General features: G+C 39.5%; 3 protein-coding genes across 4 annotated transcripts; 2 read left to right on the top strand and 1 right to left on the bottom strand.

Moving 5' to 3' along the window:
• Nucleotides 1-14,039: 14,039 nt before the first annotated feature.
• LOC115859902 (large ribosomal subunit protein uL13-like) lies at nt 14,040-14,606 on the bottom strand. The gene has a single exon (XM_060293881.1). It carries the CDS (start codon nt 14,589-14,591, stop codon nt 14,040-14,042), a length of 552 nt encoding a protein of 183 aa, XP_060149864.1. The 5' UTR covers nt 14,592-14,606.
• A 6,501-nt stretch (nt 14,607-21,107) lies between these two features.
• Nucleotides 21,108-21,614, top strand: LOC115859903 (olfactory receptor 11A1-like). The gene has a single exon (XM_030869311.1). The coding sequence runs from the start codon at nt 21,108-21,110 to the stop codon at nt 21,612-21,614; it is 507 nt and encodes a 168-aa protein (XP_030725171.1).
• Nucleotides 21,615-34,874: 13,260 nt separating this feature from the next.
• Nucleotides 34,875-69,957, top strand: CD53 (CD53 molecule). Of its 2 annotated transcripts, XM_060287266.1 has the most exons (9): nt 34,892-34,978; nt 50,290-50,423; nt 55,446-55,525; nt 56,416-56,604; nt 58,681-58,755; nt 59,327-59,422; nt 67,048-67,128; nt 68,158-68,241; nt 69,102-69,957. In XM_060287266.1, exons 3-9 carry the CDS (start codon nt 55,463-55,465, stop codon nt 69,171-69,173), a joined length of 660 nt encoding a protein of 219 aa, XP_060143249.1. In that variant the 5' UTR covers nt 34,892-34,978; nt 50,290-50,423; nt 55,446-55,462; the 3' UTR covers nt 69,174-69,957. The 2 variants fall into 2 exon arrangements, with proteins under 2 accessions (XP_030724847.1, XP_060143249.1); XM_030868987.2 differs by lacking the exon at nt 50,290-50,423 and having other exon boundaries at nt 34,875-34,978.
• The last annotated feature ends 2,132 nt before the right edge of the window (nt 69,958-72,089 follow it).

Below are 72,089 nucleotides of genomic sequence, written 5' to 3'. Positions count from 1 at the left end.
CTCTCCCAGCAGCCTCAGGAGCAGCGGATTAAAGCTCCACAATCAACTTGATGTACCCTGCATCTGTGGAATACATGAATAGAAAACGAATCATCCCAAATTCAGGAGGTGGACTTTGAGAGCAAGATTTATGATTTTTCCCCTTTTCCTCTCTGTGTGAATGTGTATGTGTCTGCTTCTGTATGAGATTTTGTCTGTATAGCTTTACTTCCACCATTTGTCCTAAGGTTCTATGCGTCGTTTTTTTTAAAATTTTTTTTCTTAATAATTATTTTTTAATTTAATAACTATTATATTTTACTCTATTTTATGTTACTTTATCTTCTTTCTTTCTTCCTTTTTTCCTTTCACCCCTCCTTCCTTCCTTCCTTCCACCCACTGTCCCTCCCTCCCTCACTCCCTCTTTCCTTCCTTTCTTCTTTCTTTCTTTTTTCCTCCCTTCCTTCCTTCCTTCCTTCTTCCTTCCTTCTTTCCTTCCTTCCTTCCTTTCTTTCTTTCTTCCTTTCTTCCTGCTTCTACTAATTCTTTCTCTCCACTTTTTCTCCCTTTTATTCTGAGCCGTGTGGATGAAAGGCTCTTCGTGCTGCAGCCAGGAGTCAGTGCTGTGCCTCTGAGGTGGGAGAGCCAACTTCAGGACAATGGTCAACAGGAGACCTCCCAGCTCCACATAATATCAAATGGCGAAAATCTCCCAGAGATCTCCATCTCAACGCCAGCACCCAACTTCACTCACCAACCAGCAAGCTACAGTGCTGGACACCCTATGCAAAACAACTAGCAAAACAGGAACACACCCCCACCCATTAGCATAGAGGCTGTCTAAAATCATAATAAGTCCACAGACACCCCAAAACACACCACCAGACGTGGACCTGCCCACCAGAGAGACAAGATCCAGCCTCAACCACCATAACACAGGCAATAGTCCCCTCCGCCAGGAAGCATACACAACCCACTGAATCAACCTTACCCACTGGAGAGAGACACCAAATCAACAGGAACTATGAACCTGCAACCTGCAAAAAGGAGACCCCAAACACAGTAAGATAAGCAAAATGAGAAGACAGGAAATCACACCGCAGATGAAGGAGCAAGATAAAAACCCACCAGACCTAACAAATGAAGAGGAATAAGGCAGTCTACCTGAAAAAGAATTCAGAAAAATGATAGAAAAGATGATCTAAAATCTTGGAAATAGAATAGAGAAAATGCAAGAAACATTTAACAAGGACCTAGTAGAACTAAAGATGAAACAAACAACAATGAACAACACAATAAATGAAATTAAAAATACTCTAGATGGGATCAATAGCAGAATAACTGAGACAGAAGAACGGATAAGTGACCTGGAAGATAAAATAGTGGAAATAACTGCTGCAGGGCAGAATAAAGAAAAAAGAATGAAAAGAATTGAGGACAGTCTCAGAGACCACTGGGACAACATTAAATGCACCAACATTCGAATTATAAGGGTTCCAGAAGAAGAAGAGAAAAAGAAAGGGACTGAGAAAATATTTGAAGAGATTATAGTTAAAAACTTCCCTAATATGGGAAAGGAAATAGTTAATCAAGACCAGGAAGCACAGAGAGTCCCATACAGGAGAAATACAAGGAGAAATATGCTAAGACACATATTAACCAAATGATCAAAAATTAAATACAAAGAAAACATACTAAAAGCAGCAAGGGAAAAACAACAAATAACACACAAGGGAATCCCCATAAGGTTAACAGCTGATCTTTCAGCAGAAACTCTGCAAGCTAGAAGGGACTGGCAGGACATATTTAAAGTGATGAAGGAGAAAAACCTGCAACCAAGATTACTCTACTCAACAAGGATCTCATCCAGATTTGATGGAGAAATTAAAAGCTTTACAGACAAGCAAAAGTTGAGGGAGTTCAGCACCATCAAACCAGCTTTACAAGAAATGCTAAAGGAATTTCTCTAGGCAAGAAACACAAGAGAAGGAAAAGAACTACAATAACGAACCCAAAACAATTTAGAAAATGGGAATAAGAACATACATATAGATAATTACCTTAAAAGTAAATGGACTAAATGCTCCCACCAAAAGACACAGATTGGCTGAATGGATACAAAAACAAGACCCATATGTATGCTGTCTACAGTAGACCCACTTCAGACCTAGAGAAACATACAGACTGAAAGTGAGGGGGTGGAAAAAGATATTCCATGCAAATGGAAACCAAAAGAAAGCTGGAGTAGCAATTCTCATATCAGACAAAATAGACTTTAAAATAAAGACTATTACAAGAGACAAAGAAGGACACTATATAATGATCAAGAGATCGATCCAAGAAGAAGATATAACAATTGTAAATAGTTATGCACCCAACATAGGACCACCTCAATACATAAGGCAAATACTAACAGCCATAAAAGGGGAAATCGACAGTAACTCATTCATAGTAAGGGACTTTAACACCCCACTTTCACCAATGGACAGATCACACAAAATGAAAATAAATAAGTACACACAAGCTTTAGATGATACATTAAACAAGATGGACTTAATTGATATTTATTGGACACTCCATCCAAAAACAACAGAATACACATTTTTCTCAAGTGCTCATGGAACATTCTCCAGGATAGCTCATACCTTGGGTCACTAATCAAGCCTTGGTAAATTTAAGAAAATTGAAATCGTATCAAGTATCTTTTCCGACCACAATGCTATGAGACTAGATATCAATTACAGGAAAAGATCTGTAAAAAATACAAACACATGGAGGCTAAACAATACACTACTTAATAACAAAGTGATCACTGAAGAAATCAAAGAGGAAATCAAAAAATACCTAGAAACAAATGACAATGGATACACAACAACCCAAAACCTATGGGATGCAGCAAAAGCAGTTCTAAGAGGGAAGTTTGTAGCAATACAAGCCCACCTTAAGAAACAGGAAACATCTCGAATAAACAACCTAACCTTGCACCTAAAGCAATTAGAGAAAGAAGCACAAAGACCCCCAATGTTAGCAGAAGGAAATAAATCATAAAAATCAGATCAGAAATAAATGAAAAAAAAATGAAGGAAACGATAGCAAAGATCAATAAAACTAAAAGCTGGTTCTTTGAGAAGATAAACAAAATAGATAAACCATTAGCCAGACTCATCAAGAAAAAAAGGGAGAAGCCTCAAATCAATAAATTAGAAACGAAAAAGGAGAAGTGATAACTGACACTGCAGAACTACAAAGGATCATGAGAGATTACTACAAGCAAATCTATGCCAATAAAATGGACAATCTGGAAGAAATGGACAAATTCTTAGAAATGCACAACCTGCCAAGACTGAATCAGGAAGAAATAGAAAATATGAACAGACCAATCACAAGCACTGATATTGAAACTGTGATTAAAAATCTTCCAACAAACAAAAGCCCAGGACCAGATGGCTTCACAGGTGAATTCTATCAAACATTTAGAGAAGAGCTAACACCTATCCTTCTCAAACTCTTCCAAAATATAGCAGAGGGAGGAACACTCCCAAACTCCTTCTATGAGGCCACCATCACCTTGATACCAAAAGCAAAAAAGGATGTCATTAAGAAAGAAAACTACAGACCAATATCACTGATGAACATAGACACAAAAATCCTCAACAAAATACTAGCAAACAGAATCCAACAGCATATTAAAAGGATCATACACCATGATCAAGTGGGGTTTATTCCAGGAATGCAAGGATTCTTCAATATACGCAAATCAATCAAAGTGATAAACCATATTAAGAAATTGAAGGAGAAAGACAATGTGATCATCTCAATAGATGCAGAGAAAGCTTTTGACAAAATTCAACACCCATTTATGATAAAAACCCTGCAGAAAGCAGGCATAGAGGGAACTTTCCTCAATGTAATAAAGGTCATATATGAAAAACCCACAGCCAACATCATCCTCAATGGTGAAAAACTGAAACCATTTCCACTAAGATCAGGAATAAGACAAGGTTGCCCACTCTCACCACTCTTATTCAACATAGTTTTGGAAGTTTCAGCCATAGTAATCAGAGAAGAAAAGGAAATAAAAGGAATCCAAATAGGAAAAGAAGTAAAGTTGTCACTGTTTGCAGATGCCATGATACTATACATAGAGAATCCTAAAGATACTACCAGAAAACTACTAGAGCTAATCAATGAATTTGATAAAGTTGCAGGATACAAAATTAATGCACAGAAATCTCTTGCATTTCTATACACTAATGATGAAAAATATCAAAATGAAATCAAGAAAACACTCCCATTTACCATTGCAACAAAAAGAATAAAATATCTAGGAATAAACCTACCTAAGGAGACAAAAGACCTCTATGCAGAAAATTATAAGACACTGATGAAAGAAATTAAAGATGATACAAATAGATGGAGAGATATACCATGTTCTTGGATTGGAAGAATCAACATTGTGAAAATGGCTCTACTACCCAAAGCAATCTACAGATTCAATGCAATCCCTATCAAACTACCACTGGCATTTTTCACAGAACTAGAACAAAACATTTCACAATTTATATGGAAACACAAAAGACCCTGAATAGTCAAAGCAATCTTGAGAACGAAAAACGGAGCTGGAGGAAGCAGGCTCCTGACTTCAGACTATACTACAAAGCTACAGTAATCAAGACAGTATGGTACTGGCACAAAAACAGAAAGATAGATCAATGGAACAGGATAGAAAGCCCAGAGATAAACCCACGCACATATGGTCACCTTATCTTTTATAAAGGAGGCAGGAATGTACAGTGGAGAAAGGACAGCCTCTTCAATAAGTGGTACTGGGAAAACTGGACAGGTACATATAAAAGTATGAGATTAGATCATTTCCTAACACGGTACACAATAATAAGCTCAAAATGGATTAAAGACCTAAATGTAAGGCCAGAAACTATCAAACTCTTAGAGGAAAACATAGGCAGAACACTCTCTGACATAAATCACAGCAAGATCCTTTTTGACCCACCTCCTAGAGAAATGCAAATAAAAACAAAAATAAACAAATGGGACCTAATGAAAATTAAAAGCTTTTGCATAGCAAAGGAAACCATAAACAAGACCAAAAGACAACCCTCAGAATGGGAGAAAATATTTGCAAATGAAGCAACTGACAAAGGATTAATTTCCAAAATTTACAAGGAGCTCATGCAGCTCAATAACAAGAAAACAAACAACCCAATCCCAAAATGGGCAGAAGACCTAAATAGCCATTTCTCCAAAGAAGATATACATACTGCCAAAAAACACATGAAAGAATGCTCAACGTCATTAATCATTAGAGAATTGCAAATCAAAACTACAATGAGATATCATCTCACACCGGTCAGAATGGCCATCATCAAAAAATCTAGAAACAATAAATGTTGGAGAGGGTGTGGAGAAAGGGGAACACTCTTCCACTGCTGGTGGGAATGTGAAATGGTATAGCTGCTATGGAGAACAGTATGGAGGTTCCTTAAAAAACTACAAATAGAGCTACCAGATGACCCAGCAATCCCACTACTGGGCATATACCCTGAGAAAACCATAATTCAAAAAGAGTTATTACCAAAATGTTCATTGCAGCTCTCTTTATAATAGGCTGGAGATGGAAACAACCTAAGTGTCCATCATCGGATGAATGGATAAAGAAGATGTGGCACATATATACAATGGAATATTACTCAGCCATAAAAAGAAATGAAATTGAGCTATTTGTAATGAGGTGGATAGACCTAGAGTCTGTCATACAGAGTGAAGTAAGTCAGAAAGAGAAAGATAAATACCATATACTAACACATATATATGGAATTTAAGAAAAAAAATGTCATGAAGAACCTAGGGGTAAGACGGGAATAAAGACACAGACCTACTAGAGAACAGACTTGAGGCTATGGGGAGGGGTAAGGGTGAGCTGTGACAAAGCGAGAGAGCGTCATGGACATATATACACTACCAAACGTAAGGTAGATAGCTAGTGGGAAGCAGCTGCATAGCACAGGGAGATCAGCTCGGTGCTTTGTGACTGCCTGGAGGGGTGGGATAGGGAGTGTGGGAGGGAGGGAGATGCAAGAGGGAAGAGATATGGGAACATATGTATATGTATAACTGATTCACTTTTTTATAAATCAAAAACTAACACACCATTGTAAAGCAATTATACCCCAATAAAGATGTTAAAAAAAAAAAAAGTATGTGAGGTGTGTATGTGAGTGTGTGTGAGCTAAGAAAGGGAGAAGAGAGAGAAAGGGGAAAAAATATGATAAGATATACATCAAAATATTAATAGCAGTTATCTTTAGGTGATGGGATGTAGTAAATTTATTTTCTTCTTAAAAATAAACATTTTAAAAACAGTCTGTTTTCAGTCGATCTTTGACTTCACAATTTATTTTTTATTTTGCATAATGATGGGGTGAAACTTTGTGTTACACAGGTCAAGCCAATGCTAAGTTCTGAATCCCCCTAGCTTCAGTTCTGACTTTCAGACTTTCTACTGTCACCTGATTTCTGCATATCCTCACCATCATTATCATCATAATTTGCATTGCTTTATAGTTTACAAAGCTCTTCTTCTGTATTGTTTCATTTTTCCATTGGGAAAACAAAGGAAAAACTTTAATGACTTAATAAAATTTACACTGTAAAAATCTTCCAACAATATTTAGAGCTTAACTCTTCACACAACATTGGTGTTCAGAGTTTTAGTTTCTATAGGCAGTTAAATATATCTTAATGCTTTCCTTTAGTCAATAGTTTTCTATTGGGGGCATAAAATTTTAATTTTTTATTTATAAATTTTTAAAATTTTCTTTTGAACGAGATACATAGTAAACACTCAATAATGCTTGGTTTTGGATGTTGTAGTTTGATGCTCTTGATTACTGGTAGTGATTTTGAATATAATGATGTTGACTGCTGTTTGAGATGATGACAGCCTTGATTTCAATTGTTATCTTGTTGCTCAACTTATTATGCTTCACTTTAACATCTTATCCACAATGTCTTTTGTGTAGTGTTTTCACCTCTGTTCTTGAAAAATGTTCTTTCTCACCAGTCTTTTAATGATTAGCTTTTCAAGATTATCTCCCAATGTTAAAAAAAATTCTATTGGAAAGGATGGAAACAAGAATAATGCACAATAAAGAAGATAAAATAGCAGTTGGATCTACTTTGTTGGATGCTCAGAATTAAAAGATGAAGTTAAACAGCTCAACTAGTAGTGTTGCTGTGTCAAATATAGGTCTCCTAGTAGACATTCTCCCTTTTTTCCTAATAATTACAGAACTTTCTCTCCTGCCAAAAAAATTTCAGCAGGGCAAACGACTATCAAATTAGAGTTGACATTTCCAAAGATGTAAGTGCAGTAATGTGTTCAATTTCCTTGTCAAATTATTAAAAGGAAATTGCTTGCTTTCACTTTCTCCTTTTCCTGATATTACCTTCTTCTCCCTCTTCTTTCCTATTTCCTTTTTTCAAGACTATGAATGTGAGGATTTGGGCTACATATCCACCTTGGAATAATGAGGGAAAAGTCAAGATCATTACAGAAACCTCAGTCCTAAGATTCTGGGCCATCAAACCTATGCCAGTATCTGCTTAACTAACACTTCTTGTTACATGAGAAAATTACCATCCAAAATGTGTTTAACCATTATATAGATAACTTTTCTGTTACTTATAGCTAAACACTATTCCTAACTGATTCATGAAAGAGCAAAGAGAAGGTAACTCTCACTGAGGAAAAAGAGACAAGATAAGCTTCCTTCAGCAGAAACAGATTTTGCTACCTATTATTTATCTATTGCTATTATAAACATGCTGTATAACAAATGACAATAAAGCCTCAGTGGCATTAAATAGGAAACATTTATTGCTTATGAATCTGGAGCCTACTGGAATTTGGCTAGGTGGCTCTGCTAATCTTGGTTGGGCTTGCTCACATATCCAAGTATGGGCTGTTTCTTGGCTGATCTAGTATGCCTCACATGGCTTGGCTTCGGTGCGTCTCTACCTGTTTACCATCCTCCAACACAATAGCTTTGGAATGTTCTCATGTTAGTTGCAGAGGTACAAGAGCAAGGGTAAACTCAAGTGCTCAAGCACTTTTGAAGTCTCTATTTGCTAACAACTCATGAGCCTAAGCAAATCAAGTGGCCAGATCCAGATTCAAGGACTAAAATAGAATAGCCACGGACTTCCCTGGTGGTCTGGTGGTTAAGACTCCATGCTTTCACTGCAGGCAATGCAGGTTCAATCCCCTGGTCAGGAAACTAAGATCCCTCAGACCATGTGGTGCAGCCAAAAAAAAAAAAGAAAGAAAAAAGAATAGCCAGGACACAAATTACAGCACTATGTTAGGATAAAGAATTTGTTCACTTAGGAAATAAGGTAGTAACTCAGGTTATCTCTACACTGGTTATTTTGGGGAAGTTAGGGATAGGTACCACTATCCCCCCTGAAGTTACTAACTGCCAGAAATTTTTAAACAGCTGAGATCAAACATCTACAAAGATAGATATGATCACCTTAGGACATGGCGATTAAGTTAAGACACTTTTGATTGTAATTATCAGAAATTCCACTTCCAATATCTTAACTAATAACACATTAAAGAAGTGGAAATATAGTAGAGTAGGTAATCTGAAAGACCTTCTACCTAAAAACTTCTAGAAATGCCTAAATTCTAGATTAAAACAACAACATCTTTCAGATGCGTGACTGAGCTCAAAGAGAGGAAGAGGAAAAAAGCAGAGAAGGCAAAAACTAGGGGAGTGAGTGAGTGCTGAAGTCACAGTCACCTTTGGGTCATTTACCAATCTCAGAAGACAAGACACTTGTGTTTTTGTTTGTTTGTTTGTTTGTTTGTTTGTTTTTGCGGTACGCAGGCCTCTCACTGCTGTGGCCTCTCCCGCTGCAGAGCACAGGCTCCGGACATGCAGGCCCAGCAGCCATGGCCCAAGGGCCCAGCCGCTCCGCGGCACATGGGATCCTCCCGGACCGGGGCACTAACCCGTGTCCCCTACATCGGCAGGCAGACTCCCAACCACTGCGCCACCAGGGAAGCCCGACACTTGTTTCGAAATGGTTACATGAGGCCAGGGAATAAAGCTTTGGGCTCAAATGCCGTATAGTTGAATTTAAGCCTCAGTTTAAAGCCGAGACCCTACATGTCCTATATGTTCAGTGAAAGAGTGGATTAGAAAATACGCAATTCTGTCAAAAAGAGATAGCAAAGACTATCTGAGTGGAAAGTAGAGTAATCTAAAATTCCTAACCACAGCCTTTCATCAATCATGTGGTAGGTAGAATAATGTCTCCCCCAAACCCCCAAGATAGCCATGTCCTAATCCCTGAAACCTGTGAATATGTTACCATAAATGGCAAAAGGGACTCTGCAGATGTGGTTAAGTTAAGGATCTTGAGGTGGAAAAATCCTCAATTATCCAGGTGGATCCAATGTAATCACAATTTCCTTATAAGGAGGAGACAGGAAGGAGCGTCAGAGAGATATTTGACATCTGGTTTGTTTCACTTAACATAATGCCCTCCAAGTCCATCCATGTTGCTGCAAATGGCAAAATTTCATTCTTTTTTTATGGCTGAGTAATATTCCATTGTATGTGGAATCCACATCTCCTTCACCCATTCATCTGTTGATGGACACTTAGGTTGCTTCCATAGCTTGGCAATTGTAAGTAATGCTACTGTGAACATCGGGATGTATGTATCTTTTTGAATTAGTGTTTTTGGTTTCCTTTTGGATTCATACCCAGCATTGGAATTGCTGGATCATATGGTAGTTCTACTTTAAGTTTTTTGAGAAACCTCCATACTGCTTTCCATAATGACTCTACAAATTTATATTTCCCACCAACAGTGTGCAGTTTCCTTTTCCTCCACATCCTCACCAATATTTGTTATTTGTGATCTTTTTGATGATAGCCATTCTGACAGATGTGAGGTGATATATTTTTGTGGTTTTAATTTGCATTTCTCTGATGATTAATGATGTTGAGCATCTTTTCATGTGCCTGTTGGCCATCTGTGTGTCTTCTTTGGAAAAATGTCTATTCAGATCTTCTGCCCATTTTTTAATCAGGATGTTTTTGTTTTTGTTTTCATTTGAGTTGTATGAGCTGCTTATATATTTTGGATATTAACCCCTTATCAGATATAATGTTTGCGAATATCTTGTCCCATTCAGTAGATTGCTTTTTGTTTTGATGATTCCTTCCTTTGTTGTACAGAAGCTTTTTAGTTTGATTAGGTTCCATTTGTTTATTTTTGCTTTTATTTCCTTCACTTTAGGAGACAGATCCAAAGAAATATTGCTACAATTTATGTCAGAGAGTGTTCTGCCTATGTTTTCTTCCAGGAGTTTCACAGTTTCTGGTTTTACATTTAAGTTTTTAATCCATTTTGTGTTTATTTTTGTACATGGTGTTAGAGAATGTACTGATTTCATTATTTTACATGTAGCTATCCAGTTTTCCCAGCACCACTTATTGAGGGGACTGTCTTTTCTCCACTGTATATTCTTGCTTCCTTTGTTGTAGATTAATTGACCATAAGTGTGTGGGTTTATTTCTTGGGTCCCCGTTCTTTTCCATTGATCTATGTGTCTGTTTTTGTGCCAATACCATACTGCTTTGATTACTGTAGCTTTGTAGTATATCAGAAAAGCATGGAATATCTTTCCATTTATTTGTATTTATTTCTTCCATTTCTTTTATCAATTTGTATCTTCTTCCATATCTTCAGTGTAGAGGTCTTTCACTTATTTGGTTAAATTTGTTCCTAGGTATTTTATTCCTTTGATGCAAGTATAAATGGGATTGTTTTCTTATTTTCTCTTTGCAATAGCTCTTTTTAGTGTATAGACAAGCAACATTTTTTTGTAAATTTATTTCATATCTTTCAATTTTACTGAATTTATTTATTAGTTCTAACAGGTTTTTTGTTTTGTTTTGTTTTGTGTAGTGTCTTTAACGTTTTCTACCTATAATATCATGTCATCTGCAAACAGGGACAGTTTAACTTCTTCCTTTCAAATTTGGATGTCTTTTTTTTTTCCCCCTTTTTGCCTAATTGCTCAGTCTAGGACTTCCAGTACTATGTTTAATAAAAGAGGCAAGAATGGGTATCCTTGCCAGGTTCCTTATCTTAGAGGAAAAACTTTTAGGTTTTCACTATTGAGCATGGTATTAGCTGTGGGCTTCTCATATATGGCCTTAATATGCTGAGTTACATTCCCTCTATACCCAGTTTTTTTGGGAGTTTTTTTTTTTTTTTAAATCAGGAGTGGATGTTGAATTTTGACAAATGCTTTTTCTGTATCTATTGAGATAACCATATAATTTTTATCTTTCATTTTGTTAATGTGGTGTATCACATTAATTGATTTGTGGATGTTGAACCATCCTTGCATCTCTGGAATAAATCCCACTTGATCATGGTATATCTTCTTTTAAGTATTGTTTACTTTAGTTTGCTAATATTTTAATAAATTTTTGCATCTAGGTTGATCAGAGATATTGGCCTGTAATTAAATTTTCTTGTACTGTCCTTGTTTGGCTTTGGTATCAATTAATACTGGCTTTGTAAAATGAGATTGGAAGTGTTTCCTGGTCTTCACTTTTTTTGGAAGAGTTTGAAAATGATTAATATTAATTGTTCTTTAAATGTTTGGTAGAATTCACCAGTGAAGTCATCTGGTCATGGACTTCTATTTTCTGAGAGGTTTTGATTACTGACTCAATCTCCTTATTAGTAATTGGACTTTTAGATTTTCTATTTCTTTATGGTTTAATCTTGATATGTTGTACATCGCTAGGAATTTGTTAATTTCTTCTAGGCTGTTCAATTTGTTTGTATATGATTGTTCAGAGTAATCTCTATAATCTTCAAACTTGTGGGGATCAATTATATTAATTTTCATTTATAATTTTATTTATTTGAGTTTTTCTTCTTTTTCTTGGTAAATTCATCAAAAGTTTGTCTACATTTTTAATCTTTTTTAAAAATTAGCACTTAGTTTCCTTGATCTTTTCTATTATCTGTTTAGTCTCTAGTTCCACTCTGATCTTTGTTATTTCCCTCCTGCTACTACTAACTTTGGGTTTAGTTTGTTCTTTTTCTAGTTCCTTGAGGTAGAATGGTAGTTTGTTTATTTAGGGTTTTTTTCTTAATGTAGGCATTTATTGCTATAAACTTCCCTCTTAGAACTTCTTTCATTGCATCCCAAAGTTTTGGTATGCTGTATTTTCATTTTCATATGCCTCAAGATAGTTTTAGTTTCTCTTTTATTTCTTCTTTGACTCATTGGTTATTCAGGAGCATGTTGTCTAATCTCTGCATATTTGTGAATTTTACAGTTTTCTTCTTGTAATTGATTTCTAGTTGCATACTGTTTTGGTCAGAAAAGATGCTGGATATGACATCAATCTTAAATTTATTAAGATTTATTTTGTGGCCTAAAATATAATCTATCCTGGAAAGTATTCCATGTGTGCTTGAGAAGAATGTATATTCTGTTGCTGTTAGATGTGATAGTCTGTAAATGTCTTTTGGTCCATCTGATCTAAAGTGTAGTTTATTTATTTTAAATAAATTTATTTATTTTTATTCATTTATTTTTGGCTGTGTTGAGTCTTCTTTGCTTCACACGGCCTTTCTCTAGTTGCGGTGAGCAGGGGCTACTCTTTGTTGCGGTGTGCATGCTTCTCACTGCAGTGGCTTATCTTGTTGTGGGTCATGGGCTCTAGATGCATGGGCTTCAGTAGTTGTGGCTCAGGGGATTTAGAGCACAGGCTGAGTAGTTGTGGTGCATGGGCTTAGTTGCTCCATGGAATGTGGGATCTTCCCAGACCAGGGCTTGAACCCATGTCCCCTGCATTGGCAGGTGGATTCTTAACCACTGTGTCATGAGGGAAGTCCCTAAAGTGTAGTTTAAACCCAATGTTTCCTTATTGATTTTTCTGTCTGGAAAAATTGATTTTTCTATCTCTATTGTTGATAGCTACCTTCACTTTTTAAAATTCTTTTTTCTTTTTTCTCCTCTGATTGGATAATTCAACTGTCCTGTCTTCGAGTTTACTGATCCTTTCTTCTGCTTGATCTAGTCTTCTAGATCTAGTCTTCTATTGAATCCCTCTATTTAATTTTTCAATTCAGTTATCATATATTTCAGTTCTGTGATTTCTGCTTTGGTGCTTTTAAATACTTTCTATCTCTTCATCAAAATTCTCACTTTATTCATGTATTACTCTCCTGACCTAAGTGAGCAACTTTACAACTATTATTTTGAACTCTCTATCATGTAAATTGCTTATCTCTGTTTCATTAAGATATATTTTTGTAGATTTACCTCGTTCTTTTATTTGGGATATATTTCTTTTTTTTCTTCATTTTCCTCAACTCTCTGTGTTGGTTTCTATACCTCAGATAAAAATGCCACCTCTCCCCATCTCGACAGAGTGGTCCTGTGTAGGAGATGAACTTTGTCTATCAGTCCAGCCAAATCTCCTGATTACCTCTCAAATCTTTGATTGTCCAAGCTTATTCTTAGTACCTCCCCATACCTGAGGGTGTACCAAGGCCCATTAGCATCCCAAAAGAAAGATTACATTCAGCACCTAGATGCAGGCTGATTGGAAATCACATCCTCTGACAGCAACTGAGAAAGTATATAGTTAAGCTCCTTCCAAGGAAGAAGAAATTGGGAGATAGTTGATTTTGTCTGTTTTCTCTGTGCTGGGTCCAAGTGTATAGCTGCAGAGGGGTTCTCCTGCACCTGTTAAGAACTGCTTCTTTGCTATAGTACTATGGGACTTGTGAATTCAAACCCCATTGGCTATCAGAGCCAGGCAATCCAGAAGCCCATCCCTCAGCAGCCACAAGATCTGAGGTGCCAGATATGTGTACAAGCTCTTTCCAGGGAGATACTTGTGACTTTGGAGTGGGCTAGAGGGAAAAGAGTGTCCAGCATCTTCCACAGAAACTGGAGAGGACCATAGCCAGCTCCCAGATGCATGCTATATTAGAAGCCTGACCCGTAGCCTCATGAGCTGCTTCTTTTTCCGGTAGTGGATCTTGGCCTTCTCCTTTCTCTTCTCCTCAAGTGTAGCCATTACTGCCTGGTACTTCCAGCCAACCTCATGAGCCAGGCACCCTAGGTAGGCAAACTTCCGTGTAGGCTTCAGACGAACAACCTTGAGGGCGGCAGGAACCACCATCCACTTTTTCTTGTCATAGGGTGGCAGGATCCCATCAAACACCTTGGGGAAGTCCAGAGCGGCCTGGCCTCGCTTGGTCTTGTGAGGCAGCATGCCTCGCACTGTCCGCCAGAAGATGCGGCTGGGGGCTCGGAAGTGGTAGGGGCCACGGGAGGGGTTGGTGTTCATCCGCTTGCAGAGGAATGCCAGGTACTTCAACTTGTTTCTATAGAAATTGCCAGAAATGTTGATGCCCTCACAGCGCACAACCACCACCTTTCGACCCAGAAGCACGTGCTTAGCCACGATGGCCGCCAGGTGGCCCAGGAGATGGCCTCGGCCATCGAGAACCAGGACCTGCCCCTCCGCCATCTTCGGCAGCCGCCTGGGAAAAGTATTCAGATAGAACTTTCTCAGGGAAAGACTAGAAGCAATTTTGCCTGCTTCCTCTCTGTTGAACCCTGGGGAGACAGCCATGATGTGTGCCTGCACCTGCTAACAACTCTTTCTTTGCTATAGTTTTGTGGGTCTTGCAGATGCAAACCTTGTTGGCTTTCAGAGCTAGGTGTTTTGGGAGCCTGTCATTCAAGTTGGAGTCTTAAAAGTTGGGGTCCTAAATATGGGGTCCAAACTTTAATTCCTCAGGTAGAAGTTTGGAATTGGGCATTTCCTCCCAATTGTATGACACTGTGTTGAGCATGGGGCTTATGACAAACATGTCTCACTCTGCTTTCCTACCTGTTTTGCTGTGGGTATTTTCTTATTCACCCAATATGTAGGAGTCACACAACTTGCTTCTGGATTTCTTTCAGAGGTAATTGCTCTCTGTGTAGTAGCAGAACATTCATTGTGTCCATGGGAGAAGTGGGGTTAGGAGCCTCCTTTGTCATCATCTCGGCTGACCCCTCTTTCCCTCAGTCTTCTTTTAAAGCAGTTTTACTTATATCTCATTTTATTGACATTATCTGTTTGTACTCAACCTCCCTAATTGGACTCAAAATAACATGAAGGCAAGGCGTGTACCTTCATAATTTCCAGTCTGCATTACCAAATTAGCACAGAATACATAGTCAATAAATGAACAAAGACATAAACCAAATGGAACCAGGAAGCCTAGTAATTATGTAGGTAAATAGGTCCCTTCCTTCTGAACCTTCAGGCATGATATCTGGAAAACAGTTTGAGCAAGACAACTTTGGAATGAGTGAATTAGAGCCATGGTTGCCAAGAAAGCCTTTCATGATTGGAAGGGAACCACCAAACAATTTATGTAGGCTCAAGGAGTCACTCTGAGAAATAGTTCTGTTTCTTCTTCCATTTTATAAGAAAAATAGTAGGAAATAAAGATGAAGAGGAACTTTGAAATAAAACCTTATAAAGCAAAAAGCGATGCCCCTCCCATCTTTTAACTATTGTTCACAAGTCACTTAAAAGTCCTAAGAAGGTAAATTAATATCTTCTCTTCTCACAGGTTATGAACAGGGAAGTAAGACTGGACTAGAGCCACCTATCAACAGACCCTGAAGCTCAGGTTCTGGAGCAGTCCACATTCCCCACAGTGCTTCTGGTCTTACGCAAAAATTCACCTTGATATGAGGCTCAGACAATAAATAAAATAACCTATGAGGAACTGGAGCTGGAGTTTATATATATTTTTAAAATCTTTATCTTCACTTAAATTTTTTTCAATGCAAGTAATTTATTTCTTTACTATTCACATGTCTATTTTAAAATATGGCTAAGGAGTAGGATTGTGTGGTCGACATTTCCTCTGTCTGTGGTCTGCATGTGAAGAATCTTGACTGGTTAGTCATTGTTGAGAGTTTTGCTAGACTACTCGATAATATTGCTGCCCCAGCATCCATTTGTGTGGCCAAGCAGCCTGCAGGGGACTTGAACTGACTGACCCCCATCCTGTGAGTACATGCCCTAGATAACACCATTACAGTCATAAGTAAATGTAAGATCCTGATATGACTACCCCAGCCACCTTTGGATAATTACTCTCCCGTGCCTGCCAAGGCCTTCTCCTTGCGTACCCCTTAAATAAGATGCCCCACAAAGTTCACCAAAATCCCACTCTTTTTGGTTTGAATTAACCAATCTGGACTTAGCCAGGGAACACCAACGTATTCCACCTGTAGACCCTAATAAAGGCATATGCCCCAGGTCCTGCCATGCTCTCTCTGCCTGTACCCTGCCTTGACCTCTCATGGCCCCATGAGGCATGCAGTGCACCTCCTCCAGGACCTCTGAGTAATAAACTTCTCTATTTCAATTCCTTTTCTTGAACTATGGCTCAGCAACCAGATACCCAGGGCTCTACTTAACAAATGCTCATTTAACAAAGTCACAATAGTCACACAAGTACCATTTTCCCCCTGAAGGCAAAGTCCCTAAAGAAAATAACCAGTCCCTAAAGGGGCTGAAAATCCAATCACTTAGAATAACTGCAAATTTCATGGTAACACTATAGATTTTTGTTTTCATTATTTCCTGCAAATAGTTATTGTCTACTATGTGCCAGTTATTACCTACTGTGTGGAGACACACAGACTATCTGCACTGGATATAGTAGCAGACAAGATAGAAACATCCCTGCTCTTCTAGGATTATAGTCTTAAGGGGGAGATGGTCAACAACCAAGTAAACAAGTAAAATGAAATGAAATAGTGATACCTGACACAAAGAAATAGAAACAGGGCATAGTCTAGACAGAGTCAACAATTACAAAGTCTCTGAGATAGAAGGGGGCTTGAGGTTCTTAAGGGCTGGGGACAAGGGAGTAAAAGAGAAGATGTAATAGGCAAACATACAGTGAACTTTCCATTATATCCACAAAGTCACCTTCCCAATCGTCTTGAATAACTGAACTTAACATATTAGGCTCAAACATGCTATTATTTTAACACTTTTTATTTTCTTTTTAGAAATTTTTACCTTTTTTAGACTTACAGTATGTAGACATTATAATTTAAATTCTTCTTGAAGCCAAAGGAACAGAGTTATAATTGCTTGTTGCACTGTGGTATATGGCTTGAGAGTCCAAAGTGTTTACCTGGAATATGTACCAGCTGCAGAACATATCTGAAGCTTGTAATCTTAAATAAATTTACATCAGTGGCTTGGTTTCCAAAAAATAAATATCTTTTATTTTTAAGAGTAGAAAATGGTTTCACAACCTCTTAGAAATTGAGAAGTAGCCTTTCTGAAAAATAACTAACTGGCTTAATTACTGAATCAGGCTTCTCCTAAATGACTTTGCTGTAAATAAAATAATCTTTGCTTTTTTTTTTAAGGTATAATTTGCCATTAAAAGTTTTTTAGCATCAGTAACTGCTTCCATTACCTAGTCAACTTCAATTCAGGTTTTAGAGCCCTTCCTTTAACTTAACAGGGCTACAGTATCATTTTGTGAAGGTTGGAGGAAGGGGCTTGATAAAACAGAAAGAACACTTTATATGAAGTCAGATATTTGCTCACGTATTTATTCATTCATTGATTTATAAATATTTATTAGAAATCTTACTATGTGCCAGGCTCTGAGGTAGATAGAGTAGTGGCTGAAATAGACATTCTCTGTCCTCATGGAGCTTTTAGTCCATTTCCAGTTCCCTCACATTCTTCTGGCTGGGTAATTCTGATCAAGTCATATCACCTCTAAAAGCCTGGATTTCCTCATGAGTAAAATAAGCAATATGTAAGAAGCATTGTGCGGAATATAAATAATAGCATAGGCTTAGCACAATGTCTGGCATATGGTGGTTACTTAGTAGATTTCAGTAAGGATATCCTACCCAGAGGCCTCATGTATTCAGATAGTTCATTAGAGGAAAATATTTCAGTTCTAAAGAACAAATGAGGTAGTTTCAATTCATTGATTATTTTATTACTGTTTCATTTGTTACACTTATTGGATAGCTGTATTAATATGTTAGTTTGAGCTAATAGCTCTCCAGTTTGTTAATGTCTATCAGTAAATGATAACTTTAATTCCGTAAGGTTTCCACTCACAAATGTACACTTCCCAGAACAGGACTAGCCTTGCTTACTATTTTTAATCAATAACAAGAATCCAAGACAACACAAGTTCTTTAGAATCCTAATTAATGGCTTTGGTGATAAATGTTTACTATCACAGATACTTGCTTCAGTTTCCACCAAACCTACACAATAAAGATGTGCACAGTAATTTTTCTTCCTGAGGATAGAAAAAAATTGAATATTTCCTTCAAAATGTTACTTTAATCCATTCTACCAAAACATAACATAATGATACATTTTCAATAGCTCTTTACAAATTAAAGCTCTTTACAAAGGTCATATAAATACAGAGTCATTATTAAAGTAGAAACTTAACACAAAGCAAGGGGAAGAAGATATTTCCTCTAAGGTAACTTGGTTTCATATTATTTCCAAAATAAGAACAATTCCCCACAAATGTCACTTGGGAAATGCCCATGAGCACCAATATCAGAGGAGGTTATGGCTTTGCTCACAGAGGGACTTAAGTTTACACAGAGGAAGGAGGTTGAAAGATGGGGCCAAAAGTCAACTGGCCTCCTAAGGTTCATGTGGAAAGACAGCTCCAACTTTGTTTTTGTCAATTGCACAGGGAGGTGTATCTTTGGATAAAAGCAGGATTCCAGCTGTCTAGCCCAGTTCTATGAATCAAGGGGAGATTTACATGCATTGTCTCTGTGGCCTGACTCCCCAAATTTGATGTGGACCCCTCTGAGGCACTGACAAGTAGAACTTATCTATTCTGCTGGTGTATGCTTCAGTTTTCCCTATTTTAAATCTGTCCTTTACTAGATGAGGTCAGAGAGATACAATTCCCTGGCATACTAAATCAGTTATCAGTTTAGTGAGAAAATCAAATTATTTGTCTGTCTGGTAGACCAACTGTTCAGCTGAATTAACCAGCAGCTGGCAAGAGACAACAGCCTTTATCAATAAGCCAAATGTTGGCTGACTTGATTGGTTAATTCATTAACCACTGAATTCAGTTAAGAGAATGGCTCCTTTTCAGATAGCACCTGAGTCATTTCATGTCTTTCCTTGATTTTTGTTAGTGGAAGATATAAAACCTCTGATTATTTACTGAGTATTTGTGTTTTTACTTTGCTTTGTGATAAGTCTCTTCTCTTTCCCACAAGCTTGCTTTATGTGTGTGTCCTGAGGGAATGGAATGTGTCCCAATTAGGAAAAACATTCAAGTTTGGAAGGGATGTTAAAAATCATCAAATCCAAATAACTCTCCAGTGCTTTAGTCTCTTTGTCTTTATAATTTGTCCTCTCAATATCTCCAATGAAGGGAAGCAGATGCTTTTCTTTTAGCATAAGAGCTCATCTACCTATAGATAGCATTAAATGGGCTGGCATACTTGGGAGGAAGGAAGGAGTGGAAGAGAAAGAGATGAAGAAGAGAGGAGGGGTGGAATGTGCTACAATTTATTGAGCCCTTACTCTGGACCCAGCTCTGTGCAGACATGAAGCACAGACATATCATGTGATTTGGGGTTGTGGCTCTAGAGTCCAGCAGTGTGCATGAGCAGAGTTAACACAGGAGCGTGTTAGCAGAGTCCACATCTCTATCTTTTTTAATAATATCCTTTTTTGATTTCCTCGCTTCTGCGAGGGAGATAGAGGGAGAGATAGTAGTTGTATATTAGGGTCAGAGGTGGGGGATTAGTATCATCAACCTCTCTGCTGCCCTTAAAAGATTCATCTTCTCAGACCTAGAGGCAGCAGAGTTGCTCTTCCCTTAAAGGTTATAAAATGGTTTCGCTCACATATATTCGTGGTTGAGCAGGAATTTGAATCTAGGCCAGTTTAATTTTAGAGGCTGTGCTCTTAACCAGGCTCCACTGCCTTTCTAGTCAGTTATCTCATACCTTTCACCTGCTTTCTATTCTCTATCATGCCTTCCTTTACTGCATCAAGGTAGTGCAGCAGCTCTATAATTGCCTGGTAGAGGGAAAGTAGTAATTTCCTATGCACATATCCAAAAAATGTTAGATTTATTTTTAAGGTAATAAAGAAAGGACATAAAAGTAGTAGTGTGAAAACAAGTACAGGAGACAGGTAGAGAAGGTTGTCAGAGTTTGTAACCCTTTATGGAATTGTTCCCTCACCAACTGACAAAGCAAGTCTCACCTTCCCTGAAGTTAAAACTTGGATGAGAGGCTTCCTTGTGGAACCCTTCTCCTTCCCACCTCTGTGAGATAATGCAAACTAGCCATGTACCCAAGCCCCATGAGAGGCAGTGTTCATGGTTAGGAGTGAGAGATCCAGAGCAAGTCTGAATCTCACCCCTTCCACTTTCTAGCTGATGACCATGGTTAAGTTATTTAGCTTCTCTGTGACTCCATCTGGAAAGTAAAGATAATAAGAGTACTCACTACATAGGGTTGTTGTGATGACTGAGTGGGTTACATATTTTCAGCACTTAGGACAGTACCTGGGATCAAGTCCTAACATCATCATTAGCAGAAACAAGCAGTAACATTCTGGAGTTTGGTTGTATTCTGTCAGACCGAAGCCTTCTCTCTGAGATCTCAGGTTGTTATTTGCACTTTGCAGGGGATTGAGAGAAGTTCTCTCTTTGTGCCTTCTCCATGCTCCACTGAATGAGCTCAGTCTGAATGGCCAGTTGCTGGACATCTTCTGGGCACCAGGAATTTTGGTCAGTACAGATTCCAGGTTAGTTCTGTGAGCCCCTTTGAAAAGCTGGAACCAGATCTCCACAAAATGGTACCTAGGACACTGGGTCAATTTTAAAATGGGATTAATGTATTGAAGGCTTTTGTATGATAAGTGATAGCAGGACGAGCTTAACTACTCACACAATTACATGCTCACACACTGCAGGATGTGGCAAAAGAAATGGCCACATTTCTCTGCTGCTTCTTTCTCACAGCAATCACGATGGTCCTACTGTCTAGACTAACTTTCTGTGAACCCAATGAAATTGATCACTTCTTTTGTGACTTCACACCTCTGGTCCATCTCTCCTGCATGGACACTTCACTGACCGAGACCATTGCCTATGCCACCTCTTCTGCAGTGACTCTGATCCCATTTCCTCTCATCACAACCTCCTACTCCTTCATTCTTGCTGCTGTCCTAAGAATTCCATCTGGCACAGGCTGGCAAAAGACCTTATCCACCTGCTTCTCTCACCTCATCATGATCATGGTGTTCTATGGGACACTGATTGCCACATACCTCATGCCCTCAGCCAACTCTTCCCAACTCTTGCACAAAGGATTTTCTCTACTTTATACCATCCTAGCACCCATGTTCAACCCCATCATCTATAGCCTGAGAAACAGAGATATCCATGAAGCCCTGAAGAAGTGTTTGAGTAAGAAGCCAGGTTTCCTTAGATGATGCAAAAAGGAAAAGAACTATATTTGTTCAATGGTTCATAAACTGGATTGAGTAATTTAGAGTTAACATAAAAGGCAATTACCTAAACTATTAGCTACCAAAGACTGATGACCAGATGCCTATGAGTATGGCTGTGGACACTGCTGAATTCTGACAGTGAACTTGTGTTCCAGGAATGGTCTAAGCAGGTCAGATTCTGCTCCATTCTGCTCCAGGATCCTTGTGTAGAAGCTCATCTCCAAAATGAACTGGTAATGCTGGCCACTCATTTGTTCAAATACTCATTGAGGGTCTACTATGTTCAAGGCATTGTACAAAATATAAGTGCAAAATAAACAAAAACAGAGGAAGTCCCTGCTCTAACTAAATTCACAGTCATGGGGGAAGACAAACGTTAATCAAATAACTAGTGTAAAACTACACATATAAAATTACACTTGTGATTCAAAATTAAAAATAATAAGATGACTACTACACACCTATTAGAATGGCCAAAGTCCAGAATACTGACAACACCAAATGCTGGTGAGGATATGGAGCAACAGAAACTCATTCATTGCTAGTGGGAATGCAAAACAGTACAAATGCTTTGGAAGACATTTTGGGCATTTCTTACAAAATTGAACATACTTTTACCATATGTTTGAGCAATCACACCACTTAGTATTTACCCAAATGAGTTGAGAACGTATGTTCACACAAAAAACTGCACCTATTTGTAGCAATTGTATTTATAATTGCCAAAACTTGGAAGCAACAAAGATGTCCTTCGGCTGATGAATGGAAAAATAAAATGTGCTACATAGACAATGGGATGTTATTCAGCACTAAAAAGAAATGAGCTATCAAGCCATAAAAATACATGGAGGAAACTTACATGCATATTACTAAGTGGAAGAAGTCAATCTGAAAATGATATATAGTGTTTTATCCCAATTATATGATGTTCTGGAAAAGGCAAAACTTTGGAGACAGTAAAAAGATCAGTGGTTGCCAGTCTTGCACTCAAGACTTAGAAGTGGGAAACAAAGATTTGGGGAAATGAGGGCTAGGCAGAGGACCCATGATGAATCTATGATTCTCTATCTCCCCTGCTATTATGGTAGCAGGCTCAGTTGGAAGCTGGGACATTGTATTTATTGAGTTCCACCTCTTCCTGCCAGGCCCTCTACCAGGCTCTTGCCTGCACTTGCTCCCTCTCCTACTGGCACATGTTCTTAGTAAGTTAGAGCATAGGGTGTGGTGGGCATGTGTTTTTTGCTCTTTGCAACTCTAAAGAGCTGAGTTGACTTCTGAGTAGAAAAGCTGAGGTCAACATTGCACATTCAGATGCTGCCTGACTTCTTTTCTGGCTCCTACAAATTATGCGCCCCTAGTGCTGAGGTTAGGATTATCTCTTGCCTAAACTTTCTTCTGAAACATTCTTTTTTTGAGTTAAGCAAAGAGATTATGTTCACCATGCGTGGGTGTTACTCAGAACCTTGGATTGGAAACAGCACATACGAGACTATGCTGGGTATCTGAAAACATTCTCAGACCTTGCTTTATGAAGAGAGAATTGCCCTCTTCTTGCTCCTCTTGTAAACTAGGAAAATATTGTGTGATCATCTTAGGGTACTCCCAGTAAAAGTAAAACTTGTCAGCTTTCATTTATCCACAGGTGGCTCATTGGGAGCCAGGGTTAATGTCAGACTAGCTCTGCAGGAAATTGGATAGGAGAGCAGGCTTTTGTGTCATGGGAAAGTTTTTAATTTTAGCTCTGCCACTTTCTTGTAATGTGCTTTGGGAAAGTTACCTAAACTCACCAATTTTAGTCTTTCTCATCTGTAAAGGAGGACATGCCATGCCCATCTCACACTGTCCCTAAGTGAGAACATGCACTGCCTGTCTGGCCCATAGCAAGTGCTCAGTAAATGGTAGCTCTTGTAACTCTTCTTCTAGGTTCCACCTTCTGTACCAAATCCCAGCCAAAACTATTATGTAGTCAAATTTCATTTTGACATTACAAAGTAATAAATAGTCAGAATGTTTAAGGCCCAGAGAGAATGTATGGATTACACAACATCTTCTTCACAAGAAGTGATCTCCTAAGGGATTAAGTGGACTTTCCCCAGGTAACACAGACTAGAATCCAGAAATTCTATATCTGAGTCCTGTCCTCTCTCCCCTATACCACACCACCTACCAACTCAGTAGGCTTTCTCCTTGCCTAGGGACACATAAGGAACATTTCTGTATATGCCGGCATCACTGGTTATACTTGGCTAGGAGAGAGTGTAGTGTATCACAGCACATGCCAGAGCCATGGAACTCCCCCTCCAGCCCCAAGTCTTACATTCCATCTCCTACAAGCCTGCAGCTCCACTCAGGTAACAAAGCCTCAGAATGTTTGTGGCCAGCACAATTGCCATCAACTGGGAGAAACTTCTCCACTACTCCTTCTGCAGGAAGCCACAGCTCTCAACCTCTCAAATGGGGAAGGGGACATGTTGCGGGTAGAACTGCCTTCCTATTTCCACTGAGACATGGCAATGAAACATGAAGCCTGGGGAGTCTCTTCCAAGTTAGTGAGGGCTGCAGGAATGGAGCAGCCACAGCCCTGCTCCCACAACTGAAAATAAGCCCCAATACTGCCAAAGAACCCAGGAGTCTCATCTCACCCAAACCAGTGGTTTTCTGACCTTAGAGCTGGGCAAAGGTGCTTGAGAAGCCACCAAAGGTGAGGAAGAGGTTGAGCAGTCTCTAAGCCCCATTCCTGCACTCACTAAGCAATTCTGTTTTGATGTATCTTATTTATTCCATTTAAAACTTCATTTGAATAAAGACTTTTGCTGCTAAATATGTGTACACACACACACACACACACACACACACACTTTTTTTTTTTTATTAGACCTTTCCTTCCATTATAGCTTCCCTTATTTTCCCTGCTGGAAAAACATACAAAAACATGAAGGTCATGTTTGGATTAGTTTACGTCCCATAAAGTCAAGGACAGTTGGTGTACCCTGACTAAGAGGACAAGACAGAGAAAGTATTTAGAGAAGACCACAGCTTCTAGGATGATGATTTCTGCAGGAAATTTTGTATGTCAATTACCTGCACTGTATTTTTTAAGCCTCTGAATCTCTGTAACTGACTTCTACCAGGTTGAAGCAACACTTGTCAGTGACTTTCCCAGGTTTATCAGGGATGCCTGTCCTTGGGGGACACTGGACACCTCCAGGTAGCATGACCACACCCTGACATATTTGTGCCTTTAGGCTCAGAAGTGGGTTAGTCTGCAAAAGAAACCTTTTGTCACTCACAGACTTAGATTCCTTCTGAGGAGAAGTGAAGGGAAGGTTACACGATGACCTGTAAATTTCTGATTCTTGTCCCAGGGCTGTGCAGGCCTTTACTGGTAGATGAGAGGGATATAGATGTACAACCAACTAGATGGAGTCAGAAGAAAAGGTCATAGCCACTCCTGCCATCATAGGGAGTAGCTGTGTTTCCACAGAGACCTGCCACCCTGCTCTCTCTGATCTCAGGCAGGAGGGCAAGAAAACCCATATACAATCTTGGTGGTTTCTCACTGGTCCACACCTGCTCAAGCTCAAAGAATTTGGGACCTTAGTAAGAGAGAGTCACAACTTTCAGGCAGAAATCAAGAGTCTTCAGCACAAGGGGTCCACTCCTTGTGCATGCTCCTGGGGTCTGACCACACCCCTAACCACTGAAAGAGTAGAAGGTTGTGGTATCTGCTTAGTTCTTTCTTAGCTGACCTGAGGCAAGTCTCTTCAGCACTTTAGGTTTTAGGCTCTGAATCTGAAAAATTGGGAAGATTGGCTAAGTGTTTTCCAAGGAATATGCTGAGGATAACAAGTAACATTCATATCATACTTTAAATTTTATAAAGCTCTTTCACATAGTTTCTCATTTGGTCCTCATTTGGCTATAAAGTAGAAACGATCCCCACAGCACAGATGAAGAAACTAAGACTCAAAGATATTAAATGACTTCCTTAAAGTATCTCTCTGAATGCCTTTTGATTTCCAACCCTCTGTTATTTCCTTTACAGTGTACTCCTAGCTCTGACTTCCATAATTCAGTTCTTCTCTTCTGGGTGTGTGCTATAAACTGAAAGTGTTCCCCAAATTCATATGTTGAAACCTAATCCTCAATGTGATGGTATTAGTAGGTGGGGCCTTTGGGAAATAATTAGGTCATAAGGGTGGAGCACTCATGAATGGAATCAGTGCCCTTATAAAAGAGACCCCAGAGCTCTCCATCTCTCCTCTGTGCCTTGTGAGGACACAGCAAGAAAATGACCTTCTATCAACCAAGAAGCAAGCTCTCACCAGACACCAAACCTGCTGGCACCTTGATCTCAGACTTCCCAGTCTCCAGAACTACAAGAAATTAATTTCTGTTGTTTATAAGCTACCCAATCTATGGTATTTTTGTTATAGCAGACTGAACATACTAAGACAGTACTTTTTAATTTTTTTAAATTTATTTTTTATTGAGATAACATTGGTTTATAACACTATAAGTTTCAGCGTACAGCACTGTATTTGTACTTCTACAGCCCGTATCACTCCTAGGGCCTAAATCAGGTAGGCATAATATATCATAGACATTATGTTAAAAAGTGCCAGGCACTTCCCTGGTGGCACAGTGGTTAAAAATCTGCCTGCCAACACAGGGGACACGGGTTGGAGCCTTGGTCTGTGAAGATTCCATATGCCGTGGGGCAACTAAGCCCGTGGGTAACTGAGCCTGCACTCTAGAGCCCACGAGCCACAGCTACTGAGCCTGCATGCCACAACTACTGAAGCCCACGTGCCTAAAGCCCATGCTCTGCAACAAGAGAAGCCACCACAATGAGAAGCCTGTGCACCACAATGAAGAGTAACCCCCGCTCGCCACAACTAGAGAAAGCCCGCATGCAGCAACGAAGACTCAACGCAGCCAAAAAAAAAGTGCCAAACTTTTTGGCAGTATGGTATCTGGGACAATGATGCGAGTAGGGGGCTGCTTTGGATGCAGGTTTCCCAATCCCAATGTCACATTGGATTATGCCTTAAAAGCAAGGCAGTATCATTGTTGGTTATTATAGCTGGAATTAAAAAAAAATGCTCTCTACCCTCAGCTTGGAATTTTATCTGTATTCTTCTCATATTTCAATATTTTCCAATAATAAAAACAGACTCACTCATCTTAAAAAAAAAAAAAGAAGGCTTAAATGGGAACCCAGTGATTTCTCCATGTCTATGTGAGGTTTTGTCCATTCAGGAGGCATTTTGGCAGGTACTACTGCATGATAACGCAGCATCAATATTTTGTGTTCCCACTCCTTATCTGGCCAACTTCAGGTCTCCTAAACACCCAGATTCTGTTATCACCTACCATACTTGATCAATAACATGCACTGAGAAAACCAAACCATGGGTCTGACCTTCTGCTATATCCTTTTTCTAATTTAGTTTTTCTCATAGTTTTTGAGCTTTCTTCTGGATTATTCAAAAACATGGGCTGCCCTGACATTGTCTTATTCTCCATTTTTTTTCTTCTTCCTCCAAATGGATTGTAAATATCTAATGGTCAGAAACAACATTAAGTTCTCAATGAAATCTTGTAGGTTTGGGTGTGAGTGGGTATAGAGCTCTCTACCCTTCCCTGACTCCCAGGACACAGCTGCCTCTGGTTGTCAAGCACTTGGATCAGCAATTGGGATGAAGGAGAGGAGTACATTAAATAAATTTTCTCCATCAAAATGATCATTCATTTCTGCTATGAGGAACTCTTGTCTTGAGGTATTCTTCCTGATATTCCTAAAATCCTCTCTCTAATAACCACTTCTCTCTCCACAGATGTTCACTCTACTTATCTCTCTATCCTTCTCTTATTTTCTCCTCCCTTCCTAAATCTCCAGTTCTCCTAAGTTTCAGGCCTGAAGTTATTCAAACATTTATAGAGCACCTCTTATGTTCCAGACACAATTGTTCAACATACACAGAGCAACACAGAGGTTTACAGAGCTTTGAGTCTACAGGTGAGAGAATATTCCAAAGACAAGAGGGGAGGGAGGGAGGCAGAGTGAGAGAGAGAGAGAGAAAGAGAGAGAACTAGAGTGATTTGTTCAAGCAATTAAAAGGAATTCAATAACCAGTATGGCAGTACAGTGGGGGTGGGTGTGGGGAAGGACTGGCCAGCTGAGTGTGAGGAGTTAATAGGACCTGCTTAAAACCTATGGGAAGCCATTAAAGAGTTTGTTTGGTTTTTTTTAACATCTTTATTGGAGTATAATTGCTTTACAATGGTGTGTTAGTTTCTGCTTTACAACGAAGTGAATCAGTTATACATATACATATGTTCCCATATCTCTTCCCTCTTGCGTCTCCCTCCCTCCCACCCTCCCTATCCCACCCCTCTAGGTGGTCACAAAGCACGGAGCTGATCTCCCTGTGCCATGCGGCTGCTTCCCACCAGCTATCCTCCCTACATTTGGTAGTATATATATGTCCATGCCACTCTCTCACTTTGTCTCAGCTTACCCTTCCCCCTCCCCATATCCTCAAGTCCATGCTCTAGTAGGTCTGTGTCTTTATTCCCATCTTGCCCCTAGGTTCTTCATAGCATTTTTTTTTCTTACATTCCATACATATGTGTTAACATATGGTATTTGTTTTTCTCCTTCTGACTTACTTCACTCTGTAGGACAGACTCCAGGTCCATCCACCTCACTACAAATAACTCAATTTCATTTCTTTTTATGGCTGAATAATATTCCATTGTATATATGTGCCACATCTTCTTTATCCATTCATCTGTTGATGGACACTTAGGTTGCTTCCATGTCCTGGCTATTGTAAACAGAGCTGCAATGAACATTTTGGTACATGACTCTTTTTGAATTATGGTTTTCTCAGGGTATATGCCCAGTAGTGAGATTGCTGGGTCGTATGGTAGTTCTATTTGTAGTTTTTTAAGGAACCTCCATACAGTTCTCCATAGTGGCTGTATCAATTTACATTCCCACCAACAGTGCAAGAGTGTTCCCTTTTCTTCACACCCTCTCCAGCATTTATTGTTTGTAGATTTTTTGATGATGGCCATTCTGACCAGTGTGAGGTGATATCTCATTGTAGTTTTGATTTGCCTTTCTCTAATGATTAATGATGTTGAGCATTCTTTTTCTGTTTGTTTGTTTTTATGTTTTTTATTCTTTATTTTTAAAATATGGGTGAAAATATATATTTAGAATTAGTCATCTGGACTCAGTTTAGATGATTCCAATTTTGTTGGCAATATTCAAGGCACCATAGTCAGGAACCAGTGGAACCTATGCCTTCTTCTTTCTTTTAGGCCTGATGAGAGCGTTGACCTTGGCCACATCAGTGTCACAGAGCTTCTTCACAGCCTGTTTGATCTGGTGCTTGTTGACCTTGACATCCACAAGGAACACAAGTGTGTGTTATCTTCTATCTTCTTTATGGCTGACTCAGTGGTCAGGGTGACCTTGATGATGGTGTAATGGTGGAGCTTGTTTCTCCTGAGTGTGCTCATCTGAGGGTATTTGGGCAGCCTTTTTTTTTTTATTTATTTAATTTTACATCTTTATTGGAGTATAATTCCTTTACAATGGTGTGTTAGTTTCTGCTTTATAACAAAGTGAATCAGTTACACATATACATATGTTCCCATATCTCTTCCCTCTTGCATCTCCCTCCCTCCCACACTCCCTATCCCACCCCTCCAGGCTCACAAAGCACCGAGCTGATCACCCTGTGAAATGCAGTTGCTTCCCACTAGCTATCTACGTTACATTTGGTAGTGTATATATGTCCATGCCTCTCTCTCGCTTTGTCACAGCTTACCCATCCCCCTCTCCATATCCACAAGTCCATTCTCTAGTGAGTCTGTGTCTTTATTCCTGTCTTACCCCTATGTTGTTCATGACATTTTTTTTCTTAAATTCCATATATATGTGTTAGCATACAGTATTTGTCTTTCTCTTTCTGAATTACTTCACTTTGTATGACAGACTCTAGGTCTATCCACCTCATTACAAATAGCTCAATTCTATTGATTTGAGGCCTCTCCCTTTTTTTCTTGATGAGTCTTGCTAATGGTTTATCTATTTTGTTTATCTTTTCAAAGAACCAGCTTTTAGTTTCATTGATCTTTGCTATCATTTCCTTCATTTCTTTTTCATTTATTTCTGATCTGATTTTTATGATTTCTTTCCTTCTGCTAACTTTGGGGGTTTTTTGTTCTTCTTTCCCTAATTGTTTTAGGTGCAAGGTTAGGTTGTTTATTTATGTTTCCTGTTTCTTTTTTTTTTTAACATCTTTATTGGGGTATAATTGCTTTACAATGGTGTGTTAGTTTCTGCCCCATAACTGTTTCCTGTTTCTTAAGGTGGGCTTCTATTGCTATAAACTTCCCTCTTAGAACTGCTTTTGCTGCATCCCATAGGTTTTGGGTCGTCGTGTCTCCATTGTCATTTGTTTCTAGGTATTTTTTAATTTCCACTTTGATTTCTTCAGTGGTCACTTCGTTATTAAGTAGTGTATTGTTTAGCCTCCATGTTTTTGTATTTTTTACAGATCTTTTCCTGTAATTGATATCTAGTCTCATAGTGTTTTTGTCGGACAGATACTTGATACGATTTCAATTTTCTTAAATTTACCAAGGCTAGATTTGTGACCTAAGATATGATCTATCCTAGAGAGTGTTCCAAGAGCACTTGAGAAAAATATGTATTCTGTTGTTTTTGGATGGAATGTCCTATAAATATCAATTAAGTCCATCTTGTTTAATGTATCATTTAAAGCTTGTGTGTCCTTATTTATTTTCATTTTGGATGATCTGTCCATTGGTGAAAGTGGGGTGCTAAAATCTCCTTCTATGAATATGTTGCTGTCGATTTCCCCTTTTATGGCTGTTAGTATTTGCCTTATGTATTGAGGTACTCCTATGTTGGGTGCATAAATATTTACAATTGTTATATCTTCTTCTTGGATCGATCTCTTGGTCATTATGTAGTGTCCTTCTTTGTCTCTTGTAATAGTCTTTATTTTAAAGTCTATTTTGTCTGATATGAGAATTGCTACTCCAGCTTTCTTTTGATTTCCATTTGCATGGAATATCTTTTTCCATCCCCTCACTTTCAGTCTGTATGTGTCCCTAGGTCTGAAGTGGGTCTCTTGTAGACAGCCTATATGTGGGTCTTGTTTTTGTATCCATGCAGCCAGTCTGTGTTTTTTGGTGGGAGCATTTAATCCATTTACATTTAAGGTAATTATTGATATGTATGTTCCTATTCCCATTTACTTAATTGTTTTGGGTTTGTTATTGAAGGTCTTTTCCTTCTCTTGTGTTTCTTGCCTAGTGAAGTTCCTTTAGCATTTGTTGTAAAGCTGGTTTGGTGGTGCTGAACTCTCTCAGCTTTTGCTTGACTGTAAAGGTTTTAATTTCTCCATCAGATCTGAATGAGATCCTTGCTGTGTAGAATAATCTTGGTTGCAGGTTTTTCTCCTTCATCACTTTAAATATGTCCTGCCAATCCCTTCTGGCATGCAGAGTTTCTGCTGAAAGGTCATCTGTTAACCTTATGGGGATTCCCTTGTGTGTTATTTGTTGTTTTTCCCTTGCTGCTTTTAATGTGCTTTCTTTGTATTTAATTTTTGATAGTTTGATTAATATGTGTCTTGGCATGTTTCTCCTCAGATTTATCCTGTATGGGACTCTCTGTGCTTCCTGGACTTGATTAACTATTTCCTTTCCTATATTAGGGAAGTTTTCAACTATAATCTCTTCAAATATTTTCTCAGGCCCTTTCTTTTTCTCTTCTTTTCTGGGACCACTATAATTCGAATGTTGATGTGTTTAATGTTGTCCCAGAAGTCTCTGAGACTGTCCTCAGTTCTTTTCATTCTTTTCTCTTTATTCTGCTCTGCAGTAGTTATTTCCACTATTTTATCTTCCAGGTCACTTATCCGTTCTTCTGCCTCAGTTATTCTCCTATTGATCCCTTCTAGAGTATTTTTAATTTCATTTATTGTGTTGTTCATCATTGTTTGTTTCTTCTTTATTTCTTCTAGGCCCTTGCTAAATGTTTCTTGCATTTTCTCTATTCTATTTCCAATATTTTGGATCATCTTCACTATCATTATTCTGAATTATTTTTCAGGTAGACTGCCTATTTTCTCTTCATTTGTTAGGTCTGGTGGGTTTTTAACTTACTCCTTCATCAGCTGTGTGTTTTTCTGTCTTTTCATTTTGCTTAACTTACTGTGTTTGGGGTCTCCTTTTTTCAGGTTGCAGTTTCTTAGTTCCCTTTGTTTTTAGTGTCTGTCCCAATTGGCTAAGGTTGGTTCAGTTGGTTGTGTAGGTTTCCTGGTGGAGGGGACTAGTGCCTGTGTTCTCGTGGATGAGGCTGGATATTGTCCTTCTGGTGGGCCAGTCCACGTCTGGTGGTGTGTTTTCAGGTGTCTGTAGCCTTATTATGATTTTAGGCAGCCTCTCTGCTAATGGATGGGGCTGTGTTCCTGTCTTGCTAGTTGTTTGGCATAAGGTGTCCAGCACTGTAGCTTGCTGGTCATTGAGTGAAGCTGGGTCTTGGCATTGAGATGGAGATCTCTGGGAGATTTTAGCCATTTGATATTAAGTGGAGTTGGGAGGTTTCTTGTGGACTGATGTCCTGAAGTTGGCTCTCCCACCTCAGAGGCACAGCACTGACTTCTGGCTGGAGCACCAAGAGCCTTTCATCCACACAGTGTTCTTTAGGATTTCTTGGGTATATTTTTCTTTGCTTTCTTTCTTTCAGGTATTTTTTTTTCCTTACTTAGTTGCAGTGAAATCCAGGAATGAAGCAATAGGCAGGTGAATTGTCTCCAATTCAAAGCCAGGCGTTTGTCAAGCTCTTGCTAGTTCTTGTTTTCCTTGTTTCTCTGGAGGGAGAACCAGGAGGTGGTTCCAGGCTCTGTCCCTACTGCTTCCCCATGCGGACCCATGCACACACATCCTCTTGCTGCCTCTGCTCTTGGAGGGGCAGCTTTCTAAGAGATGAAAAGTGCTTGCAGACACCAGAACTCCAGGCTAAGATCAGAGGAACAGGACAGATTGCTTACATTTCCCCTGAAATGGCTGCTAGTGTTGGAGGGTCTCCTGCAGAGGCCGGGAGTGGCTCTGTTTCACTGTGGGACAAGGACACTGGCAGCAGAAGTTCTGGGATGTACTCCTTGGTGTGAGCCCTCCCAGAGTCTGTCCCATTGAAGAGTTTTAAAGTGGGGAGTGACATGATTAAATATGCATTTTTAAAAGCGCTGTTCAGGACTGAGGCAGAAAACATCCAAGCTGATCTTGAAGGAGGCTGGTATCCAGTGACCCAGGAGAGAGATAAGGATTAGTGTAATGGCCCTGGAGTGATAAGAAGTAGCCTGATTTGAAAAACATTTAGGCAAAGGTATAATTTAAAACACTTTTTGGTTGATAACATTGACATAACTCTTTAGGCCCAAGATGGAGATGCTCCTGCCCCAGGTGCCATGTCAGCAAACTGAAATTTTTTATAACTTTTGTGTCCTTGTAAATGCTTTGCTTGACTGGTCAACACATCAACTCTAGGCTCTATACTTATTTCCTTGTTCCTTCTCACCCCAAGCAAGTTTGACTATGTGGCCCCAGTCAACCAGATATTTTTCTCTTTTTCTCTTCTTTGCTCTTTATTTTCTATTCTATAAAAGCTTCCTGCTTTCTGCCCCACTTTGCAGTTCTCTGAATGGAGACTGTCTACTTCAAGAAGTGTTAAATAAAATTTGCTCCTGTCACCAAAATTGTCTTCTTTAATCATTTTTTAGCAATAATATGTGGTAGTGTGGGAGAAAGAGTAGCCTAAAAGGAGGCTTTGAATCTGACTTGGGCAACTGAGAGTTTAGTCAATCTTTCCCTGAGATGGTAATGGGGGTGAGGGGGTTGAAATCAGGCTGATTGGGAGGAAGCTGAGTTTACTAAGCTGAATTTTGGATACTGTACTTGAGGTTCCTGTGTGGTGCTCAGGTGAGAGACCAGGTTGCACATAGAGATGTGAATCTTTGACACAGAGACATAGTAATCAAACTCATCAAGAAGTCTTTCCTCAATTACTCCACTTCAGCAGCCTCGGGTGAGGGGCAGTGATTTCTCAGAGTGATGCCAGCTGAAGAGAGGAAAGTTTATAACAGCATTTCCTGAAGTACAATTACACTGAAAAATTGTTCCCTGAGAAATACCACACACACACACACACACACACACACACACACATTGTTCTATGATCTAACAAGTTTGGGAAAAGCTACATATTTAGGGAATGTTAAGAGAATATTAAGGACTGACACAGCACAGTCTGCAATAAAGAACATTTTCTTCTTTGTTTAACTCAGCTTTCCCCATGAGCCAACACTGGCCAGAAGTTATTCCAGAATCTTAATGTCTCAGGGCAAAGGAAGATAGTAGAATTATTATTGGATGTTACTATTAATAAACTGAAGCTGAGAGGTTGAGAGTTTCTCAGTATCTCACAGCTAACAGAAATAAAGGTTAGACTGAAACCCAGATGTTGGGACTCTAAACCTGGGGCTCCCTCTACTAACCAAATCATTTCTACTAGTGCCCGCTGGATTGTGCCTTGGAGTTTGCTCCTGAAAGTACCCTTATATAAGGACAGTCCAGCTTTTGAGACATGGAAATCTGAAAATAGTGACCCAATCAAACTGGAGACTACAGATCTTCTGGAAGGTAGTTGGAGGGAGGGTGGAGAGAAGGTGGAATGGCTTAAGAGACATTCCTAAGTGTCAGTCCTAGAAAACTTCTTAAAATATTGATTCTTGGGTTCCACTCCAGTCTGTCTACCTGAATGGGACTGGAGAAGTATGGTGGGGTCAGGCCTACTTATCCTTGAACAGATCCACAGGTAATTCTGAGATGTCACCTTGATTGAGAAGCACTGCCCTTTTCTAGACAAAAAACAATGTCAAAATCTCCCCAGAACCCACCAGTTCTCACAGATTTCTACCTGAACCAACTTGGTCGTTGAGATTTTCCTGAGTTGCAGAGAAACTGGTTTAGACATTTGGGTGGGTTGTGGAGTAAGCTTCTAAAAAGCCTCAGGGGAAGGATTGTATCTTTGAGGCTAAAGAGGGCGGGCCCAGCCCCACTTCCTCTGTCTCCTCATCTGGGCTTCCTGTCATCACAGTGTGATCACATTTATTCCCCCTTCACTTCTCCTTTTACACAAATAGCCCCAACTTCCGTGTTACCAGCCTTGTCTCGGCGCCTCATTGATAATCACCAATTCTGCCTAAAGGACTGAGGAAAAGAGCCTGCAAAAGGTAAGATTGGTGATATTTTAACCTTGTTTGAGAGCAGAGACCTGAACCATATTATGTGGGCTAGGGTATCTTCTCAGAAGTCTCTATATACCTCTCTAGTAACTACAATTTCCTGAAACTTTTGCAAATATTTACTGCAGGTAGTAAAATTATGAACAAGATTCTAGTGACCCTCAAAAGGCAATCAGGCTGGAAGGAGTTTCAATTAACTGGATTCCCATTATCTGATATCACTTTGGGTCAGGGCATTTATGTGCTTAAATTGCTTCAGAACTTGAATTTGGGTCTGGTCATTTCTGTTGACCAGAGTCATCTGTACAAGATGAAGCTGGGGAGATTTCCTACATGTGCTGATCTTCAGAAGATTTGTCTTGTGATTTTAAAGTGAGCAGAGAACCAACAGTCATAGTTATTTTAAAAGGTAGCTGGGAGATGCAGATCTTCTTCATCTGAGAAATTTTCAAAAGTAAAGTTAGTGACTCCCACTGTGATTCCTCAGAGACACTAAACAGAAGGACTGATATAAATCACAATACCCAACTCAGAGTCAAGGACACAGGACATGCTCAGAACCTGTATTTCGAGAAGTAAAAGCTAGACACCACTAAGAGATGCTTAGATTTGTTGTTTTTAAAGGGCAGGAAGACCACTGTGATCCTCAGGTTTCCCCCAAATAAAAGTATCCTTAGTATTCAAAACAAGAATAGTGATAAATATAATATGACGTGCACCAACTTTGCATGACTTGCAAAACAAACTTGATATTGCAATGATTTCTAATTCAGGCCCCATAACTAATAACTGAGGTCTTACGGACTCAGAAAGTGATAGCTAAGCTTTGGTCCTGGCTTTCTGTAACCACTATAGTCACTGGGGGTAAGGTTACCACAGGGAACTCTAGATGAAAGCTTTCTCCTTCCAATATTTGCAAGGATCTTACTGGGAATGGAGAGGAAAGTCCCCTAGAACCACACTCACCCACCTAACAATGAGGCATGGGAATGGGGAAAAGGGCTGTAGATTCCCAAAACACCTCAGGGACTATTGCACTTTGAATTTAAAAAATAATCAGATGTTAAGTACCTCCTAGGGCCAGGCACTGTGCCTGGGAGGAAGGGGCAAAGTAGAAGGAAGATATTTGTCCAAAAAACAATCTTGCCCTTAAGGAACTCCCTTGGGAGATAAGAAATATCAGATATGTATGCAAGGGCTTTGGAAGAGAACTGAACAAAAGCAGAATCTTAGCTGCTGGCTAAACAAAGAAGTTTTGCTTTCTCAATCTCTACCAGAATCTGCACTATTTTGAAATTGTGGTTGAATTAGAGCAGAGGTTGAACTGAAACATGATTTCCTGTGATGTTTCCTGTGTAGGCCAGTTAGAGTATTTAACCTTTAAATGAAAGGATTGGACACCTTTATACCAGCAAGGAATGATTCAAAGCCCAGCCTTTTACATCTACTACTATCTAAGTGACCTTGCATTTGGTAATTGACAAGAGACACACGCTGGAAACCTCAAACTCTGTTGGTCTTTAGTTTCTTATGTCCTCAGGTTGCTTCTGACCGTGCAGAGGGCTTCAGACTAGGACCTGAGGTTTGTTTAAACTTCCTCACTCCTACTTTGCAACATGCCAGCAGCTAGGCATATGCTAAACACTGGAGACCCAAGGATAACTGATGTGGTTATCAATTTCAAAGCATTTGTAGAGTAACATGAAGGACAGACACAGCAATACAAAAATATGACACAATGTGAACTTTTCTATAATGGAGCAAGTGTGTGCACAAAATGTAGGAGTTCAGGAGTGTGCCAAAGACTCCCTGGGAGAGGTGACTGCTTGGGTTCATTTTCAGGGAAGGATGAGTTTGCTATGGAGACTGGGGGTAATGGCATTTCAGACAAGACACAGTATATGCAAACTCAAAGAAATGTGAACACACAGGCATGCTAGAAATGAGAGTAAGAAAATGAGATTGGACTATAACAAACCATGGTTGCAGGACCACAGGAAGTAGGAAATTTCTCCTACTTGGTTCTAGAACCCCAACACCTGAAAGTGGAAGGCAAGATCTCTAACCAGGAGGGTCCCAAGCCCAGCCCTGGATGGAGCTACGCCTGAAACCTCCACTTGACAGGCTTGATGGAATGTGGCTTGAAATGAGGGTGAGAGTCAGATTTCTTCTTCTTCAACCTAGGTTTTCCCCCTAGATTTAAGTGAAAGGTGGAGCTTTTTGCAAGGTTACAGACATTCTCTTTCCCTCAGCTTCTGTTTCCGGAAATGCTGTGTTGATTTAGTCATGGTGGTTTGGTTTATGTTCCTGAAATAGTCAGCCTACAGTACTTCCTGTACCGAGTGAGCATCCAATGTGTGCAGATCACCATGGGCCTAGAGACTGGACACTTGCCTTCAGGAACCTCCAGGACCCAGCTGCCACTGCAGGTGCAGAGCACTGAATGTCTAATGCAGAGACATTAGACAGCTCTGCAGAGTGGGTCTCCAGGGTGGCTGCTGGGACAGAGGAGGAGAGGATTGCAACTGGTGCTTGGGTGGTCAGTTTGGGAAGGCCGTCTGGAAGTAGGCCTTCTGAAAGAGGAAGATAACATTTTTCCAAAGCCAGTGGGTGAGCCCTCAGGCCATCCATCTCTGTGTTGGGATATAGAGGCAATTCCTCTATTCATTTCCCATTTCACAGTAGAGTTCCTACCCAAGCAGTAGCAACAATACATCCTAGCTATGGCCAAAAGTTGTTCAGCCACAAGGATACATTTCCACAAACATTTAAAATAAATGCACTATATTCCAAGTGTTAGAATGTTGACACTTAAAGGGAACTTAGAGATTATTTAAGCTTAAATAAATTGTCCAACTCATAGTGGGAGCCCTGTTTTGCTATTATAACATTCCAATCTGTATATTTTTCAGGTCAGATGACTTGTCCAAAGTCATAAAATTACTTAACTAGTTATCTAGAATGTTTCCTGAGTCTCTGTGAAATGTTCTTTTCTCCACACTACATTATACACCTTTTCTTATAGACTTCTTTTTAAATAGGCATCATTAAACTGTGTTATTTGTTCACATAAAGAAGTTTCCAGTGTTTTTTAACATAGGTAGACAGAAAATACACTTAACTATAAATCCAGATGATCTGAAATCAATATGCTAACAAATCAAGTATTTAATATCTATTTAATTTGTCAAACTTTTGTTTGACATTTTATATTTCAGGAGAACTAAAGAATAAAGGTGAGAAATGATTTTGATAACTCACATCTTTTAAAATTTATTCAAGTAAATTTGAACTCATGGCTTAATATTTACTCTATATTACAAACAAATAGAGGCCTTAAAGAATTATCCCATGGTTTATTCTTCTAAACATAGTTATTGTAGAATCACAGTATTTATACCATGAGGGACTTAAATCGTAATGATTTCAAGATAGGTATCCTTCAGATCATTTACTTATGTTCAACTGTTTTTTTTTTTTTTTTACTTTTTATTTTGACAAAAATTTGTACTTACAGAAAAGTTACAAAAACAATACCAAGAATTTCTGAACCCCCTTCATTCAGATTTCTCAAATATTAACGTTTTATCACATTTTATCCTTCTCCAGCTTTCTCATTTGAGAGTAATTGCTGACATGATATCTTTTCCCCTTAAGTGTTTTAGTGTGTATTTTCTACAAATGAAAACATCCTCCTATATATCCACTTTACAATATCAAAATCAAGATTTTAACACTGATACAATACTATTACCACTCTATAGATTTTATTCAGATTCCACCAATTGCCTACTAATATATTTTACAGCAAAGGGAAATCTCTGATCATACATTGTTTTACACCATCATCTCTCTAGTCTCCTATCTGGAACGGTTCCTGAGTCTTTCTTTGTGTTTCATGATGCTGATATTCTTGAAGAGTACAGGCAAGTATTTTCTAGACTGTCTCTCCATTTTGGTATTTCTGATGTTTCCTTGTGACTAGATTCAGGCTATTCCAACTTTTGTTAGGAATATCACAGAAACGGCTTTCATTATCCCACAGAGAGCCTTGTCCACCATGGGCATAGCTTGCCTGAACACACCATGGACAGGTCTCTAGGACAGGGACCCTCCACAGCAAAATTCTACATATTTTATGCTAAGGAAAGAGAACCACTAGTCCACTGACTCTGGAACAATGGTAACTGTTTTATGTAACTGTTCCTGATTTACAGAGAGCCCTTGTTATATAAGTCCCTGTCTCAGCTCAGCTGCTAAGAGCATCTATGATTTTTCTGTTGAGTGATGATCTTCCTAAGCTCCCAAATGGAGGAAAATGAGACCCCCAAGATAATCTGGATTTGTTTTTCCTCAATTTCTTCTCTTCTCTTTGCTTCTTGTTTCTTTCTGTCTTTTATAAATCACCAATTCCTCTCCCTTGAGGACAGCCTTGAAAGGAAATTTTCACCTGAACACAATTTCAGGGAAGAATAAGATGACAGACACATTCCTTTGACAAAGTGATGGAGAGGTGAGAGGAAACTAATACATGAGAGTTGATGGTTTGATTTGGTTTAATTTTAGTATCACCCTTTCCCCTGTAACTACTTATTACTCCATGAATAGACAGAAATGCAAAACCCACATCCTACCTCAGCCACTGCTCACAGGGGTTCAGACTGAAAGATGGAAGGAGTCCTCCTGGAGGCTCATCACGTTGCAGTGGGGGGAGTTGAGTTGGGAAGTGGGAGGTAAGAACTCAGAACCTGGGACAATGAAAGGAACGTAGGCTTGGGAGACTGAAAGACCTTGGCCTGTGCCCTGTCGTTGTTGATTATTAGCTGGGTGATCTTGTGCCAGTTACATAGGCTGTCTGAGTCTTGGACTTCCTGTTTGAAAAGTGGGGCTATTGACACCTAAGTTATGAGGTTGATATGAGGATTATAAATAAAATTTATTTACGAAGAGCTTGGCATTTTGCAGAGTTCAGTGAACTATATCATTTATCAAAATTAATTTGTCAAGACAGCCATAATTTGGGAACCCTCATGGAGAACAGATTTCCTTTCCTATTTAGAAAAAAACTTATGTTAATAATGGCCCCAATATTGTTCAGTGATGAATTAAAGACCTCCACAGACTCTGTGTAGGAATAAATGGGAAGCCAATACTTACCTTGCTGGATGTAAGAACATTACATGTTCTTCTATGTAAATTACCAAATAGATCTGTATATCAAGAAATGTCTGGAAAGATGTTCACCAAAAATGTTAATGGTGGTTATCTCTGGGATGTGGAGTTTCAGAAGATTTTATGTTTTCTTCTTTGTACTCTCTTTATGGTTTAAATTTTTTCACAAGAACACACAAAACTTTTTTAAAAAGATATTTACAAAAACTGAAACAAGCAAAGGATTACTAAAAAGGTGTTCTGGCACCCAATGTATTTTATTCCTGAAAATCTAGCAGAAATTTCAGAGTCACCCTTAAGAATTGACTGTTAGGGAAGCTCTGAACTTGATCTTTTCCTCAGTTTTCACTGAACCAGGCACTCTGATACTGAATCATCCAGGAAATATTATCTCATTTAACTCTCAGAACAACCTATGAGGTATGTATTAATGTATCACCATTTTAAAGATGAGGAAATTGGAAAAGTTAGAGAGATTAAGGAAATTGCCTAGGGCCATACTTCTGGTATGTACCACTGCTAGAATTCAAAACTAAACTTGCCCGCATCCGTTACTAGTGTTTGTCAAACTGTGTTCCATGGAACACTATGTTCTCTGAGCTGTTAATAAGTAACCTGTAATATATGAATAGGTTTGTAGTTATATAAGTAGACTTTTCTCTTAGACACCCACAATGTACATTAGTACATATCAGTTTTCACAGAAGTCACTCATTAAAAAAACTGTTCATTATTTTATGTTTTATTTTTATTTAATCTCACTTCCAAAATTATTGACCATGGATCTCTCTCATTCCCTATGGTTTTGTTTGGTTTTGTTTGTTTGTTTGAGGAATATTTATTAACATCTCATAAATCTAATAGTCCGTGTAACACCAAAGCTGTCTTGCTGTGGCTCCAAATCTAAAATTGGATCAGATAAGGCTGGAGAGCAAGAATTGATAGTTTCTTGAAACTTCTGTCCAACTTTAGCCACTTCTAAGCTTGATTACCTTCAACACTGTATTAGATGACCTGCAAGTATGGGTTAAAGAAAAGAAAGAGATTGAACTAGAAATCCATGAGACAGCTTATCAGCCTGAGCTCTTTGCTTGGAGGAAAATTAGTAAAGGGTGAACTTCCTCCCTGGCCTCCACGTTGGGTGTGGGAGGTGCTGCAATTAACTGCAGTTCAGTCACGGAGGTTTCCTGGAAACTGACGTCAGGGGCTTTCTTCACAGGGCCACATTAGTCACAGATTTTGACTGCAGAGGGGTGTCAGTTTTTCCAGTGGGGTTGGAAGGGGTGGAAACTCAATAACTGACCAGCTACAGTGAAGAAAGGAAAGGGGAATTCTCTCTTGATTTATGTAAAAACTGGGTTCATTGTTGCATATGGTAAAAGTAGTAATGATCTTCACAAAATGGGCGGCTTTTCTCCTTCCGTTTGGTGCAAGTCTAAGTGGAAAATCAGGAAGGAGAAAGAGGTTCTTTTTCCTGTCTGTGAAGGAAAGAATCAGTGGGGCTATCCGCAGGTTTGTGGGCACCTCATTAGTTGGTGCTCTGTGGACAATTAGATTACAGGGTCCTGAAGCAGCTGTCACAGGATCTGAAGATATTGGACATGAGATGACTCTAGGAGGCATCTGGCCCAGTCTTCTTCTGGGTCGGTTATTTTCAATGTCTAAAAGATTAGATTAATGGCACAATAAATCTCAAGCCCGAAGCTCCTCACTTTGCAGTGTCATGTTCATTCCACTACACAAGATAATTTAGAGTTAATGAACAAAGTTCCAGTCATTTGTTCATTCAACCATCTTACTTTTTTAGTGTAATTAGGTACTGTGTTAGGCCTCGAGGATTCAAAGATGAATCCCTCAAGAAGCTGACAGTCTAGTGAGCCTAGACTCAGGATGATTAGTAGCTAACCTAATTAAGGGGTCACAGGGAAAGAAAGGGGCAAATTCCAGCAAAGGACCTCTGAGCAAAGGTAAGGAAGGAAGAATGGAGAAAAGTATTCAATGTTACTTGCTAGATTTTAAAGTATAAGACCAAGAACGTTGCTATGAATTTGGAGAGATGGACAGGAGGAAATTAGGAAGGACCTTTTAACATATGTACACATGCATAAAACCTAACTACAAACACTGTAAATTAACAATACAATAAATAAATAAATAAATAAAGTTGTAAATTTTCCTCTAAAAAAAAAAAACTGAAGAGGAACAGTCAGCTCTACCCACCACCAGTACCTCCCATCAGGAAACCTACACAAGCCTCTTAGATAGACTCATCTACCAGAGGGAAGACACAGAAGGAAGAATAACTACAATCCTGCAGCCTGTGAAACAAAAACCACATTCAGAGAAAGACAGACAAGATGAAAAGGCAGAGGCCTATATACCAGATGAAGGAACAAGACAAAACCCCAGAAAAACAACCAAATGAAGCAGAGATAGGCAACCTTCCAGAAAAAGAATTCAGAATAATGATAGGTAAGATGATCCAGGACCTTGGAAAAAGAACGGAGGCAAAGATCGAGAAGCTGCAAGAAATGTTTAACAAAGACATAGAAGAATTAAAGAACAAACAAACAAAGATGAATAATAAAATAACTGAAATGAAAACTACACTAGAAGGAATCAATAGCAGAATAACTGAGGCAGAAGAATGGATAAGTGACCTGGAAGACAGAATGGTGGAATTCACTGCTGAGAAACAGAATAAAGAAAAAAGAATGAAAAGAAATGAAGACAGCATAAGAGACCTCTGGGACAGCATTAAATGCAACAACATTTGCATTATAGGGGCCCCAGAAGGAGAAGAGAGAGAGAAATGATCAGAGGAAACATTTGCAGAGATTATAGTCGTAAACTTCCCTAACATAGGAAAGGAAATAGCCACCCAAGTCCAGGAAGCGCAGCAAGTCCAATACAGGATAAACCCAAGGAGAAACATGCTGACACACATAGTAATCAACTTGGCAAAAATTAAAAACAAAGAAAAATGATTGAAAGCAGCAAGAGATAAATGACAAATAACATACAAGAGAACTCCCATAAGGTTAACAGCTTATTTCTCAGCAGAAACTCTACAAGCCAGAAGGGAGTGACATGATATACTTAAAGTGATGAAAAGGGAAAAACCTACAACCAAGATTACTCTACCTGGCAAGGATCTCATTCAGATTCGATGGAGAAATCAAAAGCTTTACAGAAAAGCAACAGCTAAGAGAATTCAGCACCACCAAACCAGCTCTACAACAAATGCTAAAGGAACTTCTGTAAGTGGGAAACACAAGAGAAGAAAAGGACCTACAAAAACAAACCCAAAACAATTAAGCAAATAGTCATAGGAACATACATATCGATAATTACCTTAAACGTGAATGGATTAAATGTTCCAACCAAAAGACACAGACTTGCTGAATGGATACAAAAACAAGACCCATATATATGCTGTCTAAAAGAGACCCACTTCAAACCTAGGGACACATACAGACTGAAAGTGAGGGGATGGAAAAAGATATTCCATGCAAACGGAAATCAAAAGAGAACTGGAGTAGCAATACTCATATCAGATAAAATAGACTTTAAAATAATGAATGTTACAAGAGACAAGGAAGGACACTACATATTGATCAAGGGATCAATCCAAGAAGAAGATATAGCAATTATAAATATATATGCACCCAACATAGGAGCACCTCAATACATAAGACAACTGCTAACAACTGTTAGAGGAAATCGACAGTAACACAATAATAGTGGGGGACTTTAACACCTCACTTACACCAATGGACAGATCATCCAAAATGAAAATAAATAAGGAAACAGAAGCTTTAAATGACACAATAGACCGGATAGATTTAATTGATATTTATAGGACATTCCATCCAAAAACAGCAGATTACACTTTCTTCTCAAGTGTGCACGGAATATTCTCCAGGATAGATCACATCTTGGGTCACAAATCCAGCCTCAGTAAATTTAAGAAAATAGAAATCATATCAAGCGTCTTTTCTGACCACAATGCTATGAAATTGGAAATGAATTACAGGGGGAAAAAACATAAAAAACACAAACAAATGGATGCTAAAAACTCTGTTACTAAATAACCAGGATATCACTGAAGAAATCAAAGAGGAAGTCAAAAAATACCTAGAGACAAATGACAATGAAAACATAACAATCCAAAACTTATGGGATGCAGCAAAAGCAGTTCTAAGAGGGAAGTTTATAGCTGTACAAACCTAACTCAAGGAAAAAGAAAAATCTCAAACAAACAGTCCAACCTTACACCTAAAGGAACTAGAGAAAGAAGAAAAAACAAAACCCAAAGTTAGCAGAAAGAAAGAAATCATAAAGATCAAAGCAGAAATAAATGAAATAGAAACAAAGAAAACAATATCAAAGATCAATAAAACTAAAAGGTGGTTCTTTGAAAAGATAAACAAAATTGATAAACCATTAGCAAGACTCATCAAGAAAAAGAGGGAGAGGACTCAAATCAATAAAATCAGAAATGAAAAAGGAGAAGTTACAACAAACACTGGAGAAATACAAAGCATCCTAAGAGACTACTACGAGCAAATCTATGCCAATAAAATGGACAACCTGGAAGAAATGGACAAATTCTTAGAAAGTTATAACCTTCCAAGACTGAACCAGGAAGAAAGAGAAAATATGAACAGACCAATCACAAGTAATGAAATTGAAACTGTGATTAAAAATTTTCCAACAAACAAAAGTCCAGGACAAGATGGCTTCACAGGTGAATTCTATCAAACATATAGAGAAGAGCTAACACCCATCCTTCTCAAACTCTTCCAAAAAATTGCAGAGGAAGGCACACTCCCAAACTCATTCTATGAGGCCACCATCACCCTGATACCAAAACCAGACAAAGATACTACAAAAAAAGAAATTTACAGACCAATATCAGTGATGAATATAGATGCAAAAATCCTCAACAAAATAATAGCAAGCAGAATCCAACAACACATTAAAAGGATGATACACCATGATCAAGTGGGATTTATCCCAGGGATGCAAGGATTCTTCAATATACACAAATCAATCAATGTGATACACCATATTAACAAATTGAAGAATAAAAATCATATGATCATCTCAATAGATGCATAAAAAGCTTTTGACAAAATTCAACACCCATTTATGATAAAAACTCTCCAGAAAGTGGGCATAGAGGGAACCTACCTTAACATAATAAAGGTCATATATGACAAACCCACAGCAAACACCATTTTGAATGGTGAAAAACTGAAAGCATTTCTTCTAAGATCAGGAAATAGACAAGGATGTCCACTCTCACCACTATTATTCAACATAGTTTTGGAAGTCCTAGCCATGGCAATCAGAGAAGAAAAGGAAATAAAAGGAATACAAATTGGAAAAGAAGAAGTAAAACTGTCACTGTTTGCAGATGACATGATACTATACATATAGAATCCTAAAGATGCCACCAGAAAACTACTAGAGGTAATCAATGAATTTGGTAAAGTTGCAGGATACAAAATTAATGCACAGAAGTCTCTTGCATTCCTATACACGAATGCTGACAAATCTAAAAGGGAAATCAAGGAACACTTCCATTTACCATTGTGACAAAAAGAATAAAATATCTAGGAATAAACCTTCCTAGGGAGAAAAAAGACCTGTATGCAGAAAACTATAAGACATTGATGAAAGAAATTAAAGATGATACCAACAGATGGAGAGATATACCATGTTCTTGGATTGGAAGACTCAATATTGTGAAAATGACTATACTACCCAAAGCAATCTACAGATTCAGTGCAATCCCTATCAAATTACCAATGGCATTTTTTATGGAACTAGAACAAAAAATCTTAAAATGTGTATGGAGACACAAAAGACTCTGAATAGCCAAAGCAGTCTTGAGGGAAAAAAACAGAGCTGGAGGAATCAGACTCCCTGACTTCAGACTATACTACAAAGCTACAGTAATCAATACAATATGGTACTGGCACAAAAACAGAAATATAGATCAATGGAACAAGATAGAAAGCCTAGATTTAAACCCATGCACCTATGGTCAACTAATCTATGACAAAGGAAAAGATAGACAATGGAGAAAAAACAGTCTCTTCAACAAGAGGTGCTGGGAAAACTGGGCAGCTACATGTAAAAGAATGAAGTTAGAACACTCCCTAACACCATACACAAAATTAAACTCAAAATGGATTAGAAACCTAAATGTAAGACTGGACACTATAAAACCCTTAGAGAAAAACATAGGAAGAACACTCTGACATAAATCACAGCAAGATCTTTTTTGATCCACCTCTTACAGTAATGGAAATAAAAACAAAACTAAACAAATGGGACCTAATGAAACTTAAAAGCTTTTGCACAGCAAAGGAAACCACAAACAAGATGAGAAGACAACCGTCAGAATGGGAGAAAATATTTGCAAATGAATCAATGGACAAAGGATTAATTTCCAAAATATATAACCAGCTCATGCAGCTCAATATTAAAAAAACAAACAACCCAATCCAAAAATGGGCAGAAGAACTAAATAGACATTTCTCCAAAGAGGACATACAGATGGCCAAGAAGCACATGAAAATCTGCTCAACATCACTAATTATTAGAGAAATGTAAATCAAAACTACAATGAGGTATCACCTCACACCAGTTAGAATTGGCTTCATAAGAAAATCTACAACCAACAAATGGTGGAGAGGGTGTGGAGAAAAGGGAACCCTCATGCACTGTTGGTGGGAATGTGAATTGATACAGCCACTATGGAGAACAGTATGGAGGTTCCTTAAACAACTAAAAATAGAATTACCATATGATCCAGCAATCCCATTACTGGGCATATACCCAGAGAAAACCACAATTCAAAAAGACGCATGCAACCCAATGTTCACTGCAGCACTATTTACAATAGCCAGGTCATGGAAGCAACCTAAATGCCCATCGACAGACTAATGGGTAAAGACATGTGGTACATATATCCAATGGAATATTACTCAGCCATAAAAGTGAACAAAATTGGGTCATTTGTTGAGACATGGATGGATCTAGAGACTGTCATACAGAGTGAAGTAAGTCAGAAAGAGAAAAACAAATATTGTATATTAATGCATATATGTGGAACCTAGAAAAAATGGTACAGATGAACCAGTTTTCAGGGCAGAAATTGAGACACAGATATAGAGAACAAACAGATGGACACCAAGGGGGAAAGCCACGGGTGGGTGGGTGTGGTGGTGTGATGAATTGGGTGATTGGGATTGACATGTATACACTGATGTGTATAAAATTGATCACTAATAAGAACCTGCTGTATAAAAAGATAAAATAAAATTCAAAAATTAAAAGAAGGATGCTAAGTTGTGACAGCAATAGGAAAAGAATACCAACCGCATGCAGTAGCTACCTAAAAAAATAAAATAAAATAACCGTCACTACAGTCAAAGTAACAAACATATTCATCACTCACAAAATATTATTCATGGTCTTTTGTGATCTCTTCTTCCTGTCCTTCCCTGCTCCCCCTCTATTTACCCCATGCCATACTCCTCAACCCCAGTCTCCAGGCAATCATCCATCTGCTTTCTGTTGCTATAGTTTTCATTTTCTAAAATGTTATATAACTGTAATCACACATTAGGTACTTCTGTTTTGTCTCGCTTCTTTCACTCACCTTAATCATTTGGAGATTCATCTATGCTCTAGAGTGTACCAACAGTTCATTCCTTTTTATTGCTGAGTAGTATACCATTATATAGTTATACCACTGTTTATTTATCCATTCACCTGTTGTTAGAGCTCTGGGTTCTAAATTAGCTTCCTGGACCTAATTCCAACATATGTGTGTGAGGCGGCTTCCCCATACTAACAAGCAATTCTTGGAGACAAGCAGAGTGTCCAAGAATTCAACTCAATTCTGACACTGTCTACCCAGAGATAGAATCATATTCCATGAGTAAAGGGCTCAGTCCCACAAGACTTCCTTCCATTTAAGATACCAGTCCCAAGCCCAGGTTGTAACCTGTGCTTCTGACCTCCTTCCTATAAGTCAGAGGTTCCCATAACTTCTTTTTGGAATCTGGATAGAAGCCCTTTATCTCATATGTGATTTGGAAATATTTTCTCCTCACCTGTGGCTTGTCTTTTCTTTCTCTTAACAGTATCTTTTGAAGAGCAGAATTTCTTTAAAATTTTAAAGAAATCTAATTTATCAGTTCTTTTATGGATTGTGCTTTTAGTGCCTTATCGGAGAATTCTTTGCCTATCGAGGTTGCAAATATTTTCTCCTATATTTTCTTCTGTAGTATTATAGTTGTAGGTTTTATATTTAGGTCTATGACCTATTTTTTACTTAATTTTTGAGATATATGTATCCAAATTCATTTTCTTGCATATTTGCAATATCCAATTTTTCCAGTATCATGTTGAAAAAAATATCCTTTCTCTGTTGTATTAACTTTTTATCTTTGTTGCAAGTCAATTGTTCATATATGTCTAGTTCTCTATTCTGTTCCATTAATCTATTTGTTTATTTTCATGCCAATACTGTGCCTTCTTTATTGTTGTAACTTCATAGAAAGTAGCAAAATCAGGTAGTGCTTGTCCTCCACCTTTGTTCTTTATCAAATTTGTTTTTGCTATTCTAAGACCTTTGCATTCCCAAGTGAATTTTAGAATCAATATTCAAATGTCTACAAAGAAGTCTGCTGTGACAGTGATGGCAATTACAATGAATCTATCGATAAATTTGGGAAGAATTGACATTTTAACAGCATTGTCTCTTAGCCCATGTACATGGTATATCTCTCCATTTATTTATATCTTTTTCAATTTCTCTCAGCAATGTTTTTTTATTTATGTTTGTTTTTTAGTTTTCAGTGTGTAGGTGTTTCACATCTTTTGTAAGATTAATTCTTAAATATTTCATAGTTTGATGCTATTGTAAATATATTTTTTAAAAATTGAGTTCTGAATATTTGTTGCTAATACACAGAAGAACTATGGATTTTCTTTCTTTATTTAAGTATAGTTGATTTATAATATTGTGTTATTTCAGGTGTACAGCATAGTGATTCAGTATTTTTGCAGATTATACTCATTATAGGTTATTACAAGATGATGCATATAATTCCCTGTGCTATGCAGTATATCCTTGCTGCTTATGTATTTTATATATAGTAATTTGTATCTGTTATCCCATACTTTTAATTTGTTCCTTCATCTTCCCTCTCCCATTTGGTAAACACAAGTTTATTTTCTATATCTATGAATCTGTTTCTGTTCTGCATATTCATTTATTTTTATTATATTTTAGATTCCACATGTAAGTGATATCATATAGTATTTGACTTTCTCTGACTTATTTAACTATGCACAATATTCGCTAGGTCCATCCACATTGTTGCAAATGGCAGTATTTCATTCTTTTTTATGGCTAATATATATATTTATATATGTATTTCTTTATTCAATTCAATATCTTCTTTATTCAATTGTCTGTTGATAGGCACTTGGGTTGCTTCCATGTCTTGGCTATTTTCAATAGCCAATAGGCTATGAACTTTAGGGTGCAATTATCTTTTTGGATTAGAGTTTTTGGTTTTTCTCAGTATATAACCATGAGTAGAACTGCTAGATAATATGGTAGTTCTATTTTTAGTTTTTTGAGGAACCTTCATAGTTCCTTAGTGGTTGCACCAATTTACATTCCCACCAACAGTGTACAAGGATTCCTTTTTCTCCACATCCTTACCAACATTTGTTATTTGTAGACTTTTTGATGACAGCCATTCTGACAGATGTGAGGTGATACCTCACTGTGGTTTTGATTTGCATTTCTCTAATAATTAATGATGCTGAGTATCTTTTCATGTGCCTGTTAGCCATCTATCTGCATGTCTTCTTTGGAAAAATATTTGTTCAAGTCTTCTGCCTGTTTTTGATTGGATTATCTGGTTTTTTGATATTGAGTTGTATGAGCTGTTTATATATTTTGGATACTAACCCCTTGTTGGTTGCATAATTTGCAAATATTTTCTCCCATCCCATAGGTTTTTTTTTATTTTTTTATTTTTTTATTTTTTTATTTTTATTTTTTTAAATTGTTTTGTTGTTTATTTCAGAGCACCCAAAAGCTTTGCAGGATTTCACTCTTGAAAATATTCTTTCCCATATTTATTATTTTCGTTGTCGTGACTACACAGAGCTACTGGCACAAGTTTATCTGCTTCCAGACTTCCTTTCAGAACACTCAAAGGTATGGCTCAATGTTTATCAGGTTGAGGAGGCTCTCTTTTATTCCTGATTAGTTGATTGTTTTTATCATGAAAGGTGTTGGGTTTTGTCAGATGCTTTTTCGGAATCAACTGAGACGATTATGTGGCTTTTTTTGCCCATCCTATTAATCTGGTGTGTTTCATTGATTGATTTTCATATTAAACCACCTTTGCATTCCTAGGATAAATCCTGCTTGATCATGATATATAATCCTTTTAATATACTACAAGATTCAGTTTCCTAGTATTTTATTGAGGATTTTTACATCTGTAATTGGTCTGTGGTTTTCTTTGCTGGTGATGTCTTTGTCTGGCTTTGGTATCAGTGTAATATTGGCTTCATAAAATGAGTTAGGAAGTTCCCTTCTCTACTTTTCAGAATACTTGAGAAAAATTGGTGTAAATTCTTTAAACATTTTATAGAATTCACTGGTGAAGCCATCTGGTCCTGATTTTTTCTTTGTTGAAAGGCTTTTGATTACTGATCCAATCTCTTGTTATAAATCTATTCAGATTTTCTGTGTCTTCATGGATCGATCCCTTGATCATTATGTAGTGTCCTTCTTTGTCTCTTCTAATAGTCTTTGTTTTAAAGTCTATTTTGTCTGATATGAGAATTGCTACTCCAGCTTTCTTTTGGTTTCCATTTGCATGAAATACCTTTTGATCCATCCCCTTACTTTCAGTCTGTATGTGTCTCTAGGTCTGAAGTGGGTCTCTTGTAGACAGCAAATATATGGGTCTTGTTTTTGTATCCATTCAGCCAATCTGTGTCTTTTGGTGGGAGCATTTAGTCCATTTACATTTAAGGTAATTATCGATATGTGTGTTCCCATTCCCATTTTCTTAATTGTTTTGGGTTTGTTATTGTAGGTCTTTTCCTTCTTTTGTGTTTCTTGCCTAGAGAAGTTCCTTTAGCAGTTGTTGTAGAGCTGGTTTGGTGGTGCTGAACTCTCTCAGCTTTTGCTTGTCTCTAAAGGTTTTAATTTCTCCATCAAATCTGAATGAGATCCTTGCTGGGTAGAGTAATCTTGGTTGCAGGTTTTTCTCCTTCAACACTTTCAATATGTCCTGCCACTCCCTTCTGGCTTGCAGAGTTTCTGCTGAAAGATCAGCTGTTAACCTTATGGGGATTCCCTTGTGTGTTATTTGTTGTTTTTCCCTTGCTGCTTTTAATATGTTTTCTTTGTATTTAATTTTTGACAGTTTGATTAATATGTGTCTTGGCATATTTCTCCTTGGATTTATCCTGTATGGGACTCTCTGTGCTTCCTGGACTTGATTAACTATTTCCTTTCCCATATTAGGGAAGTTTTCAACTATAATCTCTTCAAATATTTTCTCAGTCCCTTTCTTTTTCTCTTCTTCTTCTGGAACCCCTATAATTCGAATGTTGGTACGTTTAATGTTGTCCCAGAGGTCTCTGAGACTGTCCTCAGTTCTTTTCATTCTTTTTTCTTTATTCTGCTCTGCAGTAGTTATTTCCACTATTTTATCTTCCAGGTCACTTATCCGTTCTTCTGCCTCAGTTATTCTGCTATTGATCCCATCTAGAGTACTTTTAATTTCATTTATTGTGTTGTTCATCGTTGCTTGTTTCATCTTTAGTTCTTCTAGGTCCTTGTTAACTGATTCTTGCATTTTGTCCATTCTATTGTCCATTCTATCTCCAAGATTTCGGATCAACCTTACTATCATTATTCTGAATTCTTTTTCAGGTAGACTGCCTATTTCCTCTTCATTTGTTAGGTCTGATGGGTTTTTATCTTGCTCCTTCATCTGCAGTGTGTTTTTCTGTCTTTTCATTTTGCTTATCTTACTGTGTTTGGGGTCTCCTTTTTTGCAGGCTGAAGGTTCGTAGTTCCTGTTGTTTTTTGTGTCTGTCCCCAGTGGCTAAGGTTGGTTCAGTGGGTTGTGTAGGCTTCCTGGTGGAGGGTACTAGTGCCTGTGTTCTGGTGGATGAGGCTAGATCTTGTCTTTCTGGTGGGCAGGTCCACGTCTGGTGGTGTGTTTTGGGGTGTCTGTAGACTTATTATGATTTTGGGCCGCCTCTCTGCTAATGGGTGGGGTTGTGTTCCTGTCTTGCTAGTTGTCTGGCATAGGGTGTCCAGCACTGTAGCTTGCTGGTCGTTGAGTGAAGCTGGGTGCTGGTGTTGAGATGGAGATCTCTCGGAAATTTTTGCTGTTTGATATTATGTGCAGCTGGGAGGTCTCTTGTGGATCAGTGTCCTGAAGTTGGCTCTCCCACCTCAGAGGCACAGCACTGACTCCTGGCTGCAGCACCAAGAGCCTTTCATCCACAGGGCTCCTTAATTTGGGATGATTGGTTGTCTATTCAGGTATTCCACAGATGCAGGGTATATCAAGTTGATTGTGGAGCTTTAATCCGCTGCTTCTGAGGCTGCTGGGAGAGATTTCCCTTTCTCTTCTTTGTTCTCACAGCTCCCAGGGGCTCAGCTTTGGATTTAGCCCCGCCTGTGCGTGTAGGTCGCCGGAGGGCGTCTGTTCTTTGCTCAGACAGGACGGGGTTAAAGGAGCCGCTGATTCGGAGGCTCTGGCTCACTCAGGCCCGGGGGTAGGGAGGGGCACGGAGTGTGGGGCGGGCCTGCGGCAGAGGCCGGCGAGATGTTGCAGCCTGAGGCGCGCCTGTGCGTTCTCCCGGGGGAGTTGTCCCTGGATCCCGGGACCCTGGCAGTGGCGGGCTGCACAGGCTCCCCGGAAGGGCGTGTGGCTAGTGACCTGTGTTCGCACACAGGCCTCCCGGTGGCGGCAGCAGCGGCCCTAGCGTCTCATGTCTGTCTCTGGGCTCCGCACTTTTAGCCGCGGCTCGCGCCCGTCCCTGGAGCTCTCTCAAGCAGCGTTCTTAATCCCCTCTCCTCGTGCACCAGGAAACAAAGAGGGACGTAAACGTCTCTTGCCTCTTCGGCAGTTCCAGACTTCTCCCCGGACTCTCTCCCGGCCAGCCGCGGTGCACTAACGCCCTGCAGGCTGTGTTCACGCCGCCAACCTCAGTCCTCTCCCGGCGCTCCGACAAAAGCCGGAGCCTCAGCTCCCAGTCCCGCCCGCCCCGGCGGGCGAGCAGACAAGCCTCTCGGCTGGCGAGTTCCGGTCGGCCCGATCCTCTGCGCTGGAATCTTTCCGCTTTGCCCTCCGCACCCCTGTTGCTGTGCTCTCCTCCGCGGCTCCCAAGCTCCCCCACTCTGCCTCCCGAAGTCTCCACCCGCGAAGGGGCTTCCTAGTGTGTGGACACTTTTCCTCCTTCACAGCTCTCTCCCGCTGGTGCAGGACCCGTCCCTATCCTTTTGTCTCTGTTTAGTTTTTTCTTTTGCCCTACCCAGGTACGTGGGGGGTTTCTTGCCTTTTGGGAGGTCTGAGGTCTTCTGCCAGCGTTCAGTAGATGCTCTGTAGGAGTTGTTCCACGCGTAGATGTATTTCTGGTGTATCTGTGGGGAGGAACGTGACCTCCGCGTCTTACTCTTCCGCCATCTTCCCGGAAGTCCCCTGTTTTTTTATTTTGTTGATGGTTTCCTTTGCTGTGCAAAAACTTTAATTAGGTCTCATTTGTTTATCTTTGCTTTTATTTCTTTTGCCTTAGGAGACTGATGCAAGAAAATATTGCTATGATTTATGTTGAGAGTGTTCAGCCTATGTTCTCCTCTAGGAGTTTTATAGTTTCTGCTCTTACATTTAGGTATTTAAACCATTTTGCATTTATTTTTGTATATGGTGTGAGAGAATGTTCTAACCTCTCTGTTTTACATGTGGCTGTCCAGTTTTCCCAGCACAACTTTTTGAAGAGACTGTCTTTTCTCCATTGTGTATTCTTGCCTCTTTTGCCATAGATTAATTGATCATAGGTTCATAGATTTATTTCTGGGCTCTCTATTCAGTTCCATTGATCTATGTATCTGTTTTGGGGCTGATACCATGTTGTTTTGATTACTGTAACTTTGTATTGATCTGGATAAAACCTTATAAAAAAGCCCACAAGAACTTTTTGGCCAACACAATAGTACATCAGGCTTATTTATAGCCTGAATGAACTATCACTTAAGACCATCTGGTTTCTGGGTATCTTGACACTGCAATGAGGGTATGATGGATTATAAAAGCAATCTATGCACTAGAAAAAGCATAGTTCTAATGGGAGAAAAAACAAAAATTGACTTTATTGCTTTGTATATCAGTCTTATGTGCAGTTTTAAAATATGAGTCACTATACAGAAACTCATTACTTCTGAGAGAAAATTCAAAACTGTATCTGGATCTCTAGAATTGAGGACCAGACTGTGGATACTGATGTCCTCACTGAAAAACAAAATTATATTTTTAAAAATTTCAAGCTCTCATTGTAATCTCTTTTTGTTTCTTCACTGGATATTTGTTGCTCAATATTATCTCTGCTGTAAGGTTGACATTTTCTGGAGGATTGCTATTGCTTAGTCATGTTTATATCTCCCACAGCACCTAGAACAGAAAACACCATATATGTTTCTTCAGTAGAAGGATGAATGAGGCATAGATATGTTTCCCACATTTTCATGTGGAGAAGTTCATAGACCAAATGTAGAGTGTATATGCAACTCAGGGTATATAAGAAACTGGTAGATCAAGTCACTGACCTTCTCCACAGCTGATTGACCAGCCTATCCCTGATCCCAGGGCTTCCTTCAGTCCCTGAGCACTGACATGGTATGTGTCACTGACTCAGCCTCCTCTAAGAATGGCTCTATTACTTACTTCTAGAGTGCTTAATTCAATGTTAAGCATCTTTAGCTTGCTGAATTGAAACAAATGTGGTGTCCAAGATGAACCAATTGGTTCCTCAGTTCAGAGACTAAAAGAGCAAGAAGTTTGGGGAAACTTTCCAGAAAAGATTCACAGCTCAAACCCAAGGTGATGCTGGAGATCCTTGAACCCTGGACATATGTGTCCTCTGATCTCTGGTGCCACTTTGCAGAGCCAGGTCACTTATGTCCTCTTTTCTTCCTTCTACATTTTAGGGCAAGAATATCTCAGCATGGGCATAAGTAGCTTGAAATTGCTGAAGTATGTCCTGTTTTTCTTCAATTTGATCTTCTGGGTAAGTCTGTCTCTTCTGAGCATGGTTGAACTCACCTCTTCCTAGCTACACTCTACTTCTCTCTCCTCTCCTGAAGAGCCTGGTGTGGAGTGGAACCCACACATGCCCAGGTCAGGTGCAGTATACACAGCCTAAGAAGAAGGGGATGATAATTTTCTCCCCTCTTTCCATCCTGCCATAATATAAGCCTGCAAAATTGAAAGATACCAGTGCAGTAGAGGATACTGTTTCTCTGGGAGCTTTAGGCTATTACTGCTCACTGCTGACATCTATGGGTCAGAAACCTAAGACTCTACATTCCCTGTATTTAATGGCTCTTTTCTTCTTGCTCCCCCGATGCCCAAACCTAACCCCTTGGAAAGAATAGATGATTGAAAAGGAAGTCACCTTTTCTGGGGAGGTGTCACTATACCAGATTAAGCAATTGAATTTCAGACATAGGATAGGTTGGTACTCATGTTTCTATGAGAAGATTCTTAAAAGTTTGGCTTCTCTAGTTTTCTGCCAAGAAAGATGAACTTCTCAACCAGGGTATTCCCTTTACATGGTTGTGGTTTCCAAAGGGAAGACCATATATAAGTAGTTGAGGGAACAAGGAGTAGGGATCTGAATCATGAAGATCTGGAAGCAAGAGTGGGAATCTGAAGCATGAAGATACTGTGTTACCCATAGGAATGAGCTTTCCCTGGTATCTGATATGGGTAGGATGAGGCATGAGTGGGACATCACAGGAGATGATAACTTTTTTTCTAAGGGCATGGGGAAATCTGGGTAAATAGTTTGTTGTGTAGAACCAATAGAAAAAGGTGATTCTAATCTCATAAGTGAGTATGAGGAGATATTCAAGGACCACATTTTATTTCAGAATGTTATGTGATTCTTCCTTTCAGCTCTGTGGCTGTTGCATTTTGGGCTTTGGGATCTACCTCCTGATCCATAACAAATTCGGAGTGCTCTTCCATAACCTCCCCTCTCTCACGCTGGGCAATGTGCTTGTCATCGTGGGTTCCATTATCATGGTGGTTGCCTTCCTGGGCTGCATGGGATCCATCAAGGAGAATAAGTGCCTGCTTATGTCGGTGAGTTACTCTCACAGTTGATGTGGTGCCCTAAGTGGGGCGACATGATGCCTTGGCTTAAGCCACAAGCAAGATATTTTCTGGCAACTCACCTATTAGTGCAGGGAAATCATAGGAACATAAAATTGGCACCTCAGGTCAGTCCACTCTGTCTAGACCAGTAGTATTTTGTTCTTGACTGCAGTCCTAGGGATAGATAAGAGAGGGCATTGCTATCCTCCTTGACATCCATTTTACACTGTTAATGACGAACTTATCATTATAATTTGCCTTCATAACTTTTATTTCTTCTTTCTTTTTCCTATAGATTTCATCATTTATTTTATTTTAAAAATTTTTATTGGAGTATAGTTGATTAACAATGTTGTGTTGGTTTCCAGTGTACAGCAAAGTGAATCTGTTATACATAAATATATATCCACTCTTTTTTTGTTTTTAGATTCTTTTCCCATGTAGGCCATTACAGAGTATTGAGTAGAGTTCCCTGTGCTATACAGCACGTTCTTATTAGTTATCTATTTTATATATAGTAGTGTTTCTATGTCAATCCCAATTTCCCAATTTATCTCCCCCCATTTCTTATTTATATCTGGTTGAAATCAACTGTCATCCATCTGCCTAAATCCTCCTCACATTAGTATATATTTCCAGGATCTGACTCAGAGTCACTAACTGATGGAAAATATAGTCTCTAGATTCTTCTGAGTGCTGTAACCCTCCTAAAACGGCAGAGGATGCTTACCTATCTGATATCTGCACTAGATACACCATAGTTTGAGTGACCCAAATGGGTGAAGGCCTAGGCTGCAGCTATTGAGGTCTAACATGAGAGATGCTAGAGCTTTTCACTTGCTCCCTGTCAGTTACCTATCCTAAGGAGCACCTTTAGACTTAGGTTTTTCCTGTAAGATCTATGGAGGAAGAGCTCTTCATTCCTCTGGTGTGCTCAGAACAGAGCTTGGTATAACAGTGCCACTCTATCCATAAATATGGGTTCCCAATCACCTTTCTTTTTCCTCAAGTTATGTGGTTAATCTTCTTTCCATTATGGGTCAACTGTTAAACTGGAGTCAAGAGATAGAATAAGAGGGCTTCCCTGGTGACACAGTGGTTAAGAATCCACCTGCCAATGCAGGCGACATGGCTTCGAGCCCTGCTCCAGGAAGGTCCCACATGTCACAGAGCAACTAAGCCCATGTGCCACAACTACTGAGCCTGCACTGTAGAGCCCTGCGAACAACGACTACTGAAGCCCATGCGCCTAGAGCCCATGCTCTGCAACAAGAGAAGCCACTGCAATGAGAAGCCGGTGCACAGTAACGAAGACCCAACACAGCCAAAAATAAATAAATTAATTAAAAAAGAATAAAAAGGGGGGATAGAATAAGAAAGTCCTTGTTCTCAGATAGTTCCCAGACTAGTGGCAAAAGATGGAAGATTATAGACTTGGGAAAAAGGTTTTAAGTAGTCAAAATTTGTGTTGGGGTAAAAAATGAAGGAAAGTGAATAAGTGAAAATGTGTTTTCTGTTAATTGTGATTGGCATAAGCACCTAGAGTTGGAGATAAATATGAGTTAAGATCATAATTAGAGCGCCTTTTCTCCCCATCTGTACAGGGCTCCTCTCAACCTCTACCATTACCTTCCTCTACCTTAAAATAGCCCTTTGCTTGCAGAAAGGACCAGGCCCCAAATTCTAAAGACACATGGTTCAGTTTACTAGTTTTTGCTCAGTTGTTTCAATAGGCTGATGCTAAAACTTCTTCATTGAGTCAACAAATGGTATTGCCTATTCATTATGCACATGGAGCTCAGTGGGCACAATGGGTAGAAGCACAATGGGAAGAAGAGAACAAAGTTAGAAGACAGCTGATCTGCCCTCTAGAGTCTTGGAGTATAGTTGTAGGAAAAGAACAAATATTCCTCACAAAACAAGAGAAAGCTTATGAAGGCTCAAACAGGCAGGAACAGAACCTCCTGCACATGTGCAGAGACATGCCTGGATGCTCCCAGGATGGAGTAGAAGTGGGGGAGGAATGAGGATCAGTGCTGTGAGCATCTCTTTTCTTTGCCCCAGTTCTTTGTCCTGCTGCTGATTATCCTCCTTGCTGAGGTGACCTTGGCCATCCTGCTCTTCGTGTATGAACAGAAGGTAAGTTATAGAGAATCAAACTCGTTGTATTGCTAAGAGTGGGTAGTGTGCAGTGGAGAAGAAATTGGCACAAAATAAATCCTATAATAGAGTTAGAATCAAAGTAGAAGGATGAAGGAAAGAAGGATTAATTGCAATTGGGGAGAGAAAAAAAATCATGAAGGAGATTGCATTTGAATGGTGTTTTGAAGGATGAATAGGAAGAACAGTAAAAAAGCAAGTTTATCTTCCTCTTATTTACCTATTTACTTTTCTCCATGTGTTTGGCAGTACAGAATATCTGTCTCAGTGCCTAAGAGAACTCATGCTTTGATTGTCCATTTTCCTCCTTTGTAAAACCAGAGTTCTGGAAGGACAAGAGACCACTGTGTACGTCTTCCTTCAATGCCATCTCATCCTCAGCATTTCTTCCTATATATAAGCTCCCTCCCCTCACTTCCTAGCTCTGAGGAGACCATTTGGAAGGGAGGAGCAGATGGAACTATTTTATTAGCCTACATTAGAAATTCCTTGTTCCTTGAACTCACTTGCTTTTTACAATGTCTTCTCTGCTGGAATGTGCCCCACCCAGCTGAATGACTATGTGGCTGAGGGTCTGACTGACAGCATCCAGAAATATTACTCAGACAACAGCACCAAGGCGGCATGGGACTCCATCCAGTCATTTGTGAGTACAAGTGGAATCCTCCTCGGCTCAGCCCAGACATAATTTTCCAAACTCAGTCCCTGGGGACTAGACAGGTCTTCCTTTCATGAAAGTTTCAGAATCTAAGGTCCACAGCTCCTAGGTTAAGAATAATGCTTGGCTATCACAAACAGGAGAGCACAGGAATCAGCTTGATTGGTACAAAGTTGTCTACATTCTCTTTTACACTTCATCCACTCAGGCTCATTTTTTAAGCCCTACTAAGATGTACGAAAGACCCAAACATGTTATACTGGATTCGTTTATGTATTTTCCAAAATTTTTCTGAAAACAGAAATTGGTTAATGCAAGAAATCTCTTTTGAAGTCCTGAGTAGCCCAAATCATTCTTGTTATCTAGCTCACCAGCACCCCATTCCTCATACCCTAACCCACCAACAAACATATATATTAACTTGGTATTCCTGCCTTGGTGTGTTGGGGTCAGGGGGCCAGCATGACACTGGCATAGCTTGTGTCTCAGACAATACCATTATGACCACATGGAGCCGCCTGTGGCCCTGCTATGCCTGCTTAGTGTGGAGTAAAAGAAATAGCACAGGGCTTCCCTGGTGGCGCAGTGGTTGAGAGTCCGCCTGCCGATGCAGCGGACACGGGTTCGTGCCCCGGTCCGGGAAGATCCCACATGCCACAGAGCGGCTGGGCCCGTGAGCCATGGCCACTGAGCCTGCGCGTCCGGAGTCTGTGCTCTGCAACGGGAGAGGCCACAACAGTGAGAGGCCCGCGTACTGCAAAAAAAAAGAAAGAAAGAAATAGCACAGAAATTAAAACCCAGAGACCAGGATTGGGTAGTCTTGGAAAAGTCACTTAACCTTTCTGGATCCCCAATTCTTTCTTTTTTTTTTTTAAACTCCTGTTTAGAAGCCTTCTTATTATAGAATTTCTAGACTTATACAAAAGAAAAGAGAATAATAGAAAAATGTATCTCTGGGTACATATCACCCAGCTTCAATAGTCAACATTTTGCCAATGTTGTTTTAGCTAACCCTCTATACTTTTTTTGCTAGTATTTATTAAAGCAAATAATAGATATTATATCATTTAAAATTAAATATAAAGATAATAACTTCCTTTTTAACAAACTATTTATTTATTTATTTATTTTGCGGTACGTGGGCCTCCCACCGCTGCGGCCTCTCCCGCTGCGAAGCACAGGCTCCGGACGCGCAGACTCAGCGGCCATGGCTCACGGGCCCAGCCGCTCCGCGGCATGTGGGATATTCCCGGACTGGGACACGAACCTGCGTCCCCTGCATCGGCAGGCGGACTCTCAACCACCGATCCACCAGGGACGCCCCAAACACTTTATATTTTTAGAGCAGTCTTAGGTTTACAACAGAACTGAGAGGGAGGTACAGAGATTTCTCATATACTCCCACAAATGCATAACCTCCCCCATTATCAACATCACTCACCAGAATGGTACATTTTTTTAGATGAAGGATGAGCCTACATCGACACATAATTATCATCCAAAGTCCATAGTTAACATTAGGGTTCACTCTTGGTGTTGCACATTCTATGCATTTGAACAAACTTATAATGACATATGTGCATCATTATAATATCATACAGAGTAGTTTCCCTGCCCTAAAAATCCTCTGTGCTCTGCCTATTTATACCTCCTCCTACCCTCATCCTTGGCAACCACTGATCTTTTTATTGTCTCCATAGTTTTGCCTTTTCCAGAATGTCGTATAGTTGAATTCATACTGTATATAATCATTTCAAGCTGGCTTCTTCCACTTACTAATATACTTTTAAGATCCCTCCATGTCTTTTCATGGCTTGATAGCTCATTTAGTTTTAATGTTAATATTCCATTTTCTGGATATACCACAGTTTACTTATTTATTCACCTATTGAAGGACATCTTGGTTGCTTCCAAGTTTTGGCAATTATGAATAAAGCTGCTATAATCATCCATGAGCAGTTTTTTTCCTGTGGACATAACTTTTCAACTCCTTTGGATAAATACTGAGGAACATGATTGCTGGTTCATTTGGTGAAAGTATGTATAATTTGTAAAAAGCCTCCAAATGGTCTTCCAAAGCATCTGTACCATTTCTCATTCCCACCAGCAATGTATGGGTGTTCCTGTTGATCCACATCTCATGAGTATTTAGTGTCAGTGTTCCAGATTTTGACCACCTTCACAGGTGTGTACTGCTAGCTCATTGTTTTAATTTTCATTTCCTTGATGACGTATAATGCGGATTTTCATATGTTTATTTGCCATCTGTATATCTTCTGTGGTGAGGTGTCTGTTAAGGTCATTGGTTCATTTTTTAATCAGGTTGGTTGTTTTCTTATTGTTGAGTTTTAAGAGGTTTTTTTTTTTTTTTTAAATATTTAGGCAAAAATTCTTTATCAGATGTGTCTTTTGCAAATATTTTCTCCCAGTCTGGCTTGTCTTCTAATTCTCCTGATATTGTCTTTTGCGGAATATAAGTTTTTAATTTTAACTGAGTCCAGCTTATCAATTATTTCTTTCATGGGTCATAACTTTGGTGTTTCTTCTAAAAATATATCTTCATAATCAAGGTCATGTAGGTTTTCTCCTGTATTATCTTCTAGGATTTTTATAGTTTTGTGTTTTACTTTTAGGTCTATGATCTATTTGGAGTTAATTTTTGTGAAGGGTGTAAGGTCTCAGTCTAGATATTTTCTTTCTTTCTTTCTTTCTTTTTTTTTTTTTTTGCATGTGAATATCCAGTTGTTCCAGCACCATTTGTTAAACAGACTATCTTTTTTCCATTGTATTGCCTTTGCTCCTTTGTCAAAGATCAGTTGACTATATTTTTGCAGGCCTGTTTCTGGGCTCTCTAAATCTATTTGTCTATTCTTTCACCAATACCGTACTGTCTTGATTACTGTAGCTTTATAGTAAGCCTTGAAGCTGGGTAGCATCAGTACCCCAACTTTGTTCTTTTTCTTCAATATTGTATTAACTATTCTCAGTCTTTTGCCTCTCTATATGAACTTTAGAATCAGTTGGTTCATATTCATAAAATAACTGGCTGGGATTTTGATTGGGGTAGCACTGAATCTATAGATCAAGTTGGGAAGAACTGATACCTTAACATTGAGTCTTCCTATCCACGAACATGGCATATCTCCCCATTTACTTGGTTCTTCTTTGATTTTGTTCATCAGAGTTTTATGAGTTTTTTCCTCATACAGATCTTGTACATATTTTGTTAGATTTATATTGAATACCTAAGTATTTCGTTTTGGGGGATGCTAGTGTAAATGGTATTGTGTTTTTAATTTCAAATTCCACTTATTTATTGTTGTAATATAGGAAAGAAATTGACTTTTGTATATTAACTTTATATTCTGCAACCTTGTTATAATTGCTTGTTAGTCCCAGGATTTTTTTATGTCAATTCTTTCAGATTCTCTTCATAGATGATCATATCACCTGTGAACAAAAACAGTTTTATGTCTTCCTTCCCACTCTGTATACTCTTTCTTTCTTTCTTTTTTATATTTTTGTGTTCCTCTCTAAAGTTTTCACTGTGTACATCTCTTATTTTCCCTAATTCAGTTAACATTTTTATTACCAATATTTTGAATTCTTTATCTGTAAATTATTTCTATTGCATTATTTATTTATTCAGAGGTTTTCTTTTGCTCTTTCAATTGAGAGCAGGTCCTCTGCCTTTTCATTTTGCTTAACTTTCTCTGCCTCTATGAATTTAGGTGAAAGAGTTACCTATTGCAGTCTTGAAGGGGTGTTGTTATGTGGGAGTGTCCCTGTATAGACTATGCATGCCCAAAGCCTTTGGTGGGAGACCTGGATTTGATGTGGATGCAAGTCACATCTTTCCTTAGTGTGTGCTGACAGCTATCACCTTGGTGGCGAGTGGGGCTAGAGATGGAAGGGCTAGATCTAGAGCCAGATGTAAGGTGGAACTTCCCCTCTGCTCAGTGATCATCACTGCCCTATCAGTGGCAGGGTCTAATCCAGTTGCTGGAGCCAAAGCCCTGAGAGTCAGACCTGAACTGGCTCTGTTCCCTTTAAGTGTGTGTTTTCCCCTCTGCCTGCACTGGGGCCCTTGACCCAGAAAGAGGAAGTGCTGAAGCAAATGGGACCCCTGTGGGCTCTTGGCTCATGTCAGCTGAAGACAGGCCTCTGAGCTGTCTTTGATGTGCTGCTTCACAGACACCTGCAATTGTTTCCCTCATTCTGCTCAGAAGCAGCCTTGGGTGCAAATCCCCTTGTCCCTCACAGTCAATCACTGCCCCCAGCCTCTGCTTCCCCTGCCCTGTTGTGGAGCCACACCTCAGGGCAGGTGGGGTCCGCATGAACTCTCAGTGTATGGTGGGCGGGGGGAAGGTGGTGGAACAGCCTCCATCAGAGATCTAGGATGTTTCTGATGCACTGCTTGAGTAAACACCAACAATGGCAGCTGCTGCTCCACCCAGGCTCCGCCCCGATACTGGATCACCTCTGTGTCCCATGGTTTCCATCTTCTCCTTGGTCATGGCCACCCCAGATCAAGTGCTGCACTGTGACATGGAATGAATGGGGCCAGAGCATTTGTTTGGCTTGGGTTAGGACCTGTGAGCAGGTGGTTGCAAGAAATCTGGCAGCTGTTAAAGCAAACATCTCTCCACCCTGCCTTGGAGGCAAGCCAGCATGCATGCACTCCTCACGAGTGGAGTCCAGGCTTCCACAGCCCTCCTGTTGATCCAACCAGTACTCCAGTCAGACAAGGTACCTTTTCTCCCAAGCATAGGAACCCACGACTGGGGCTCCACATTTGGGGTTCTCACCACTCACTCCCCAGCATCGGTATCCCACCCATGCATTCTCCCTTTTACTCTGAGTTCCCTCCCAGGGGCACAGGTCCTGACCTAATCACTTTTTTCCCCTTCCTACCCAATTATATGTGTATTTTTTTACAGCCTTGGTTGTACAGGATTCCTTCAGCCAGTTTTTAGTTAGTTTTCAGTGAGTTTTTTTTTTTTTTTTTTTTTTGCGGTACGCATGCCCCTCACTGTTGTGGCCTCTCCCGTTGCGGAGCACAGGCTCCGGACGCGCAAGCTCAGCAGCCATTGCTCACGGACCAGCCGCTCTGTGGCATGTGGGATCTTCCCGGACCGGGGCACGAACCCATGTCCCCTGCATCAGCAGGTGAACTCTCAACCACTGCGCCACCAGGGAAGCCCTCAGTGAGAATTTTTCCACATGTAGATGTATTTTTGATGTGTTCATAGGGGGAGGTGAGCTTCACGTCCTCATACTCCACCATCTTGATCAATCTCTCCAGGCCACCTTTTAATTTTGATGATTTTCTCTATTGATTTCCTATTTTCAATTTCATTGATTTCTGCTTTAATTCTCATTTATTTTTCTTCTTACTTTGAACTTAATTTGCTCTTCTTTTTCTAGTTTTCTAAGATATACACTGAGATTATTGATTTTTTGATCTTTCTTCTTTTCTAATATTTTTATTCAGTATATCAATTTCCCTCTAAGCACTGCTTTTGCTGCATCCCATATATTTTTATAAGTTGTGTTTTCACGTGTGTTTTCATTTTTGTATACGTTTTCCAATATTTTTAAATTTCTCTTGAGATTTCTTCTCTGATCATGTGTTATTTAGAAGTGTGTTGTTTAATCTTCTTGTAAAATAAGGTCTATTTAATACACCTAAAATTTTACAATAATTATTAATATCATTAATAAATGTCTATAATCATTTATCTAAAAATATTATTTTTAATTGGTTTCTTCCAACCAAGATCCAAACAAGGTCCACATATTATATTTGGATAATACGTTTCTAAATCTCTTTTAATTTATGATAGTATCTCTCTGTGTTCATGCTATTTACTTGTGGAAATAAATTAGGTTGTTTGTCCTATAGAATTCCCCAATTTCTGGATTTGGCTATTTGCTTCTCAAAGGATTTTAGCATCAGGGAGTCTCTGTCTCCCATACTTGTGAATCTAGAGGCTTGATAAAGTTTCCATTTGTGGTGAGACTAACATACATATTTCCTACAGCATCACGTAAGCAGGCACAGAATATCTGATTGTCCTACTTTTTGTGATCTTAAGACTTGTTGGTGAGTGTCGGAGGACAGAGGGAACAAAAACTGCCCAACAAACTGAGAAGGCATCTTGAGACCAAAAAGTGAGGCATGCAGCTCCATATAATCAATGGATCAGCTTATTATAGGGTAACTTACAGAGTGGGATTGGGAGTGGGCAGATGATTTGGAGGCATTTGCAGATGTATTCCACACTGCCAAGGGGCCATTGGGATGGTCTTATAGGTAACCTAGGGTATGGGGGTAGATACTTGGAAACAGGACGTGCATTCCTAAGTCAAGATTAACCATCTTACATTCTGTCACTTCAATATGTTCTTCTTCTTGTTGTATTTTCTTTGACATAACGTCCTAAGTTGCAGAACATGCCATCCAGACGGTCCTCTCTAGTGCCAGCGCCTCTTTAGTCTTCTCTAGTTCCCAGGTGAACTGTAATTTCTTTTCTGTGCTAATATTTAGAGTACATAACAAAGACCATGCAACAGTTGCAATAGCTTGCTCACTTTTTTTTCACCCCACTTTTGCTTTGCTACCTCTTTGGTTAATATATCTAGTATGCCCTTTGGTGTTTTCAGGGTATCCCTCTACTCTTGCACCAGCCTGAAGTGTTCCATAAATATAGCCAGATCACCCCACATGGAAATGGCTGGCCAGCCTGGAATTTCCCCCACAGACAACAAGTTTTCCCTGTTTGGCCCCTTCACCCATTCCTGCATTATTTTCAGTCTCCTGCCTGGCTTGCCAATTGTCCAAGGATGGAGGGAACAAAAAGTGCCCAGTGAACTGAGGCATCTTGAGACCAAAAAACAAGGCAGGCAGCTCCATATAATCACTGGATCAGTTTATTATAGGGTAACTTACTCACAGGGTAGTATTAGGATCTGGAGGACAACGATCAGGAAGCATTCGCAGCTACACTCCACACTGCCAAGGAGCCGTTGGGACAATTTTATAGTTAACTTAGGGTATGGAGGTAGATGCTTGGAAACAGGACATTCATTCCTAAGTCAGAATGAATGGTAACTAGTCTTGTGGGCACTGGGAGTACATCAGCAAATGTTATCACCATTGTTTTGGGACTAACAGAGCATAGAGGCCACAATATCTATTAATTACAAAGCTCTTTATGACATAGAAGTGATTTATTGTACCCTGGGTAGGGTCAGCGGTAGGACAGGAGAAACTGTAAGGGCCCAAGATAGCATCAGCTATGCTAACAGCCATACAGTGGGTCTAGGGGTGGTCAGCCTGATCCCTCCATTATAAAGTCTCCTGTGTGCCTAATTTTTTATTTGTAAAATGTGAATAAATTAAATATGCCCTCTCTACTTCAAGAAGTTTTGTGTGAAGGGAATGGTATCACAGGTTTGAAAGTACTTAGTTCTAAGGAGCCATAGTAGTCAGGCCAATTCTGGATTTTCTGCTAGAGAGTCAGATCTGAAGGGCCTACCGTTTCTCCAAGGCCCATGGTTTTCTTTCTGTTATCTTACTAACCAACACTTGTTTGGGGTTTGGCTTTCAGCTGCAATGTTGTGGTGTAAATGGCACAAGTGATTGGATGGGCAGCCCACCAGCATCTTGTCCCTCAGACCCACAAGTTAAGGTAATTTATTTTCAGAAACTTTTCTGCTATTGGTCACTGTGGTTAAACTTTTAATTACCTTAGAAACTCCAGTCGTACAGGACCTAGTCCTCCCAGCCAGAAACAGGAAACCTTAAACAAAAGAGAGACCAGGGAAACAACTCATATAACTAGACAAATAAGAAAAACAAACAAGAAAAAAATAAGTTCATCTAGATTAGAGATGCCGTGAAGAATCTTGCTACTCTAAACTATTACATTAGAGGGGAAAATTTATGTGATAGTGGCAGAAGACTATGTCTAGATTTTTCTTGAGCAAGAATTAGGTCTTCTTATGGTTGAAAGTGAAATTGTAAGGTTGAAGCAGAAAAGCTTCTCTCTACCTGTTTCCCTGCTCTCCTTCCTTGGAGATGGCAGCATCCAACCCTTTAGCAGAATGCATCATAAGTGAAGGAGTGAGGAGTTGGGGAAGAGAGAGTTGACAGAACTTCTGACTAGACCTAGAGAAGAAGCCCAAATCAACTTTCAAATAGACTAAGTCCCTAAGGTCCTCACTTGAGGTTGTTTGGAAATCTCTGGAATTTGGGAGGGTCTGTGAAGAAGGACTGGGACACCTACCAACCAGCAACTGCCCTGCAGCTTGGCAGGCCTATTATGTTTACTGGCTTTTGAAGCAGAAGCTGAAATGCAACCAGTCCTAGGATTGCATAGCCTATATTCCCATTTGCCAATCCCAAGACACTAATGAATATTCAAAAAACACAAAGACATATGTTGTTGACCTGCCTCTTAGGATCTAGTTTAACTCAGTGTGTAAAGATCTAAGACTTCTACTTTAGATGACACTGTAATGATAATAATACCAGAAAAGTCTCTAGTTTAATGTTTTCTATTTTATGCCCATTTCTTCATCCATATAAAAATAATAAAAATATAATGCCTGGCCTAAGTCTCTTGGCATAAGGCAAAATACAAACTATCTTCCCAAATAAACCTCCTGATAAAGTTGAGTAATATAGTAGCGTCATTTGTACTTGTAATTTTTTCTAGGGTTGCTATGTAAAAGCAAAACTGTGGTTTCACTCCAATTTCCTGTATATCGGAATCATCACTATCTGTGTATGTGTAATCCAGGTAAGAGCTTAACCAGAGGATTACTTTGAGGATTAAATGAGATGTCATGTAATTTTTAGAATGGTACCAGGTACAAAAATATGAGCTCCCCCAGTAAAGTAGAAAATGATGTTATTTCCAGTTTAAGGCATACAGAAAATATGCTGTAAGATCTATCTGGTCAATTTATCCCTAAGAGAAATGAGTGTTTCATTGTCAAATTAAAAGCCACCAAGCAGAACCTTACTTTGGTCCCTCACAGAGCTGGTCTGGAAAAGCCTGTGATGAATAAAGCATTCTGCTTGAAAAATTGGCCTTGTGTGCTAAGCAGGAGTTGGTGATGAAAACTGTAATCAATTTCCTCATTGCTTCTCTGCTTAGTTTGACAAGTCAGGGGTGAATGGGTGATAGTTTTTTTTTATTATTATTATTATGTGATATTTCTACCATTTTTATACCCAAGTTTCTTGAGTATATCACAGATTAGCTAAGATCTAATCAAGAAGCTCAGAGAGAAATGATTTTTCTCTACTTGAAAACCAAGGAGGCCTAAGGCAAGGGTAAAGATCACTCACTGCACAAAGTATTGACCTGTGCAGAGCTTGATTATACCAGCAGCAGGACTTCTGTGATTTATTAAGGAGACAAAAGATGTCCCAACACTTTATACTCTACTGTCTTGCCATCATTACCCCCACTTGTCTCCCCACTGCCATTCTAAAGCTAAAGGAGAAAACTCCTGAGAAAGAATTAGAAGTGAGAGTAGGAAGGGTAGTCTCAGTGTGATGGACAATTTCTTTTTCTCTGAGACTGATTCCAGGGACTGTGGGTGAGATGTTTCCACCTGTAAAGACCTCACACTTTCCCAACTGTTTCCTCAGGTATTGGGGATGTCCTTTGCACTGACGTTGAACTGCCAGATTGACAAAACCAGCCAGGTCCTAGGATTATGACCTGTGGCTGCCTTGTGCTGGAAAGACTTGTTTCATCACTGGAAATCTAAAACCACTTGTAACATGAAGCTCTAAATGACCAACTCCTGAACTGGTGTCTTTGTCCCCCTCCCACCTCTTCCCTGTTGAGTCCCTGTCTCATACAACCAGAGAAGAGGGTGTTGGTCAGGCACTTCCCATCTCAGATAGCAAGACAATCCTTTATCATTCATGGCAGCAGCCTTGTCACTCATTAATAACTGAACATTTGTCAGACATGAAAGTCCAAGAGAACCTGTGGTACTAATGGCTCAAGATCAAAAGATGGGTCTGCAGCTTGGGTTTCTGCATCTTCCCATTGTCAAACAAGTCTCTGGCCTCTAAATCATGCCCAGTCCACTCTCCAAAGTCAACCAAGAGATAAGCTTAAGGGAGCTCTGGGGCCAGGTTCATTGGATCATTGTCACAATCCTGTTTCCTTTTGACTGGGGGCCTTGGCTACAGGAATGACAGAGTACCCTTTCTCCAAAGGTTAGGTTTCATTTCAATTTCTTTATTAAAGGGTCTTATTGATTCATCTAAGTCTTTCCAAAATAAACTATCCAATGACTCACACCCTGATTTCAGCCAATCTCTTAGCCTTTGATTTACATAACTATGAAGGAATTCAGCAGGATAGGTATTTCTGGTGGTTTAGGTAATAATTACATTCAAAAGAGTTCTGGTGTTATTTCTCTTTCAGATAAGGTTTTGTTAATGTACTGTTTTAATTCTTCAATAAATAAAATAGCTTATGCTCTGTCAATCACTACATTCTCATTCCTTTGTCTCAAATATAATTTCCATGACTCAGCCTAATTGCCCTGCCAGCAAGTTAGGGATATTAGTTATCTATTGCTGCATAATGAATTACTCCAAAACTTGTCGCTGAGAACAATGAACATTTATTATCTGACAGTTTTTGTTGATCATGAATCTGGGAGCAGCTTTATTGGGTGATTATGGCTCGTGATCGCTCACATGACTACAATCAAGATGTCAGCTGCAGTCATCTCAAGTCTCAACTAGAAGAGGATACACTTCCAAGTTCTCATATGGCTCCTGATAGACATCAATTCTTTGCCACATGCACCTTTCCATAGCACTGCCTTATGACATGGAAGCTGATTCTCCCCATAGCAAGGTATTCAAGAGACAGCATGAAATACAGCACCCAAAACAAGCCATACACTCCTTTTATAACCTAACTCAGAAGTGCCATCACATCAGTCCTGCTGTATACTATTCCTTAGAAGTAAGTTGAAAAGTTCACACTCAAGGGGAGGAAATTACACAAGTGTGTAGATACTATGGGGTGGAGATCACTGGGGGCTATCTTAGAGGTGGTCAACTACACCATGTTTCTTGGGTCAGGAGAAGCTAAATTTAATTGTCTATATGATAACCATACTTTGAAAGCAAAAGATCAGACCACATCTAATACAGAGTCAAATGTAGAGAAGTTAAAGAAAGGGGTGACAGAATTGGTTTCTATTCTCAAAGATTTGTGTGGGATCTCCAACTTTCTTTTAGGAAAATTGGTCAAATTCATAGTAGTTTATAGGGAAATGTATATCTTTTGCACCTTCCTGAGGCAAAGGAGCAGAGGAGACATTCTCATGATTATCACAAGTATCAAACATGTCTCACATTCAACATGCACAAAATAAAACTTATTATATCTTCCAAGCCTGTTTCTCTTCTTTGTTCCCCCATATCAGTGAGTGATAAGACCACCTTCTGGTTGCCATAGCCAGAAACCTGGGCTTTGTCCTAACTCTAGCCTGCCCTTCACTCCCAACATCCAGTCAGTCATAAAGGTCTAAGGATTCAGCTACAAAATACCTAATTCATCCACTCTCCCCATTTCATTTCTTACCTATATTCCTTCAGTTGTCTACTATCTGTTCTCCTAGTACCCACTATTGACCCCATCTAAGCTATTCTCCATACAGTAGCCAAAATAATATTTCTAAAACATAAATATAATCAGGAGACTTTCGAACCCTGGGTCAAGATGGCAGAGTAGGAGAAAGTGGAGTTTGCATCTCCTCACAGGTACAGCAGGGGTACATCAGAACAGTTCTTGCCGAACACCTTCTAGGCATTGATGGGGAACCTTGGACACCTGGGGGACAGGAGGGGTCCCTGTGCAGCTGGGTGGGACATGGGAGGGGAGGAGAGAGGGAAGGAGGGAGGGAAGAGTGATGGAGACGGGACAGGGCTGGCACCCCTAAGGGGAGGGGCTGGGGGAGAAGAGAGGTTTCAGCACTCAGGGGGACACACTAGTGGCAGGAGAATCAGCAGGGACAGGGGGGACCTTCAAGGGGCCGGGTGTCAGAGGGGTGCCCTGCAAAGGTCTGTGGGGGTAGGGACGGGGTGGGGCCTGTGTGTGTGGTCTGTGCCAGGCCCCTACACACCCCAGCCTGGGTTGTGTGTCCCCTGGTGGGGAGAAGGGCTGGGTGCTGGACAGTGGGGTTTGGAGGGTGGACCCAGGGAGGGGACCACTGTGGGAGGTGACCACTGTGGGAGGTGGGGAGATGACCTGGGGTGGCAGGGGGAAGTGTTCCACAGCCAGGAAGGTTGGTGGAGGAGGCCCAGGCCACCAGGAAAGTGGGACGCAATTGTTGAGTGATGCACAGAGGGCAAGGCCACCATTGCAACACCCTTCTCTGCCCACCAGCCTGGCCTCCTTGGACAGTGGCAGGGGCACACACCTAAGCAGGCTCAACCACCCCTCAAACCAGGGTTTCCCCCCACCACTGAGGCCCCAGCAAGCCTGCTAGGGTGCTGGGCCTGAGCCTTAACCTCATGGAGGTCTCTTCAGGCCATATAGGTCCCATGCCTGAGCCCTGCCCCTGCTGAGGCCTCCTCTGGCTTCTCAGGTCCCAATGGACC

Source organism: Globicephala melas, chromosome 1 (genome assembly GCF_963455315.2).
Source record: "Globicephala melas chromosome 1, mGloMel1.2, whole genome shotgun sequence".
NCBI classification, from domain to species: Eukaryota; Metazoa; Chordata; class Mammalia; order Artiodactyla; family Delphinidae; genus Globicephala; species Globicephala melas.
The sequence above is the reverse complement of the archived record's forward strand: the minus strand, read 5'-3'. Positions and strand labels throughout refer to the sequence as shown.

Bases quoted from the DNA above. Each gene is read 5' to 3' on its own strand.
- CD53 (XM_030868987.2), top strand. From the start codon at position 55,463: ATGGGCATAAGTAGCTTGAAATTGCTGAAGTATGTCCTGTTTTTCTTC. The intron at 56,605-58,680 runs GTGAGTTACTCT...TCTTTGCCCCAG, and splicing joins ATAAGTGCCTGCTTATGTCG to TTCTTTGTCCTGCTGCTGAT. The intron at 67,129-68,157 runs GTAATTTATTTT...AATTTTTTCTAG, and splicing joins CCTCAGACCCACAAGTTAAG to GGTTGCTATGTAAAAGCAAA.
- LOC115859903 (XM_030869311.1), top strand. From the start codon at position 21,108: ATGGCCACATTTCTCTGCTGCTTCTTTCTCACAGCAATCACGATGGTC.
- LOC115859902 (XM_060293881.1), bottom strand. From the start codon at position 14,591: ATGGCGGAGGGGCAGGTCCTGGTTCTCGATGGCCGAGGCCATCTCCTG.